At 43.0% G+C, this 72,089-nt stretch overlaps 1 pseudogene; it reads left to right on the top strand.

Annotated features, from left to right (window-relative positions):
* The first annotated feature begins 13,491 nt into the window (after positions 1 to 13,491).
* Positions 13,492 to 63,034, top strand: LOC106002794 (annotated as a pseudogene).
* Positions 63,035 to 72,089: the final 9,055 nt, after the last annotated feature.

The following is a 72,089-nucleotide window of genomic DNA, read 5'->3' as shown; positions in this document are numbered from 1 at the left end:
AGGCTGTGATCTGAGGATCACAGTTCAAAGCCAGCCCAGGCAGAAAAGCCTGTGAGACTCTTATCCCCAATTAACCACTAGAAAACCGGAAGTGGTGCTGTGGCTCAAGTGGTAGAGCGCTAGCCTTGAGTTGAAGAGTGCAGGGACAGCGCCCAGCCCAGACTTCAAGTCCCATGACCGACCAAAAAAAAAAGTTTCATGGACTTTCTTGCCTGGGCTGGCTTTGAACCACAATCCTTAGACCTCAGCCTCCTGAGTAGCTAGGATTTTAGGTGTGAGCCACCTGCACCTGGACCCTTTGGTCCCATTTTTAATCACAACACTGTCAGCAAATATCTCTCATGGAATCCCATTGTAAAAGACATATAGAAAACACAGTATAGTCCAATGCAATCTTGCAAAGAAACTATTTTATTAAAGCTGTGAGGGTGCCAGCATTAAGTGAAGTAAGCCAGACCCAAAGAAACATAAGTGCCATGCTTTCCTTTATGTGCAATAACTAGTATATGTCTACGACAAGCAGAAAAGGTCAAAAGCTATGTACATATGACCATAGAAGATGATGTCAACTGAAGTGAACCCCAAGATAGGGGCACAAGTGTTCTTTTTTGCTATTGTTTTTAACATATTTAAAATGTACTATGTGATTGGGATTTTTTTTTTGTATATTCTTTCCCCACAGTATAACCGCTGTTTTCACTGTATTTGATGTTGGTGCCCTGCATGTTGTATATACATTTTTCTAATTTGGGGAGGGGAAGGGAAATAACAAAATGCTGAAATAAGGACATAGGTTTACCCATTGTGAACATAGTGTTGTAAGTGCTTTGGTAGGCAAATTTAGGGGACTTAGCTGCACAAGTTGCTATCCATAATATTGGAAAGGTCAAGAAAAGTTTTTCCCTCAACTAAGACCGAGGGACAAATAGATTGTGTATGGGTAAATGTGACAGGCATATCAGATAGAAAGAGTAGCACAGCTCCGACAGAAAGGGAGCAAACAAGTGTTTATCATGATTCTTTCCAGAATGGAAAGAATCAGATGTAGTTAGAAGGGGTAAGCCAGTGAGGTGTCAAACACTAGTCTAAGGAATTACTAATTTTTTGGTTGGTACTGGGGTTTGAACCTGGGCCTGGGCACTGTCCCTCAGCTCTTCAGCTCAAGGCTATTGCTCTACCACTTGAACCACAGCGCCACTTCTGGCTTTTTCTGTTTGTGTGATGCTGAAGAATCAAACACATGGCCTCATGCATGCGAGGCAAGCACTCAACCACTGAGCTACCTTACTAGCCCCAGGAACTACTAATTTTTTAAACCGAAGAGTAACAGGAGTAGATTTAGTGCTCTCAAGGTTCCTCTGCTGGCTGAGAAGAAACTGAAAGGAACAAGACAGAAGTTAGGGAGACTAACTGTGACAGTGTTGGCTCTAAGGGTGAAATTGCATGCAGGTGGGACAGAGCTTAAGAGGTACTAAGGAGGCAGGATGGGTAGTGCTGGTGACTGATTTACTTGGTATGGGGGTAAAGGACAAGCAAAAACAGAATTTAAATGTTTGGTCTTGGTACTTAGTTATACAATGGCAGTGCATACAGACACAGAAATACTGCAAGAACACTCCTTCCTGATACTTAAAAATGAACCAAGTATGGTGCCATATGCCTAAGTTTGAGGCCAGCTTGGGTTTCATAATGAGATTCTGTCTTACCTTTCCCACACTCCCCCTTCCTAGAAAACAAAAAAAAATGAACAAAATCCAGAAATAAATCATTCCTATGGAAACAGTAAAAGCAGTGTTTCATGATCAAGCAATTGTTACCTAAATGAACTTAGAGACTACGATATATCCTTCAAGTCTAGAAATAAGAAGAGAAAATATGTAGAACTCTCTCATGATACCTGAGCACTATCATATGGTTTCTAATCAGATACTAATAAGGCTCAGCTGGTATGCCCTAACCAAGCACCACAGAAGTGCTATATAAATAAATAAATATATATATATATATATATATAAAGTATATGTAAAGGTGGCATACAGTAGATATTCAATACAGAGAAAAATGAATGGTTATGAAGCAGCAGATGTCTGACACTTATGCTAGTGACAGATATAATACCTCATGTAAGATGACAGGCAGCTGCCTGAGCCCAGTGCTATTTCTTTTTTTCTTTTTTTTGGGGGGGTCTGGTTGTGGGGCCTGAACTCTGGGCCTGGGCACTCTCCCTCAGCTCTTCAGCTCAAGGCTAGCATTCTACCACTTGAGCCACAACGCCATTTCCAGCTTTTTTCTTATGTGGTGCTGAGGAATCGAACCCAGGGCCTCAGGCATGCAAGGCAAGCGCTCTACCACTGAGCCAACTTCCCAGCCCCCCAGTGCTATTTCTTATCTGAATCATCTAACTTTGATTTAGTATGCTTAGTGTAGGCTTCCAACTGGAATGTGGCTTCTGTAGTACTCATCTACAGGAATAAAATGGTCGGCCCAAAGGATACTAAGCATTCAAGCCATTCAGCAATTGCATATGCTTAAGTCTCTTACACATTACTACTAGTGTGTAACCTGCACAAAGGGGACTGTTATTATATATCAGCCTTGTGAGCCACTCTTCTGCAAGTCCAATTCTATGGAGGGAGCCACTCTGACGGGTCATATCAACATGTAGAGCTCCTCAGGTTAATCTCAGAAATGCAATCCCCTTCAGGAGCTCTCTCTGGAGACAGCATGCTGGCACACTCCAGGCATATTCTCCTTTCCAAACTCCTTGCAAGCCACCCAGATTACTCTAGTTGAGAGGTCTTACTTTCCTCTGCTTCTCTGGATCCTCCTGAGCTATTTTTTCATACCAGGCCTCAAACATGCCATCCTGACACTCATCCATCCATTCTGAATTCTGTTTGGCATCAGCAAGCTCATCCTCTTCATTCCACTGGCTGAAAAGACATAACAAGAGAAATGCATGCCTCTCCTGGTACCCAAGGAAAGTGCTAGTTAGCAGACCTTGTGTTCCACAAGTCTAACAGATTGAGTATTTTAAGTTACTTTTTATTTTCCTAAATAAGAAAATTTACTATATTTCATAACTTTAATAACTTAAAAGCAAATGTTTCATGTCTAAAGGACAGCTAACCATTTTAAGAATCATCCAATTAATTTTATTAGAATACATTAGATATACAAGGGGGGTTTCATTGTGACATTTCCCATATGCATATTGTGTATCCTGATATACCTTACCACCTCCATCTCTCTCCATCATCCCATTCCCTACCTCTTAAAAACATTCCATTAGACTTTATCATTGTTTTTATCACTGCCCTTCCAACCTTCCCCAGTCCTTACTTGCCTTACTTCTTAATAGAGACTGTAGATTGAACTTCTGATAGAAAAAGCCCAATTGTTTTTTTTTTAATACAGGATTTAGTTAGCTATTTGATGGCTGTACACCAATAAAAGAGGAAGAAATCTTTTCCAGAGCACACTACACTGGGTGGGATAAACGTACTATGTGCCATGTAGTAGGGTCAAATACAATGATTTAAAAAAGTTTTGGTGGGGATGGTCAGAACATAAGATACTGAGACTTCATATTTACCACTACCAGCTATACAACTTGACATGTTATAGTCAGCTCTCTATATCTATACATTCCATATTCAGGAGTACTAAACTGCTGGATTCAATCATCAGATCAAAAATACTCTAAACAACTGCATCTATATTGAACATGTGGACATTTTCTTGTCATCATTGCCTAAATAATAAAGTATAACAGTAACCTAGAGATGATTTAAAGTATACAGGATTTAAAGTATGTGTAGATTACATTCAAATATTAATAAGCAAGGAACCTGAGCATCTTCAGGTTTTAGTTTGTTTTTTTTTTTTTTTTTTTTTTGGGTCCGGTCATGGGGCCTGAACTCTGGGCCTGGGTGCTGTCCCTCAGCTCTTCAGCTCAAGGCTAGCGCTCTACCACTTGAGCCACAGCGCCACTTCCGGCTTTTTTCTTTTTTCTTATGTGGTGCTGAGGAATCGAACCCAGGGCCTCTGGCATGCAAGGCATGTGCTCTACCACTGAGCCACCTTCCCAGCCCCAGCATCTTCAGGTTTTAGTATCTGTGAAAGTGCCTGGAACCAAGCACCCGAGGCACAACTATACTTGGATTTGTCCCTGTTCCCTCATTTCAAATAAAAGGTTCATATAGATAACCCTAAAAGCTCCTTTTAGATGTAAAATTATAAATTTCCATAATTTATGTTTAGTGTGTTTTAGCAACCAAAATCCCAAACACAAAAATATTTACTTAATAGCAAATGCAAAATAAATATTTTCCAACAACTGGTCTTGGAAGGTGGCTCAGTGTAGAGTGCTTGCCTTGCATGCATGACACCCTCGATTTGATTCCTCAGCACCACATAAGCAGAAAAAGCTGGAAGTGGCGCTGTGGTTCAAGTTGTAGAGTGCTAGCCTTGAGCTGACGAGCTCAGGAACAGTGCCCAGACACAGAATTCAGGTCCACAACTGACAAAAAAAAATTTCCAACAAATACACTCTCATTCATGTATTCCAACAAAATGAATTTGGTCTACTTTTCTAAGCTCTGGGCTAGTATGCTATGAGGAATGGTGTGAACATTCTGTCCCACTAGAGGACTACATCATGCAGGTGTAGACAAGAATTGAAATGATGGGCAAACTGACCAGCATGGTGATGGCTGTCCAATGTTGCACCCTTTCTCTGACATCAGTGCGATCTGACATCAGGACAATGGCTGAAGGCAGTTAATAAGGAGACAGCTTTAAGTTTAAACAATTCCCATTGCACAATGGAATGAGAAAAAAAACTTCTTATAATCCAAGTCCTTATAATGTAGATTACAGTAGCTAACACTACATAGAGGTATAACAAAAAATATAGAAAAGAGTTCTCTCAAGTACAAGGTATAATAGGATCTCCAAAAATACGGGGCCTCATCTTCTGAGTTCAGAGCACCATTGCTAACAACTTACATAGCACCACTACATGCCAGCCACCATTTTAAACACTCAGGAATATAATGCATGCATTCTTGTTGACAAGCCTTAAGTGCAGGTATCATTATTATCTCAGCTCCAAAGAAGAGGCAACTAAGGTACAAAGCAATTGGATAACATGTTAACGGTCACACAGTTTCTGAGTGTCAAAGTCAAGATGTATCACACATATCCTAATCCAGCTCCAGAGTCTATGCCCTCACTCCCATTGTGTCAATGATTCCTGTATTTCATCTCCTACTCCAGGAACTTCAGAGTGTAGGGTTGTGTTCTTAGCTGATCATACTATCATGGACACTGATATTTTCTTGTGACATTTTCATTAGGAGATCTGGTAACTGAATATCAACAAAGAAGGCAAGATCACAAGGTTCACAGCCCATATCCAAAAGATGAAGTAGGGCTGTCTGAATGCACAATAAGGCAGGCAACAAAGATCTAAAGAGGCCACACAAATGACAGTTATCAAAGCTGCCCATTACCAAAAGACAACAGGGTGACTGCAAAGTGGCCAACAGTTTGTAATGGGAAAGCACAAAATCTCTTATCTCATACAAATATCCTACAATGCTTAAGCAAAAGAACTGTGAAATAACTGGGTTGGTGCTCTACCACTTGAGCTACAGCACCGCTTCTAATTTTCTGGTAGTTTATTGGAGATAAGTCTCACAGATTTTTTTGCTTGGGCTGGTTTTGAACTGCGATCCTTAGATCTCAGCCTCCTGAGTAGCTAGGATTATAGGCATGAACAACCAGTGCCTGGCACATTATAAATTCTTAGACCTATCCCTGATGAACACATGAGACAGAAAAAAAATTAAGAGGAAACATACTAATCAGGCAACATTAGTGATTAGCTTATAGAGTTTAGGACAATTTTTTTCTTTGTGCTTTTCAGTATTTTTAGCACAGAATGTGAATTCCATTTATAATCATAAAAATCTTTTTTTCTCTATAAATTTACAAAGTAATCCAGTATCTCTTTTATGTTACTAAATCCTTTGTTTTGACCAAAAAGAGAACAAGTTGATAGTAAGTGTCTCGAATTTCTTTGTGTAGGTTAGCACCACAGCCTTCCACGTGTCCAAAATAACTAGAAATAGAGAAAATCATCAACTTAATTGCTAGGACAACTTTAACTAAATTATCCTGTTCCTTACACGAAATACTGAAGAAACAGCAAGCTAAACAAAGTTGCACACAAGCTTAAGGGAAAGCAAGTACAATGACTTTAGATAGTGAACAAACCAATTGGTAGGTCCAATGGGTGTGCCAAAAAGAGCTGTTCAGGAAAAGTAGGGAGATGAGAATTATTCATCTTTCTTAGTTACATAGCCCCACCACCTACTACTTGAGGGCCAGATACTGGGCGACTTATTTTTCAAAATTGCTTCATTTAGCCTCTGCACCCACCATTCTGTCTCCCTTCACTGACTTTAGTAATAAACTCACTGGATTTTCTACTTGGATCAGTAACCTTGGTGACTTGAATATCCATGGGACTCATGCCTCTGTTTCTTTTTCTTTCAATTCTCTGTTATTTTCACTGCTGAGAATCTTCTCGTGTATCCTTTAGTCATCTCAGTTTGATGATCATTTCCTTGGCCTTGTCTTCAAGCAATAGCTACTTCATAGCATGCTACTCTGCCTACTGACTCTCATCCCACTCTTCTACTAAATATTCCCACACAACCTTTTCATTCAATCCTAATGAACCCCAGCTTATGAGGCCACATCATATTTGTCATCTACTACTCCTACCATGCTTGCTTTCTCTCTGCCCCAATCTCACCTTAGACTCCATAGCTTATCACCACCCTCAGACTTGAGAAAACATCAGTTCTATGGCCTCTTTCTGTCTACATCTTGCCTAAGGAATCTTACACCTGTATCAAAACAGCTGAGTGTCGCTGGAGCAAACACCACATATCCAGGTCAATTTAAATTCACAGCCACAATTCTTTTTATTTTTTGCCAGTTGTGGGGCTTGAACTCAGGGACTGGGCTCTTTTGTTCTGAGCTCTTTTGTTCAAGGCTAGTATTCTACACCACTTTGAGCTACAGCACCACTTCCAGGTTTTGAGAAGTTAATTGGAGATAAGAGTCTCATAGGGACTTTTCTGCCAGGCTGGCTTCAAACCATGATCCTCAGATCTCAACCTTCTGAGTAGTTAGAATTACAGGTGTGAGCCATCAGAGCCCAGCTTTACAGCCACAATCCTTAGAGAAGCACTTGAACAGCCAGGCAATTAAAAATGGCTTTCTCAATTCTTTTTTTTAAATTCCCGAACTGGGGTTTGAACTGAGGGTTTTCCATTTACAAACAAGTGCTGCTCTACCATTTGAGCCATGCCCCAACCCAACTTTCATTACTATCTTAAATGTACCTGTCTCTCCGTAAATGGCCATTGTCTTCTTCTCAACCTCTATTTTCACTGATGACTATTTTCATATTTTAACTTGAGGAAAAAAAAACCATAAATGAAGTTGGGGGTAGGATTTATGCCTGTCCTAGCTACTTAGGAAGCATCAATCAAGCAGATCATGATTTGAGGCCAACCAGGGCAAGAAAGTTTATGAGACTACATCTTCACCAATAAAGCGTAGCACGGGCAAGAGTGTCTGTCATTTTAGCTACACAGTAGGCATAAATGAGAGAACTTTAGTTCAGGCCAGACAAGAAAAAAATATGAGACACTATTTGAAAAATAACTAAAGCAAAAACTCATTGGTGTGTAGCTCAAGAGGTACATTATTCTTCTACCAAGCAGGAGACCTCTGAGTTCAACCACTAAAATAAAAAATTTATACAGAAATTTACCCATTTTTGTACTTAATCTTCTTGCATATACATTGCATTGTATGAAAAGTTAAAAGGCCATCCTCTCTAACTGATACAAGTTGCTGCTGCGAACTGTCTTATCAGCTCCTAAATCCAGTTTGCAGCCCTTGCTAATTTCTCCCAGCATTGAAAAGTACTCCTAAAAAATCCCTCAGGTTCATTGTTGGTTATATAGGTAATGTTAGAGCATGTACTTAGTGAATAAGGCCTTGGTTTCAATAATGCAGTATGGAAAAACTAAAGCAAAAACCCTCCTGCTCCATATGCCTTATAATGCTATATTTCTCTGCTCTCCTTTTAGGCCAAATTTCTTGAATTACTTGCAGTATCTCTGTTTTATCATCCCCACTTTTTTAAACCCAGTTCAAGGGGACTTTGACCTAACAGCTCTACCAAGAGGTGCTAAATCCAGTGTTTTTATCCTCCCCAACTCTCTCATCAGTACTCAACTGGTCATTTTTATCTTTTTTGTTGTTGTTGTTGTTGGTCATGGGGTTTGAACTCTGGGTCTGAGTGCTGTCCCTCAGCTCTTCAGTTCAAGTCTAGAACTCTACCAACTTGAGCCACAGCACCACTTCCGGTTTTCTGGTGGTTTATTGGAGATAAGTCTCCCGGACTTTCCTGCCTGGGCTAGCTGTAAACTGCAATCCTCAGATCTCAGCCTCCTATGTAGTGGTTCACAGGTGTGAACCACTGACACCTGGCTGGTTTTTGTTCTGTTTTGTTTTTTTCCTTTTTTGTCTTTTTTTTTTTTGGGGTCCGGTTGTGGGGCCTGTACTCTGGGCCTGGGCGCTGTCCCTCAGCTCTTCAGCTCAAGGCTAACACTCTACCACTTGAGCCACAGCGCCACTTCCGGCTTTTTTCTTTTTGCTTATGTGGTGCTGAGGAATCTAACCCAGGGCCTCAGGCATGCAAGGCAAGTGCTCTACCACTGAGCCACATTCCCAGCCCCCTTTTTTGTCTTTTGAGTAACAACCTTCTATTAGATTCTATATCCCCTCTTTCACTGAGGTCCTCCATCTATTTCTAGGGCCAGTCCCTCTTGATCACATTAGGTGACTCATTCCGCTGTTTGACTTCTAAATGAGACTAGCATGGAAGGCTCAGTCCTGGGCCCCTGCTTATCTGTTTTCACTCTTTCTAGGTATCATCTATTCTCATGGCTTTTTGTGTATGCAAGTCCTGGGTCTTAAACTGGTCCCAGAGAGAGTTTGCTCAAGGCTAGCAATTACCACTTAAGCCACAACTCTACTTCCAGGTTTTTGGTGGTTAACTGGAGGTGTCACATATTTTCCTGACTGAGTTGGCTTCAGTGATCTTCAGATCTGAGCCTCCTGAGTAGCTAAGATTATAGGTGTGAGCCACTGGTGCCTGACTTAAAATGCAGATTAAACAAATAGATTATATGTTCATGGCAATAATAAGACCTGACTTTTACACTGAGTCCTGAGTTTTTCCCAGAACCTTAAATTCTGATCTATTTTCTTAGTATGTTTACTTGGTAATCCTAGAAGCAGTTCAAATAATATGGTCAAAAATAAAACAATAGCAGAGTGCCAATGGCTTGTGCCCAGTAATCCTAGCTACTCAGGAGTCTGAGATCTGAGGATCACGGTTTGAAGCCATCTGGGTAGAACAGTCCCTGTGAAACTCTTACCTCCAATTAACCACATAAAAACTGGAAGTGACACTGTGGCTCAAAGTGGTAGAACTTTAGCCTTGAGCAAAAGAGCTCAGGGCCAGTGCCCAGGCCTTGAGTTCAAACTACATAACAGACAAGAATAAAAATAAAAATATAATAAAGAAAACAATGCTTTCCTAATCTGTTTCTTCCATACCCTTTCTTTTCCTCAGTAAAGTATATCGTTGTCTACCTAGGTGCTCCAACCCCAATACTAGAAGTTTCGTTTCTTTTCCCATGGTCCTATCTTTTATTCAATCTCTGTCAATAAATTTGGTTTTATTTAATACTTTAAAAATTATCTTGAAATAGTTGTACATAGGGGGTTTCAATTCAACATGTCAATTTATATAAACAGTGCATCTTGACAGTGTCAACCCTTTTGGTCAATCAGTCTTGACTCTTTAACCACCAAAATACATCCTAATTGTTATTTTCTATCCATCTTCAGGACTACTCCCTGATCCAAATAATTACCATCAGTTGCCTGCACTACAGTATTTCACTGCTTTTTCTATTTCCATCCCTGGCACACACAGCCAGGGATATCTCTCACAAATAGTAATGTGTTACTTCTGGGCTCCAGAAATTTCTACCATTTTTTATGTTGAGTACTCTACCACTGAATTAACTCATCCAGCTGATTCTCCTCCTACCATCTGATAATGATGCCTTTTAATTTCTCCTAAGAGATTTTGTTTACTTTAGTTTCTAACTATCCAGTATAATTTGGGCACTAACCATGGTCTAGTCAGACCAAGGCTGTGTGTTTGTAAACTCATACTTTTAATAAAAATAACTATTAAAAATAGTTTAAAGTTACCCTCTGTCTTCACATGTCTCTGACACTTCAGTCACTTAGATTATCCACCATGTTCTCTAGCTAGATGTCTCAGATAACAGGTCCAAAGCTGAATTTCTTTCCTAATTCATAAATCAAAGATTGCTTTTCCTATCCTGATCAGTGCTTCTCCTTCCTACCAAATAATCCATCAAAGATTGAACTATCCTAAATTCCTCTTTCCTATTCACTACTCAAATCCTTCACAAGCCCTATGATTGTTTCATCTCAGTTGCAAAAGCTATTCTTTTTTAGTTACTATAATTAAGTCTTTTGCTTTCAATTTCTTTTTTTTTTCTTTTCTATCAGTACTGAGCCTCTCAAAAGGTTTTGCTCAAGGCTGGCACTTTATCATTTGAGCCACACCTCTACTTAGGGCTTTTTGCTGATTAAACGGAGACAAAGGTCTCACCAATGTGTCTGTCTAGAACTGGCTTTGAACCCCAATCCTTGGATCTCAACCACCTGAATAGATAGGATTACAGACATGAACCATTGGTGCCCACCTGGCTTTTGCTTTCAATTTTGTTATCCTTTCTCTATCCATTTGCTTATTTTTTTTCCCTCAATTACTATCCATGGTTAAAGATGCATACAAATATATACCTTGTTAGTTCAAGTCCCATACAGGCAAAAAAAGATATAAATAATATAAAGAATATCACTAAGTTTAACTACTTTCATACCTAAGAATCAAAAACAATTCTCCTAATTTCAGTGTTCAGCATTTCTATGTATTTGTATAATTATATCACTAATTTATATAAAACATGAAAATCTGGCTTGCATTAAAACATGTAAGAATTATCATACTTAAGCATATTTACACTTTTCTGTTTTTCTTTTATCAAATCTATGGAAAGATGATCTTGCTGATACATGTAGCTTTATTTCTTTCACTTTTTTGTTGTAATGTAATATTACTCATATAATATATTAATATACAATTCCTTTTCTTTTGGTTTTTTTTTTTGGTTGGTCATGGGGCTTGAACTCTAGGCCTGAGTGCTGTGCCTGAGCTCTTCAGCTCACGGCGAATGCTCTACCACTTGAGCTACAGGCCACTTCTGGTTTTCTGGTCGTTTATTGGATATAAAAGTTTCACAGACTTTCCTGTCCACGCTGGCTTTGAAATGCAATCCTCAGATCTCAGCCTCCTGAGTAGCTAGGATCACAGGCATGAGCCACCTGTGGCCTGCTCCAATTCCTTTTCTTTTCCCCACCAATAGACATTTAGTTCTTCCAGGTTGCACTGTCACAACGAATGCTGCAGTTATTTTTCAAATATGTCACAGATCTTTTACCTTACTGAAACTATCAATGGCTGCCAGTATCTAAGGTAATTCTTTCCTTCCATGTATGAGGAATTGCCCACAGTGGTATTACTTTGGGTTTATTGAAAGATATGAAAAGGGTTTAAACCCCTTTCATGTTTACTCTGAACATTTTTAACACTCACTAAGTTATTATTTCAAGGGTTCTAAATTACTTTAAGCCTCTATATTACACTGAAATTTAGTTGTTGTTGTTTTTTTTAATCCGTAAGTGCTGGGAATGTGGCTTAGGGGTAGAGTGCTTGCCTAGCATGTACAAAGCCCTGGGTTCGATTCCTCAGTACCACATAAACAGAAAAAGCTGGAAATCATGCTGTGGCTAAATTGGTAGAGTGCTACCCTTGAGCAAAAGAAGTTCAGGGACAATGCCCAGGCCCTGAGTTCAAGCCTCAGAGTATTATTTTATGATTTTTTTTAGGGTAGTTCAATCTTTGATGGATTACTTGGTAGGAAGGAGAAGCATTGAGGTTTTCAATTTTGTTATCCATTCTCTACCCATTTGCTTATATTTTTTTCTCAATTACTATCCAGGGGCACCCCGGACCCCCTTCCCACTTCCACTTACCTCACTCTGCACTGTCCTGGAGCTTGAGCTACTGGGCTCGAATTCTGGGCCCGCAGGCTGCGCTTTCCCTGATTTTCTACCCTTTCCCCTAGAGGCTGGCTCTGCACCGCTTGAACCACAGCTCCACTCTGGGCTTTGTGCTGGTTAGCTGGAACTCAGGAGAACCCCACAGAGGCCCCGGCCTGGGCTCCAATACGGGCTCCGGGGGCGATAGCCCGAGCCCTGGAGGTAGGGGGCCCGACCCTTGACCCCGACCCCCAGGAGCCCCTGTGGGCACCCAGCATCGGGTCTGCGGGGGGGCGGGGCTGGGCTGCGGGGACCCTGGGCTCACCGTGGATCTCTGCGGGTTTTGGGGGTTGAGGGGACCCCGGGGTGCTCCTCGTGGTTCTCTGCGGGTTTGGGTGGCGGGGGCCGGGGATGGGCCTTGGGGATCCCTCCCTCCCTCTGGGTCGGGGTAGTGCTCGCGTGGCAGGTGAATCCCGGGAGGACCAGGAGGCGGGGCAGTGCATGAGGGGGACGGTGGTGGGGGCGCGCGGTGCGGGGGATGCGGGGGTGGAACGGCGGCGGGGGCGCACGCGGGGCAGGCAAGGCAGAGGTGCAGGGGGCTGATCTTGCGCATGGGTACGGGGTCGTGCGTCCGCCTGAGCCAGCGCGCGCCCTGGGAGCGGAGCCAAGGCACAAGCCAGGGTGGGAGGAGGAAGGAGAGGAGGAAGGAGGAGAAGGAGGAAGGAAAGGCAGAGAAGGAGGTCCCGTTGCCCTCAGCGCAGCCACTGTCCAGGCGCCCTCTACCTGTCAGCCCCGCGGCTCTGGGCTTTGGCCGCACCAGCCAGTGTGTTCCCAGTGTGAGTGACTGCCGGTGCGCGCCCATGCGTGCCCGTGTGCGCACCCCCGCCCTCCGTCCCCCGCCCCCGCTCGGGTCGCCTGTTCAGGCGCTGCCTGGTGCTTGGTGGCAGGGCCTGGCCAGACCCCCCGTGATTATTTATAGCGCGGGGCGGCGGTTTCCAGCGGCCCCCCCACCGGGGTGCGGGGCGGCGGTTTCCAGCGCCCCCCCTTACACACACACACACACTCGGGGTGCAGGGCTCCCCCTCCACTGCCACCCACTCCGGATCTCTCCCGGAGCGTGCTCCCCTCACCGCCCCCCTCAGCCCTGACCCCAGTTTCTCACTTTCTCACTCTCTCTCTTGCTCAGCCATGCTCCGCCGAGGCAAGGGGGGGGGTGACACAGCCGGCACCCTGCTGCTCCACCCCGAGCCTCTGCAGCTGAGCCTCTGCGAGGAAGAGGAGGGCCAGGAAGAAGAGCCAGGCGAGAGCGGAGCCCCACCGACAGTGGGAGCCCCACCAAATGGGCCGCTGGAGGGGGGACCGGGGCCATTGACCGACCTACCGGACTGCCTGCCTGCCCATTGGCAGCCGCCCATGCTGGGGCCGCCCTGCCACGCCCCAGACCCCAGGGCCGGATTTCCATGCAAGCTTCCTGGCTCCCTCCCAGGTGGATATGACAGGCAGCACCAAAGGCTGGAGCCACCCACCAATGCTGGCCGCTGCCCTGACCAGCCAGGCTACAGGTTCGGCTCTTACCCACCCAGGTGAGCCCCGCGCAGACTGTGTTCCCCCCACCTCCCCACCCTGCTCCTCACCAGGGGCAAGGGGCTCCCTGCACCCCAGTCCCCTTCCTGAACCACACACAAACAAAAGGGGTCTCTACCATTCATTCCCTTCAAGTGATTCTTTATTCATTTATATTTGGGTCTCTCCCCCCAAAAAAGGATCTGAAAAGTAATGCTTTTTTTGGGGGGGTGAAGACTTCTTACAAAGAAGGCGGCCTCTTTCCCCTCCATCATCAAAGAAGTTTTGTGGGAGGATCCTGGCAGGGGGCAGGTGGGAGGGTGGGTGGGCATCTGGGTGAATGATGATTTTCTAGTTAAATGACATTTTCTTCGCCCAGAGCTCCAGCTATCTAGATTCCAACCCCCACTCACTTCTCCCCTTGTGCCTAATGTCTCCACCCCACCCCCACACCCCTATCTCCTGGCTCCTTCTTTCCATCCCATCCACCCTTACATTAAAAATGAGGAGGGAAGATTACAGCGAGGGTCGCTGTGGCCATCCCGAGGGCGGACCACTGGTCCAGCGCTGCCTCCTGTCCCCCTAGGCCAGATAGCCCAGGGGCCCAGGCTTGCTGGAGAGGCAGGATTGCCAGGTTACGACCCCGCCCGGGGGTTCGCTGAGGGAGACCATAAAATCCTGAGCTCAGCAAGGAGGGACTTTGTCTGTAATCCGCTTTTTCATTTGGATTGGGGGGGGGGAGATTTCTTTATGTTTTTCAATCATCCTCCACACCCTGTGTTATCTCTCTGAGCTGTAAATTTCTCCTGTGTCTACACATCTATTTATACTCACACATTCCTTTCCCCTTCCCCCTTCCCTCCCTTTTTTGGGGGGACAAACTGCTGGAGCTCCTTGGTTGCAAATGGCTCTCTCCCTGAGTTCAAAACGCCAGGCTTGGGGGAAGGGAGCCCACACGTGAGAGAGCTTTTGTGCTGAACAAAGGGATGGTACTGACCCCACACGTGTGTGTGTGTGTGTGTGTGTGTGTGTGTCTTACCAGCCCTGAAAATCACATGGATACTTCCATTTCCCCCACCTTCCCCTCTCATCCATTTTCACAATATGGCAAGATGTGGGTTAGGCAGCATTTTAATGTGTGTGTGCATGTGTGTGTGTGAGGGCAGGGAGGAGAGCTGAAGAAAGACTTAGGGAAATGATTCTTCTATGAGTCACTTCGGCAAGCCAATGTAACTCCTGAGGGAAAAACAAGATGGGATCAGGACCCAGCTGGGGGATGACAGCAGCTGGAACTTCCTTCTTCCCGGGCCCACCTTCCTGCCTCACTCAACAGACAGCTGCAAACTCAGGGAATAGGCACACACCAGCCTGAGCTTGGGATCAAGGTCTGGAAGGAATCTAGAGCAGAATCATCAATAATGCTTTCCCGATATCTCATCCCTTCTTTATGTGTGCTACTTATTTTCCCCTCTCTGGTCTTAAAAAAGCAAAGCAGCAATGCTTTAATTTAATGCTTTAATTTGTTTTAATTTTGTTTGTGAACATACTGTACGGATGGGTTACAATTACATGGGCAGGATAATGCATACATTTCTTACCAAGCATTGCAGCGGAACCATTGAGATGGAGAGTCAGTGGAAGGCGCGTGTCCCTTCACCCTCTAGTAGATGATTTAAAAAAAAAAAAAAGAATTGGCCAGAAAGTGTGGATGGATGTTAGCCAGATGCCCAGTCATCTCCTCTTGTTTCAGAGTGTGTGTGAGACTCCAGTCTGTGCCCGAGGTGTCTCAGAGTGAGAGGTTCGAGTCCCACCACATCCACACATCCTCAAGGTACTTGCTCACCTTGGAGGTCCCTCAGCTGGCTTCTCCACCTGCTTGCTCCAGGAAGGGGGTGGGCTGGGAGAACTCTTCATCTTACTTCAGAATAGCTCAGAGGCAGGGGTGGGGTGGGCCATGATTGCAGGTGGAGTTTGCAGGCGAGTACTTTGGGTCTCCCAGTGATTGGCGTGGAGTGGGTTGGGGCAGGGTCTCAGCCCCCCTCCCTCCCCTCTCACCCAGTGGGACAAAGCCAGGTTTCCAGCTGTCATGCATGGGCCCCAGGACCCACCAGCAATGGGGAGGGAGGGGTGACAGAAGTTGGGTGTAGAGGAAGAGAAGAGAAAGGGCGTGAGGAGGCTGTGGAGGGGAAGGACGCGAGTGGGGGTGAGGGGTTCCCACTGGCCAAGGCCTCTGGGGTAGTGGCCACAGGTGGGCCATTGTGGGGTGGGGGGACCCCCAAGGTGAGGGGTCGGGGTGCAGGGGGAGCCTTTGTTCTCCTCTCCTCCTGGCTGCATGAATTGCCAGTTGGGTTGGCTTTTTGTCTCCTCCTGCCCCCTAGCCCCTGGCATGCATGACGAGGTTGCTGGTGAGAGCAAGAGCAGCTTTAATAGCAACCACAATGAGGAGCATGCGTGGTATGCAATTAAGACAAGAAATTAATAGGAAACCAAGACTTCCCAGGAAGGGTCAGTGGTGCTGCTAAGCAAGGAGGCCCAGCCCCCTGGGGGCTGTGTTTCTGGGGTGCAGGGCTGGGGTCCCCGCATGGGGACGGCGGCCTGTGGGCTCCAGCCTGCCTCCTCTTCTCACTCATTGGCCTTGGCTCTAGGAAGCCTGTCTTGTCTGAAGGGTCTGCCTCTGCTACTGGGTGATTTTTTACTTAGTGGTGATGGCAGCAGCCAGAGGAGTAATTGAGGATGAATGGCAAGATTGGGAAGGGAGGAGAAAAATCCCTCTCGAAAAATCACCACCTCTGCACACCAGTTGCTTTCTTTGGCTGTTTTGGGGCTTGAACTCGGCCTGGGCACTGTCCCTGAGCGCTGGAGCTCAAGGTGAGTGCTCTACCACTTGAACCACAGCACCACTACCTCCAACCTTTTCTCAGTAATTTATTGGAGACAAGAGACTCACAGACTTTCTCACCCGGGCTGGCTTTGAACCTCGATCCTCAGATCTCAGTCCCCGGAGTAGCTTGGATGACAGGTGTGAGCTGCTGGTACCTGGCTTCTTTCTCCTCCTTCTTTTATTTTAGTCTGGTTGAGAAGAGCTCCTCCTACTGGAGGAGGAGGGAACTGTAGGGCCTTGCATCTAGAAAGATGGCAGCAGATTCTTCCCTGTTGTCTTGGCTTTTGGCCTCATGGCCCCCATGGGTAGGGCCTGGTGCAGGGGAGGCCGGGTGTTAATTGCACCGGGGCTGAAATCAGCAGATAGAGGAAGTGATCTTCAGCAGGGAGAAGCAGGCTGAGTGGATCTGGCTCTCAGAATGTTTTTTACTTCGTAAGACATCTTTCCAGATCCCTTTCATCTCTGCTGGCTTTGAGGATGGGGCGGGAGAGGACGGGGAAGATGATGATGGCATTTTATGTTTCACTGTTCAAGAATCAACTGACAATGACATCTGTGCTCACCTCTGTGGGCTGTGTTCCTTCAGTTGTCTGAGGCAGGGTGTGATGAAGGGGCAGGGAGAACTGGCCTTGTGACTGTGTGTGGTTGGGCATGGTGGTTCCAAGCTGCTGTGCTTCTCTTTCTTTTTTCGGTTTTGAACTTGAACTTGAACTTGGTCCCTGACCCTATTGGCTGGCACTCTATCAATGGAGACATGCCTCCTTCCCCCCCCCCTGCTTCCCTCTGAAGTTCCTCTTTTGAACTACAAAGATGGAGGTTGACCCAGGGGGGTGAGGTCTGGATGGTCTTGACCAGGCAGGGCTCTTCTGTTTTGTTTTGTTTTTCAGCCTCATCCTCCAAGCTTCCCTGACAATTCTAGAAAGTTCTTCCTCACAGTTGACTCCCATTTCCCCTTCTCTGCCACTGGGTGTGCACAGCCCCATCCTCTTGGAGTCCCTCCACCCCCGTCCCCCACCCTCTCTGTAAATAGAGATCAAAAAGGGAGTTATGAGTCTAATGTATTGTTCACATTTTATTAGAGTGGATCTCCTCTTTCAACCACAGGGCATTCTCCAGAGACAGGAGATTAGTGGTAGGATTGATGGCCTCTTCCAGAAGGCCAGAGCTGGGCCAGCAGCAGGCAGTCCAGAGAAGGGTGGGCTTCAGAGCCTGCCCAGGCCCTGGCGGTGGCACAAAACCCATTGTGTGCCTCAGCCCCGGGGCAGGGATGAGAGATTGGTGGTGTGAGCTGGAAGGGTGCACTCGTGGTCGGATGTCCATGCTCCTCCCAGGTTAGTGGCCTTGTGGCCTTTCTCCAGGCCTTCTCAAAGCCACCGGCACATGCTCAGGATATCGGGTGTACTTGGTGCCCCAAAATTCTCTTCACGCACCCGGCTGGAGAAGGGGAAGTGTGTGAACTTCTCCAGGGCAGGGAGAGAGATTTCAATTCAGCACTTGTATAACATTGTTGAGTGACTAGTAGCACCTAATGAAATACACACATGTAGACTGAGTGAATGAATGAATGAGTTAATGAAGCTGGGGGCTGGGGTTGTCTGGTCTGGTGGATTAGAGGAAACCTGGAACCTCCAGCTCTGACCTGCCAGAAAAATGTCCACTGTTGGCTTCTCAGTTAAGAGATGGGGGAAACTGAGGCCCAGGGCCTCCAGGTTGATTTGCCTCAGGGCTGGCAGCTCCTCAGTACCCATGTCCAGTGCCTTGCACCGCTGACCTGAAGGAAACAGGGAGGAGCTGTGGGTGGATTTCAGGGGGCCCCATGTGCAGAGGCTCTGGGCAGCCCAGGCACAGTGCACGTTCTGGTCTGGGTGTGGCCTGGCGTTCTGCGGCTCTGAGAAGTGCCCAGGTCGTGCCAGAGTTGCTGTACTGGAATCACAGGGCCAAACCACCGCCATATCCACCCCCCTGGGCACAGCAGTCTGGTTGTGGGATATTGGGATCTCCAGAGCCTCAGCCTTGTGCTTGCACACATCAGCTGTCGGCCTGCAGATTGAAGTTCTCCCGTCTCCATGTTGTGTTCATTTGTTGGCCTTCTGCTTCTGTTTCTATCTTCTGTGTTCTCTGGGTCTTTCTTTTAATGGGTGATTTGCTTTCTTATTTTTTCTTTGGTCCCCCCTCCTTTGTAATTGCTCTTATCTGATATCTTGGTGTCTCTTCTCTTTCACATATCTTCTTTTATTTAATTAGATTTTTTTGGTGCCAGTTGTGGGGCTTGAGCGCTGCCCCTGAGTTTTTTAAATTTTTAATTAATTAATTAATTTTGGTTTTCCTCAAAGCTGGCAGCTCTGCCTCTTGAATCACACCTCCACCTCTGGCTTTTTGGTCTCACAGACCTTCCTGGCCTAGGCTGGCTTTGAATATTGACCCTCAGATCTCAGCCTCCTGAGTGGCTGGGATTGCAGGTGTGAGCCACTGGTGCCCAACTCCTAAGTGTGTGTGTGTGTGTGTGTGTTGTGTGTGTGTGTGATTTCTCTATTCAACTATTCAATAAATACCTGCTACAGACAGATTTGCCAAACACGGGGTGACCACTGGGGCTGGACTCTGTTCTCTGCCTTCTAGCACTGTGGGAACAGAGTGCTTGGAGACCATATCAGGGCCGGGTGAGATATCTAAGAAAGAGGGTGTGGGGAAAGAAGGATAGTCCATATTACAATTAATTTTTATTGTGATTATAAAGATGACGTGCAGAAGGGTGACAGTGACATCAGTTGGGTTGTGAGCTCATTTGTCTGTGGACCATGTCTCCCCTTCCCTCACTCTCTTCCCCAGTTTCTCCCTCCTGTCCCCACCCACGAATGGTAGAGTTCATTCTCCACGTGGTGTCCAGTGAGGATGACAGCTGCCTTTGTTCACCCTCTGTCCCCTCATTTCTGTGCCTCCCCTTCCTTTGTTGTTGTTGGTTATTTTCTGGTGCAGATCCTGGGGCTTGAACTCAGGACCTGGATACTGTCTTTTTGCTCAAGGCTAGTGCTCTATCATTTCAGCCAAAGCCTCACTTCTGGCTTTTTGCTGGTGCCTTGGAGATAAGAGTCTCACAGAGTTTTTCTATCTAGGCTGGCTTTGACCCACGATCCTCCTGTCTCAGCCTTCTGAGCAGCTCGGGTGGCAGGCCGGAGCCACAGGCCCCCCACCCATATTTCAGTTTCCCCCTGAAGGATGAATTGCAGGAAAGGAGGAGAGAGTAGTTTCAGGAGGAGGAAGAAGGACACAGGGAGAAGGAGCTGGTGGGGGGCCCAGCCCTACGTGTTCTGCACCCCCACTCAGGGAGACACGTAACGAGGGGCATGCGCTCATGAGTTCTCTGGCCAGAGGGAAGGGGGCCAGCTCCCTGATTTAGCTGCACCTGAGCTGTCCAGCTGAGGGGCTACCGAAGGACACATGAAGCGAGCTTCCTCCCTGGCCACTGGCTTTCTTGCTGGCCAGGAGGAAGAAAGGGAAGCTGCTGGTTGACTCTTGGCCAAGACAGAGCTGGATGGGGGCCCAGGACCAGCTGCTCACAGCAAGGGGCTGGCGCAGGCCCCTGTGTTTCTGGAGTGGCGAAGGCAGTGCTGTGCACACACTGGCTGCTTTCACTAGGGGTGCAGAGCAGGCTGGGTGAGGGGTGGGGGGGGATTGGGCAGATGGGGGCACCCAGGACAGCCTCTGGGCGTGGCCTGATCTTGTAGCACTTCCTCCCTCACTTTGGACAGGGGAAGGGGCGGGGGAAGACCCCAAGCACTGCATCACCCAGCCCCTGGGGTTGTGGTTTGGAGAGACACCGCCCCCAAATTGATTTTTCACTTTCGAATCTCCACGCTGTGGTGTGCATTCAGAAAGACAATTCACAAAAACGAACTGAGGCTCGGCTGAAGATGTGCTCACTTGCTCTCCCCCCCCTCTAGCTCTCTCTCTCTCTCTCACTCAATGGGTGGGCGCTTCCCCCCTCTACCTGGGCACCCAGCCCTTTTCGCTTTAGCTGCTTTTATTCAGGTAGGGGGCCTCAGACGGTGATCTTCCCATGTATACCTTTGGCATAGCTGGGATTACAGGTGCAAGCTCTCATACCTGGCCTTCAGCCTAAAGGCCAGATGCAGTACTCTGGAGCTGGAACTGTTGGGGATGAATTTCTAGGAGCCTCTGAAGGGCAGTGCCTGGTGGCAGAGGCACAAGACTCTGCCTTGGAGGCCAGAGCAGGAGGGGAACTGAGGAGAGGAGAAGGTGGATCTATACATGTCAGGCCTGGCTGGGGGTGGGAGGCGGACATGGTGGGAAGAATCCTTCACTGGACTTCCGGGAGTTGTAGGGGAGTGGGAGAGAGTTGTAGGTGAGAGCTTCCTTGGCCTTGAACTAGAGCCACAGCTCTACTTCCCACCTCTCTGATGGCTCATTGGAGATAAAAGCACTTCACTTCTCCCATCTTCTGGAGCCCCATTGGGTCATGCGGATGTCAAAATAGAGGTTGGTGGAAGAGTAAAGAGGGGAAGGAGGAAGAATGAGGAGGAAGAGTGAGGAGGAAGAATAAGGAGGAGAAGGAGAGGAAGAGGAGGAGAAAAAGAAAAAGAGAAGGAGGAATGAGGAGGAGGAAGAGCGAGGAGGAGGAAGAGGAAGCATAAAGAAACACCTTTGCTCACCTGACTGTGGCTTTAATCACTGATGGTTAGCCTGGCTGGCTTTGTCGTTTTTGCACTTTTAAAATAAATGGGAACCCAGATGTACAGAGGTAGGAAAAAGAAAAAAAAAAGCCAATCAAGATCAAGATTTATAAATCTGTATTCCTGAGCAAAGCCCGGTGCGTTCATTTATTTACCTATTTCTTTTCTGTTGTTTTTTTTTCTGGATGCCTGTTGGTGGAGGTGGGTTGGGGAGGAGCGGTAGTGAGTGTAATCTGGGTTTTCGGGTGTGTGTGGTAGGCTCTACAATATTCAGGGAAATCAAGTCATGCCCCATGGATCTGTGTTTTCAGACCTCTGCTGGTGGGCTACACCTAGGCTGGGGTAGTGATCACAGACAATTGAGTGACCATGGCTGGGCGTTCCTACCAGGCAGGCCAGGTGTGCTTCTGGAGTGTCAGAATGGGAGCCTTGGTTGTGTGTGTGTGTGTATGTGTGTGTGTGTGTGTGTTTCTCCTTGTTAGAAACTCCAGGAATTGTGGATGAAACTCAAGGGTCACTATTTGCTTTGATTTGCACCCATCTCTGCTGGAAATGACTTGAGAACAATTCCACTTTGGCCTACCTAGGGTTCTGGGCCGCAGAGGGGCATGTAGAATCTACTGGAGTGAGATGGAGACTAGACTTGAAGGGAGGGAAGGCCTTGCCGGTCTAGCTGTAGTCATGTAGAAGGAGGGCTGAACCAATTGCACCTGTGTTGGTCATTCGGTCTTCATCTAACTTCATCCTTCTGTGGGGATGCTGTTTCCCCAAATTCCTCCAACTCCATTTCAACGCTCTTCTCTCCTCCAGTTGCATCCCAAAGGGGCTGTCCGCTGCAATTCTCGATTGTTCTCCTCAGCTGGAAATAAGCTCTGAATATGTCTGTCCTTGAACTCCTGTCCTCATCTGTGTTCCTAGCATTTTTCCTAAGTGGTTCTGGGGTCAGGTCTTATGAGGGTTTTTCACCCCTTCGTCATCCCAGTTCCTCTCTCTGTCCTTCCATTTTCTGGAACAAATACTATCTTACTTTCTTAATCTTCCCGACCTCTTATTTATTTAGTTGGTCATGGGGCTTGAACTCAGGGCCTGGGCGCTGTCCCTGAGCCTCCTTGTGCTCAAGGCTAGCACTCTACCACTTGAGCCACAGCGCCACTTCTGGTTTTTGAGTGGTTCATTGGAGATGAGTCTCACAGGGACTTTCTTGCTCAGGCTGGCTTCGAACGATGATCCTCAGACCTCAGCCTTCTGAGTAGCTAGGATCACAGGCATGAGCCATCGGCGCCCAGCTGTTTTCTGTTCAAATTTATTCTGTGCCTATTTACAAAGGTGCTTTGGTTTCAAGAAGAAAAACTTAAGAAGGTTACTTCTGAAAAACACCCGATCCTTTCAAGAACCTTCTCCTGGAGTTGAATCTACATTTATTTACAGAAAGCGAGATGAGAGCAGTTAAGGGAAAACGCATGTAGGTTTCTAGAATTAGGGAGCTTGAGGGAGCTTGAGATCATTATTGTTTTTGAAAAAATAAAAAAAAGCGCTACAGGCCTTTGGTGTGAATCTGACTAGGATAGTCTCCCATTAGGACTTGTGACTGGTCTCTGCTGGTGGTGACTTCCAGCAGCTATGGTGTAGATGGGATAGATGTCCTTGGAGGCGTGTGGCTGGCCCTTGGCATTCTGTGTCAGGTTCACACGTGGAGGCCTCAGGAGACTGGCCTTGTGTAATTCTCACTGCCCTTCAGAGGCACAGAGGCAGGGGCTGCAGAACTTGGGGTGGCACTGATACCACCCATGTTTCCGAGTAGGTCTCCTGAGAGTTGAGCTCTTGGTGTGTTGCCTGCTGGGGGTGGAAGGCACGGTTTACATTGTAAGTGAAGGAACTCATTAGCCGCACTGCCCCCAAAGTGCCCTTCTAGAGCCTTCTCTCTTCGCACATCACACAAGGCTGATTTGGTTCAAATGAATGACTAGAATTCCTGCAAAATAGCCCATTTCCGGGTCTTGATGTACTTTGTGGAAGACAAGAGGGCAGGAAATTGCCACACACGAGTTGATCCCATTTCCCACAAGTCTCCTGCGCCTGTCTCTGCCTGCATTCTGTCTGTGAACTTGGACTCTGTGTGGAGACTGACCATGATTCTCCCCACTCGAGAATGGCCGGTGGGAGTGCTGCTTCACTGATGGGGTTTTTAATCATTGTTGTTTTCAAAGGAACTTTCTAGAAAGGATGTGAAGCCAGGTGTAGTCACTTTCTCCTATCATTCTAGCTACTCCTGAGGCAGAGATTGGGAGGATGGAGGTTCTAGATCACCTAGGGTAAAAAATTCAGGCGAATCCAGGTGCCGATTGCTCATGCCTGGAACCCCAGTTTCTCTGAAATTTGAGGATTGAGGTTCAAAACCAGCACAGGCATAAAAGTCCATAAGACTCTTATTTCCAATGAACCACCAGAAAATCAGAAATGGAGCTGGGCTCAAGTGGTACAGCACTAGGCCTCTAGCAAAGAGCTAAGGGACAGCGCCCAGGCCCTGAGTTCAAGGCACACGACTGACCCCTTCACCTTTCTTCCCCCCCAAAAAAAGTTCAGGAGACTTCATCTCAATGGAAAAAAGCTGGGCCTCAGTGTTCATGCCTGCCATTCCAGCCATAGAGAGAAGTGTACCTAGAAAGATTGCCACCCAGGTGTCATGGAGGAAAACATGAGACCTCATCTCAACAAATAAGAACTGCTAACAGGGTCATGAAGGTAGAGTTTGCTGCCCAGCAAGTGCAGAGCTCTGAGTTTGAAACTGCAGTAATACAGGCACACACATGCACATGTGTGCACGCACGCATGCGTGCACACACTAAGGCTTTGGTTTTGTTTCAGATATCTATCATGCCCACTATTGTCTCAGAAGATGGCTTGAGATAAGCTAAGCATATAATAGTTCTGCTCTTATTCTCCTATTGAGAGAAATGGACATCACATGGTGCCCAGGTCCTTAGAATGACCATCTGCATGCTTTTCAACAGCTTTGCATTAACCCGAGGCAAGGAGGGGGAGGCAGGGAGCCCTGTGGTAGCCAGGGGGGGGGAGGAAAGAGGAGAGATGGTGTTAGATGAGGCTCTGTGGTGTCATCTGCTTCTTGTCTTTTGCTGGTCCTGGGGCCTGGGTGTTGTCCCTGAGCTCTTTCACCCAAGGCTGGCACTCTACCACTTTGAGCCACAGCGCCACTTCCAGTGGTTCATTGGAGATCAGAGTGTCATTGCTTTTCCTGCCTGGGCTGGTTTTGAACCTTGATCCTCGGATCTCAGCCTCCTGAGTAGCTGGGATCACAGGTGTGTGGCATCTGGCGGGGCTCCACGCTCTGAAGCCCTTTGCTCTTCAGGTGTATTGTCAGTGTTTAGGGTGACTCACAGTGGGAGATTGGAAGGAATACATGTGTCCCCTGTTCTGCATGATGAGAGATTCGGGGAATGGGAGAGGGTGCATGGCTGAACTTGAGGGGTGTCTGGGACTGTGGGTTGGTGTGAACATCTGTGGCCCTCGTTTCCTTGGTGTGGTCATTTACTGAACCCAGGACAGGCTTAGAAGTGGTGTTCCTTCAGCAGTGCAGAGGGTGAAGTGGGTTGTATTTTCAGAACTTGTACTTCATTCCAGTTATCGCCATTAGAATGGTTTCTTTTTTGTTGGTCATGGGGCTTGAACTCAAGGCCTGGGTGCTGTCCCTGAGCAAACTTCATGTTAGTGTTCTTCTACTTTGAACCACAGCCCCATTCTTGTTGCCTAGTGGTTCATTGGATATAAGAGTCTCATGGACTTTCCTGCCTGGACTGGCTTTGAACCACGATCCTCTAGATCTCAGCCTTCTGAGTAGCCAGGCAGGCATGAGTACAGGTTCATCTCAACTGGCACTGGAGTTCTTCACTGTTCTCCTGGCCTCTGTCCCCTCTGTCCTTTCTTACTGTGTCATCTCATGCTGGCAGATGGAGGAGACTCGGGAGCCGGGCTCTCAGGGTTCATGCTCTGGCCCTTATGAGTCTGCTGGGAAAAGGGCTTTGCTTCTCTGTGATCCAGGATTTCTTAGCTATCAAGTGGGGGTGTCTGTGACACTGGCTGCCGGAGTGGCTGTGAGACGCAGGCAGTCATTTCTCTCTGATCATCAATGGTGCTTGCTGTCACCACCCCAGCAGGCAGCTTCGTAGCAGTGTGGGGCCCAGAGCCACCTGGGATGGTGGAAGCCAGCCTGCCTAGTCCCGTGCCAGCTGTCTGGGGTCCTTTCCGTATCAGAGGGTAGGTCCCAGGATTAGACCAGTGCTGACTTCTCTTAGAGTCTCATCATCAAAACATACCAGGCAAGTGAAGGAAAAAAATAGAATAAAATAAAGGTCAAGCCAGGCACTGGTGGCTCAGGTCTGTCATCCCAGCTACTCAGGAGGAAGCTGAGATCTGAGGATCACGGTTCAAAGCAAGCCTGGGCAGGAAAGTCCATGAGACTCTGATCTCCAGTGAACCACCAGAAAACCAAAAGTGGAGCTGTGGCTCAAAGTGGTAGAGCACTAGTCTTGAGTGAAAGAAGCTCAGGGACAGCATCCAGGCCCTGAGCACACACACACACACACACACACACACACACACACACACACACAGAGCACACACACACACACACACACACACAGACCAGGCACGGATTCTGGACATGAATTCTTACCTACATTTTACAGATGAGCAAACCATGGTGCCAAATTCTCCCCTGTGTGCCCCGGATAGCACAGCCAGGAAGGAGAAGGAGCTGAGACTCAAATTGCAAGCTATCTGGATCTCAGGCCCTGATCTCGTCCTGCCCAGCCTGCATATTGGGCTGGCTTAGGAGAAACAGCTTGGGAGCGTGAAGGAGAAGGCTTAGAGGTCACCCAGCGAGCTAAGGAAATGTGACATGACCATCTCCTCCCATGGGAAAACTCCTTTGGTTTTTCTATCCAACAATTGTATAAGACAGGATTAAAAATTGTTGTTTTCTTTCATATTTAGAAAAGATGATTGGGAAACTAAGAAAAAAGAATTTTATATCAGCAACTAAAGAAAGGTAAAGTGCTAGGGTGGTCTCCATGACAATAAGGGGTGAACAGTCTTTAATGTCTCAAGACACAAGTGGGGAGCTGGACCCGGGGGCTCACGCCTGTCATCCCAGCAACTCAGAAGGCTGAGATCTGTGGATCATAGGTTCAAAGCCAGCCTGGACAGGAAAGCCCATGAGACTCTTATCTCCAGTGAACCACCAAAAAGCCAGAAGTAGAGCTCTGGTTCAAATGGTAGAGCTCCATTTGGGAGTAAAAAAAGCTAAGGAGCAGCATCCAGGCCTTGAGTTCAAGCCCTTAGGTCTGGTATACATCCATGTGTGTACATGCACACACATGCACACCATGCACTATAAATTAGGGACTGGTAGCTCACACAATATCACATGTTATGAGTGCATAATTTGTATTGGAGCGTGAGTTTGAGAACACAGAGCTTAGTTCACAGTAGGATTTTTAACACATGAATTGCAAGGAAAATAATAAACAGCTTTGGGCTCAATGAGGGATTCCAGAATGCCTTTACCACATCAGCAGACACACTACAGGCCTAATGCTTGTCTGGTGCAAATATCATCCAGGTTTCAGATAACAGCTGAGGGCCAGTTTATCTATCATCTGTTTAGGAAGAGATGGTATCTGGGAATCACCAAGTTACACACACAAATATTGGAAAAATATTGAAGCAGATAGTTCTCCATACCTTGGAGGCACTAGGACATGGTAGCCCTTGCATTACTTTTCTAAGCTGGCTGTCAGTCGCTCATGCCTGTCATTCCAGCTACTCAGGAGGCTGAGATCTGAGGATCAGGGTTTAAGGCCAGTCCAGGAAGGAAAGTCCGTGAGACTCTTATCTCCAATAAACTACTCAGAAAACCGGAAGTGGCATTGTGACTCAAGTGGTAGTGTGCTAGCCTTGAGTGAAAGAGCTCAGGGATAGCATCCAGGCCCTGAGTTCAAGCCCCAGGACTTGTATCACAACAAGAACAACAACAAATGGCTTTCTAAAGAGCAAGTCCTGTTGTGCCTGTGACTCTGTAGGGAGGGCCAGATCAGCAGGCTGCAGGGGACGTGGGGGGGGTGGTGTGTGTGTGTGTGTGTGTCGGTGTGTGTGGGTGTGTGTGTGGCTTCTCACTTCCGCCCGGACACCCTAGTCACCCCTCACTTCCACCCTGAGTTCTGAGACACATCTACACTTGGTTAACAGATTTGAAAACAAACAAACAATAACATTGAGTCTTTATCTCAGAAAAATACACTTTTGTGCAGACTTTCAAAATCTTCCTTTCCTCCCTCCTTCCTTCTCCTCTTCTCCCTTCCCCCCTTTCCCCTCTGTGTGCCAGTACTGGGGCTTGAACTCAGGGCCCTAGGCACTTACTTGGCTTTTATAAGTCAAGGCTGGTGCTCTAATGCTTAAGCCACAGCTCCATTTCTGGCTTTGTCTTTTTTGCTGGTTAATTGGTGAGAAGAGTCTCATGGGCTTTGGTTGCTTGCCCTGGGCTGGCTTGAGATCTGGATGTTCAGATTTGAGGTGCAGTAGGGCAGAGGGCAGAGGTGGAGGCTGTTTTTTTTTTGTTTGTCGATCGTGGGGCTTCAACTCTGGGTCTGGGTGCTGTCCCTCAGCTCTTCAGCTCAAGGCTAAACACTCTACCACTTGAACTACAGCAACACTTCTGGCTTTTTCTGTGTATGTGGTGCTGAGGAATTGAACCCAGGGCCTCATGCATGCAAGGCAAGCACTCTACCACTGAGCCACCTTCCCAGCCCTGGCCGGGGGGTTTTGAAGGCACTGCCTTTTCACTGTGGACCAGAGCCTGTGCCACCAACAGGGCCCGCCCTGCCCTGCCTGGTCCTGTCCTGTCTCTGCTCTGCCCTGCCCCTTCTGACCACGCAGCTGGCCTTGGCACCCTTTGGCGATGGGAGGAGGGAGAAAGCCACAGCTGCTCTGCCCTGGCCGGGATGTGCGGGCTGGACCCCGGGAGCATGTGGCTTCTTGGTGGAGGTCTGCCTGACCATATGGCACTGGCAGGCATCTGCCCCATCGCCTTGTCCGCTGAGCTGCAGCGATGGTGAAGAGCTGACCAGGAAGGGCGGGCAGACATGGTGGGGTCCAGAATGGTGGATGGATATGGATTTTGAGTTGTTCCTGGGGTCTGGCTCTGCTCTTCTCTGTCCCCCTCCCCATCTGTCCCTCGCTGACTGCTCCCCCAATTCTCCCTTCTCCCCATCTGTCCCCTCCCATTTGCCCCCTCCCTATCTGTCCCTCTGTGCCCTTTGGGCTGCAGCCTAGAAGCAGGTGGAGGATGAAGCCAGGGCCAAGCTGAACTCCATGCTGCTCACTGTGTGACAGAGCCAGCTCCATGCACTTGGGCGAGCATGTGAGCATGTGTGTGTGTGTGCGCGCATGTGTGCGGGAGCATGTGTGCACAGGGATCTCACATTCATGTCCATGCACACACCATGAATGTGTGTGGATGTGTGCATGCTTGCACACATGCATTTGTGATCATGCATGCCCATGCATGCATGTGTGCACGTGCGTGTATGTGAAAAGGAGAGGATATGAGGCCACAAAGGAGCACTCGTTCCGTCCAGTTGTGATCCTCCAACCTCAGCCTCCAGAGAGTGGCTGTAATGACAGGCGGGAGCTGCGGCGCCCAGCCTGAAGAAGCATGCGCTATCTGAACAGCAAAGACACCCCTGCCTCCTCTTCCACTCCCCCCCACCCCTTCCCCCCACCCCTTCCCCCAACTCCCACCCCCTGTCTGCAGGACCTTCCCCACACCAGTGTCTCCCACAGAGCTCCCTCTCCAAGATGGGTCAGTCCTCCTTCTTCCACTTGCCAGCTTCCCTCCCTTCTCTCCCTCTCTTCTTCCCTTCTGTTGTGGAAATTAAGTGTATTTTGTATAAAACCGATGCAGATAAACAGCTAATCTAAGGACACTCATTGATAAGGAGTTTTTTCGCCACCCCCTTTCCTTTTCTGACTTATTTGCAATACAGTCTAGAACCTTCTTTTTTTTCACGGATTCCCTCACAGAAGGCAGGCAGGTTAACCAGCTGTATTTCTGTGGCAGGGCTGTGGTTTCAAAGAAAAGTGAGCCTCTGTCTCTGCTGTTAGACAAAGAGCGTGGAAGAGAGAGAGAAAGAGGAAGAGAGAGAGGTAAAGAGTAAGAGAAAGATGGAAGCAGAGTCAGAGATAGAGAGGAAGAGAGGGAGAGAGGAAGGAAAAGAGGGAGGAAGTGAGAGGAAGAAAGAGTGGAAGAGAGAGGAAGGGAGAGGCTGGCTGTACTTGGAGTTGTGTGGTTTGAAGTCTTTGTAGAGTTTTGACAAATGTGGGGTAATTACACAGCTCTGCCATCTGTGAGTTATCTGTATCTGCTTGGCTTGGGAGTTCAGTAGGATTTCTGCAAGCAGGCAGCTCCTTTGGCTCCAGTATCCCGTTAACAAGACGTGCTCCTTTGCCCAAGGAGGTCTCTCCATGCTTGTACTCTGGCTGTGTGTGTTTAAACACGGGGTTTCCTTATTCAACCAACAGACTTCCTATTGGAACTGGGAATGAATTCTTTCCAGTGTAACCACCAGGCAGAGACTGTTAGGAATGACTGTGTGTGTGTGTGTGTGTGTGTCTGTGTGTGTGTCTGTGTCTGTATCTTTGCATGCATGTGCACACATGCTCTTTTTGCTCAAGACTAGTGCTCTACCACTAGAGCCACAGCTCCACTAGCAGCTTTTTGGTATATTATTGGAGATAACAGTCTCATGGACCTTCTTGCTGGAACTGGCTTTGAACTGTGATCCTCAGATCTCAGCCTCTTGACTAGCTGGGATGACAAGCGTGAACCACCAGCATTTAGCCTATGATACTTTTAAAGCTTCAGCTTGTAATATTTATGTTCTTATACTAAAAATACTCATTGTCCTCCCACTCTAGAGGTTGAAATCCAACCAGGCATGTTGTATTTTAATCTGGCAAGTCCGCCCTGCCCCTTCTGTGTCTCTCTTTGTGCACTATTTACAAGGGAGAGGTGGGTATTTGAAACTTGCACCCCTGGAAGTGATGTTTCTAGAGGCTGGCAGTGAGCCTTCCTATTTCTCTTTTCTGGTCCATCTCAGAACTCTTCTGCTTTGCACGTGGCAGGGGGCTGACAGCATTTGACAGGAACGGGGGTCATCTTTAGCAGAGCTCTGGCTGGTGGCTGAACCATTTCTACCAATGCTATATTGGACCAGAAACTTGGTTTGCTCAGTAAGTGTGAAGTGGGGCAATGCTTTATAAGAATTGTGCCCAAGCCGGGCACTGGTGACTCATGCCTGTCATCCCAGCTACTCAGGAGGCTGAGATCTGAGGATCGCAGTTTAAAGCCAGCAGAGGCAGAAAAGTCTGTGAGACTCTTATCTCCAATAAACCACTCAGAAAACCGGAAGTGGTGCTGTGACTCAAGTGATAGAGAGCCAGCCTTGAGCTAAAGAGCTGAGGGATAGAGTTCAAGCCCCATGACCAACAAAAAAAAAATATTGTCTTCAAGTGTGGGTCAGAGGTAGGAGGCATGGCTCGGGCTGTAGAATGCTCTTCTAGCAAGCCATGGGGCCCTGAGTTCAAATCCCAGCACTACCCAAGAAACCACAAATGTAATCCTGATCTTTAAATAATAAAGGCTGTATATGAGAGACCAATGTCACCCTGCTGAACTGTGAAAAACTAAGCCATTTCCCCTAAAATCAGGATCAAGGCCTCTCTCCAGGCCTGTCCAGTATAGTTCTGGAATTCCTAGCCACAGGAGCAAGGCAAGAAAAAGACATAAATGAAGTGTGCCAAAGTGCGAGTCACAGGCTGTGATTGTGGGTGGAGGGCACTAAAGGTCCTCTGGACGGGTTGAACTGGACAAGCTAGGTTAGCCCCCTTTATAGACAGACAGTGAGAGCCACAAATAAGCCATGAGCCCAGCAGCTGTTTACTGAGCAGCTCCTGTGTGCAGTGATGGGCACCGGGCACCAGGCACTTTTCTCTACCTGTGTATGCCACTTCTCAAGTGATCCTCCTTTTTCAAAGGGAGTGTGTGTGTGTGTGTGTGTGTGTGTGTGTGTGTGTGTGTGTATGTGTGTTTGTGGTGCATCGCAAAGAGGTCAGGTAACATGAACCGGTTGTTTGGCCTAAAAAGGGCACATTGGATTTTTTGTGGTTTGTTTTCTTTTTGTTTTTGTCGGTCGTGGAGCTTGAACTCAGGTCCTGGGCACTGTCCCTTAGCTCTTCAGCTCAAGACGAGTATCCTACCACTTGAGCCACAGTGCTACTTCCAGTTTTCTGGTGGTTTATTGGAGATGAGTCTCACAGATTTTCCTGCCCAGGATGGCTTTGAATTGTGATCCTCAGATCTCAGCCTCTTGAGTAGCTGGGATGACAGGTGTGAACTACCAGTGCCTGGCTCACACTGGGTTTTTGACCCCACCAGAGAGTTTCCTTTCTCAACCCCAGCTTGGGCCCTGGATGACATTGGGCCTGGCTGGGAAAACAGGAAACACTCCTAGGTGGATTGATCTATCCTGTTGTAATGATTTGTGACAAGGAGCATCCTTTGTAGCCTCTTGTAGTACGTGGTACCCCATCTTGACAGTCTGCCCCCACAAATACACTGATTTCCCCCTGCAGAGCACAAACCACAGCTCCCCTCAGAAGTGCTGGCGCTCCTTTTCTTCCTGCCCTCCTTCCCCCAATCTATTTTCTCTGGGGTTGTGTAAATCAACCTGTGGTGGTCAAAGGATTAATTCAAGGGCTGGAGGATTTCGTAATCATTGTGATTCTTTTTTATTTTTATTTTTTGGGCTTTCTTTTGCATTTCTCCTCAAATAATACAAGGAGATTCCCACATCTCGTCCCTGTCATAACTCAAAGTAACTTTGAATGTGATGGGTTTGTCTCCTTCGGAACCCTGTACTTTCAAACATATCTGTAGCCTGGCCACAAGTTAAAGGTGATTGGCTTCAAGCTGTCTCCACATGTCATCTGCCCCATCGTCCATCAGTGTGCGGTGGGGTATATGATCATTGTCTGCAAATCCATGGGACGGAATGGCTTCCTTGCTCACCCGTGATCATGATAGGCTGAGGTCTCCCAAGTGTGTAGGTGGCAGTACAGAATTGTGTGGTGAGTTCAAGGCTGGTGCTGTACCACTTGAGCCACAGCACCACTTCTGGTTTTCTAGTGGTTCATTGGAGAACAGAGTCTCACAGACTTTCCTTCCCAGGCTGGCTTTGAGCCATGATCCTCAGATCTCAGCCTCCTGAGTCGCTGGGATGACAGGTGTGAGCCACTGGTACCTGATGTATTATCACCTGGTGTATATAATACACCTGCTGTATTATGACTGTATTTTGTTTTGAGATTTCTCCGATGCATCCAGCAGCTTTGGCGGCATCTCGGATACATTTCATGTCTTGTCTCTACTGATGTCTCTTAGGAGCACATGGGTTCTTTGGCCAGTGGATGAGCTCAATACTTCCTGAGAACCTGTGGGACCCCTGGGTGTCTGTTTATTTAGAGGACGTGGCCCCGCCATCCGCAGCCTCCCCTGCCAGCCGGGTTGGGGGGTCAGTGTCTGGCATCCAAAGAGAGCAGGATATACAGGGTCATGCGTGTGGGGTGGTGCTATTTGGGTGTGGTGGGGTACTGGGACTGCCCTGCAAATGCAGAGCACAATCAGCCTGGGTGCCATGTAGCACCACCTCCCCCCCCAGTCTGCCCCCCATCCAGGCTGAACAAGACTCTGTTCTTTTGCTGGGAACATTTTTGAATTTCAACCTAGAGGAAGGGGGAGAAGGGTCCCTGATAGCATGTCATCATCCCCTCCCCTCCCCTCCCCTTCCCTTCCTCTCCTCTTCTCTCCCCTCTTCCCCTTCCCTTCCTTTCCTTCCTTTTCCCTCCCCTTCCATTCCCCTTCCCTCTCCCCTTTCCCCTCTCCCTCTCTCCTCTCTCCCCTCCCTTCTTCTTTTCCTTCCTTGGAGACTGTGCCTGTATTTGCCCCAGAATATCATTCTTTATTCCTTTCCATTCAACAACAGTTTGATATTTTGCATGATTGTCTGGGTACTAGTATTAGATGTCACCTGATCCTTCTCTTTTAACAACCAAAAGTCAGTTGGGGTGTGTGTGTGTGTGTGTGTGTGTGTGTGTGTGTGTGTGTGTGTGATAGTACTGGGGCTTGAACTCAGGACCTCCTTTGCTCATGCTCAGATTTTTCTCTCCTGGCTGACACTCTACCACTTGAGCTATGCTTCCTGTCTCTATAAAGTCAGTTTATTAAAGTGATACTTTAATAAATTAGTAATTAATTAAGTGGAGTGAAGGTACTCTACAATTTGAGCCATGTATCAAGTTCATTGTTGCTTTTTAAAATTTATTGTGCTGGTCATGGGCTTTGAACTCAGGGTCTGGGCGCTTTCCCTGCACTATTTTTGCTCAAAGCTGGTGCTCTACCACTTGAGCCACAATTCTACTTCTGGCCTTTGGTGGTTCACTGGAGATCAGAGTCTCATGGACTTTCCTGCCCAGGCTGGCTTCAAACCTCGATCCTCAGCTCTCAGCCTCCCAAGTAGCTGGAATGACAGGTGTGAGCTACCAGGTGCCTCCATTTTATTGGGGGGGATAAGCTTTTCTGAGATCTTGGCAGAGCATATAAGTCAGGGAGTTGCAGATGCTCATCTGGAACGTTCGCCATGTCCTCAGACTTCCTTCCAGGAAGTTTGTCTGCTAGTTCTCCATGGCAGTGACCTTCTGGCTGGCTCTTGGTTGGAGCCCTCTCCCTAGTGTCTGACTGGGTCAGCAGTGCCACCCTCCCCTAAGGCTCCCCGTGTGTTACTCTAGTGTTTTTGCATTCACTGGCCTAATGCTCTTCAGGGAGGTCAGCCATGAGTCAAACGCAGAAGAGGCCCCAAGGCCCCTCTGACTAGTGTCAGCGTGTCCATTGGAAGCTGAAGTAGAGTCGGCTTTCTCGTGCCTAAATAAATGCCGTACTTCCTGGTGGTAAAACTCATGTTTTCTTGTGTCAAGGCCTGAACAGAGGATTTGGTCTGGGCTGAAGAGTGTGTGTGTGTGTGTGTGTGTGTGTGTGTGTGTATCTATGTATGTGTGTATCTGTGTGTGTGCTGGTCCTGGGGCTTGAACTCAGAGCCTAGCTGCTTTTCTGAGCCATTTTACTCAAGACTAGTGCTCTATCACTTGAACCACAGCTCTACATCTGACGTTTTGCTGGTTCATTGGAACTAAAGACTCTCATCAGACTTTCCTGCCCACGCTGGCTTTGAACCACGGTCCTTAGATCGCAATCTTCTGAGTGGCTAGGATTGATAGGTGTGAGCCACTGGAGCTTGCCTCAGAACCCCACCTTTTATTTCAGTGTTCTCTCTGCTTCTCTGCCAAGGTTTACATTCTCCACAGGCATGGTCTAATGCCGGGTCGTTGTTCGTAGGGATTTTAACATCACTTATGCGTTTATGTGTTTCAAGCTAGCTGGCATTCAAAGGACATTTAATGCCCACCTTTGCCTGCTTAGTGTTGGGAGAGCAGCAGGAGAAGGGGATTGAGCAGAGGTCACAGCTGGGACTTTGGATGAGACCAAAATGTGAGTTGTGTTGGACTTTATCCCATGAGAAGATAGAAGCTGGGGTGGGGTCCTCAAATTGGGTAAAAATCTCTGACTGGGGGAAGACTCTTGATTTTTCAATTTTTTTTCCAATATTTATTTTTAAGTTGGTCATGGGGCTTGAACTCAGGGCCTGGGTGCTGCCCTTGAGCTCTGATTTGCTCAAGAGTAATGCTCTACCATTTGAGCCACAGCTCTACTTCTAGCTTTTTGTGGTTCATTGGGAAAAAGAGTCTCACAGACTTCCCTGCCTGGGCTGGTTTCGAGCCACAATCCTCAGATCTCAGCCTCCTGAGTAGGTAGGAAGACAGGCATGAGCTACCAGTGTGGAAAAGGAGAGGATGGGAGAGACTGTTGGGAAGACAAGCTAGGGCAGGGCCATGGGGATGGTGCCATCTGCCCAGGCCATGGGCAGCTTTGCCCTGGCTGCGGTGGGGAAATGTCTGCCTATGTCTGCTCTCTCAGGTCCCCAGTCCTCAGGGAGGTGAAGGCCTGCTTATCTAGTGGAGCCTGGCTCACAGGTTTTCTGCTGGCTGGGTCAAACTGTCAGCTCCCTCCTACTGGGAGATAAAGAGGAGAGGCAAGTAGTGAGGCCCACATTGGCATCACCCCAGGCGAGGTTTGCAGAGGGCACGACAACCTCTCCTTGCTAAGGGAACAGCAAAGAGCGAGGAGGTGAACGCTGGCCTCGCTGGAAGCCCTGCCGGTCTGCAGCCACTGCTGCTGCCTCCAGTGTAGAGAGCAGAGGACATTCAGGGACCCACAGCTCTGCAAGGAGTGTGAAGGTGCAGGCAATCAGAAGGTTCTAGTTTCCAGATCTTTCCTTCCTGCCTGTCTTCCCTTGCCAGAGACAGTGCCAGCCCTCCCCTCTCCCCTTTGTGGCTTTTTCTTACATGTCAAAAGAAGAGGGTATCTCCCATTTACCTAGAATTTCACTACCTATCTAGTCCCAAGGTGTTAATGCTCCTAAGGTCATAGAAAATGATAATAAGAAATACTGGTGTTAGAGGAAGCATGGGGGGGGTGTATGCACGCACGCGCACGCACGTGCACACACACATATGCACCAGTCTTGGGGCTTGAACTCAGGGCCTGGGCACTGTCCCTGAGCTTTTGTGCTGGTACTCTACCCCTTTGAGCCACAGGCCCCTTGACCGGACCCAACAAACAAACAAACAAACCAAAACCAAAGATTATCAGTGTATATTCTGGTTGTAAACAAGTGTCACATAATCCAATATTAGGCAAAATTAGATTTCTTTTTTTTGGGGGGGAGGGGTTTCTGATTGTGAGGCCTGAACTCTGGGCCTGGGTGCTGTCCCTCAGCTCTTCAGCTCAAGGCTAGCACTCTACCACTTGAGCCACAGTGCCACTTCTGGCTTTTTTTCTTTTTTGCTTATGTGATGCTGAGGAATCGAACCCAGGGTCTTAGGCATGCAAAGCAAGCTCTCTACCACTGAGCCACCTTTCCAGCCCCATCCTTTGGAATTTTTTTAATGGTTTAACATTTTTCATAGCTCGAATTCTGTCTGTTGGAGATACCTCTTTGGAAAACTGTGGCTTCTTGGCAAAGATAAGTGCAGTAAATACTAACTTTGCTCTTTCTATACTCCTGTCTTTGGTCAAGCACCAGCTGCCGTTTGCCAGTCTACTTTTACCCAGAAAATATTTCAGTGGTAATTGTACAGGCTCGGAAACATTCTTAACATTCTTATGAATATGTGTGAATATGATATGCATAATATAAATAAGTAGGTCACACATGAGGACCCCCTGCTTTGACTCTAGTTCTTTCATTTCTGTGTGGTCTTTTGCCTCTTGCTACCTTTTCTATCATGGCTGGTAGGGCTATGACTGAACTTCTCTGCCAGGTGTTTCACAGTGACAGTCCTTTTCTGAGCTGTGGTACACAAACTGTCAGCACTGTAAACTACTAAATCCTAGTGTCAACTTTGTCTGCATCATTAGTACTCTAAGAAAAAAGCGAATTGCTTTTGTAAAGTGAATATATATTCTTCATTGCTTAATTTTTTCTTCATTGCTTAATGTAAGGACTTAAAATTCTTTGACTGGCTGGGAAGGTGGCTCAGTGGTAGAGCACTTGCCTTGCATGCATGAGGCCCTGGGTTCGATTCCTCAGCACCACATAAGCAAAAAGAAAAAAGCCGGAAGTGGTGCTGTGGCTCAAGTGGTAGAGTGCTAGCCTTGAGCTGAAGAGCTAAGGGACAGCGCCCAGGCCCAGAGTTCAGGCCCCACTACTGGACCCTAAATAAAATAAATAAATAAATAAATAAATAAATAAATAATATTCTTTGAAAGCTTATCACTGAAAAGTAGCAACTGCTTTTATTTTGGTGAACCCTTTTTTCACGTTGCTTGATAAGATATGTGTGTGTGCACTTTTTTTAAGTCAGTGAGCTGTAAACCCTCTGTACATCACCTTTATAATAACAATACAATTTTTTAAAGTTAATGATGCTTCCTATTTTCGTACATAATTTTTTTCTTTTTGGCTCAATAGAGATAGATTTATCACATTAACGTTAAATGACTGCATAGCAATTCACTATTTTCCTATATTATAATTTACTAAATATGACTCCTATGGTGGTTTTAGATAATTGTCAGTTTTGGGTTTTTATAAGCAATGTTGTATAAACATTCTGAGTACTTGGAATAACTCTGTGTAATTACTCCTTAGATTAATTACTAGAAGTAAAATTTCCAAAAATGCTTTCAAAATAGTATAGACAAGTAAAGCTTACTTGAGGGGCTAGTGAATCTGGGTGATGTTGAATTTGGGGAAGGGAGGATTAAAAAATTTACTTTTCTGCAGGGAGCCTGTGGCTCACGCCTGTAATCCTAGCTATTCAAGAGGCTAAGATCTGAGCTCAAAGCCAGCCTGAGCAGGAAAGTCCATGAGACTCTTATCTCCAATTCACTACCACAAAACCGGAATTGGCGCTGTGGCTCAAGTGGTAGAGCACTCGCCTTGAGATGAAGAGCTGAGGGACAGCACCCAGGCCAGAGTTCAATGCCCAGAGTTCAAGCCCCAATACCAACCACCCCCCCTAAAAAATAATTTTATTCCCTCACCTCCTCCTTACTGATTAAATTTTACTAACATGATATCAAGTAAATTTGTAAATCCTGAATGTTAAATGACAACTTGATGAAGGGCCTGAAAGAAATAGATAACAAGGTGGTAGCCTGGCATTTGAAATATACATGAATCCACATTGATTAATCCATCATCAGTTAATCAGTGAATCTTCTAGAAAGTGAGAAAAGCAGACCATATTTGTACTTCCTATCCCATCTCACTTACTTGCTAACTGTGTTCTCAATACTTGGTACTCATGGTTTAGAATTGTTTCCTGTTAAGCCTAGAAACTCAGGACAGCTACTTTGTGTAAAAGTGTGAAAAATACTTCTAAGTTCCCATTCTTTCATTTGCTAGCTTATCTGTTTCCAGTCTTATCTGAAAATGACAAGGGGAAATAAACCTATTTATAAGCCAAGTGCAGTAGTACATGCCTATAAACCCACATGCTGTTATCCCAGCTACTGAGACTGTTGCAAAGTTTATGATACAGTCTCTTGTACCTGCTGTCTTGTCAGATGGCAAATGTATATAAGCCATAGAACCAGTAATTAAATGACATATTAATTGCACTGTTCTCTAAAGTTACTTTTAGTAGCAAAATTTCTTGGATTTGAGTTAAAAAATCATATATTTTCAGTATCCCAATACTGATTATATAGGAAAGGTGGATTTTTTGGTGTGTTTTGTTTTTGTTTTTATCTGTCATAAGAGCTTGAACTCAGGGCCTACGTGCTGTTCCTAAGTTTTCATGCTCAAGGCTAGTACTCTGTTACTTTGAGGCACAGCTCTACTTCCTGTTTTCTGGTGGTTAATGGGAGATAAGAGTCCCACAGACTTTCCTGCCCAGGCTGGCTTTGAACCATGGTGCTCAGATCTCAGCCTCTTGAGCAGCTAGGATTACAGGCACCTGGCTGAAGGTATTGTATGCTAAGAAAACTGTTTTTGTTTTGGGTCCGGTTGGGGGCCTGAACTCTGGGCCAGGGCACTGTCCCTCAGCTCTTCAGCTCAAGGCGAGTGCTCTACCACTTGAGCCACAGCGCCACTTCCGACCTTTATTTTTTCTGCTTATGTGGTGCTGAGGAAGCAAACCCAGGGCCTCATGTATGCAAGGCAAGTGCTCTACCACTGAGCCACCTTCCCAGCCCAAGAAAACTGTTGAATAACAGTAGGTCCATTTGTTTTTACAAACAAAAGGAATTTCTGTTTTTATCATTTCTTATTTGTGATTATTAGACAGGTAAACTATTTGTGCCATATCTTCATTTTTTGTTGTTGTTGTTGGTTGTGGGGCTTCAACTCTGGGCCTGGGCTCTGTTGTGAGCTCTTTAGCTCAAGGATAGCCCTCTACCACTTGAGCCACAGCACCACTTCTCATTTTCTGGTGGTTTATTGGAGATAAGAGTCTCACTGAATTTCCTGCCCCAGCTGGCTTTGAATGGTGACACTCATATTTCAGCCTCTTGAGTAGCTAGGATTATAGGCATGAGCCATGAGCCAGCGTGTCTGGCATATGTTTACTTCTTAATGTTATGGAATAAGTCTTTAAAAATATTTTAATAGAAAGAGAAGTAACTTATTACTGTTTGTGTAATGCCTGGTTCCCCTTCCTTTTAGTGTTCTAACATCCTTATATAATGCTGAAGATGAGTCAAACCTTCTCTTACCTAAGCTGCCCACATTACCAAAAAAAGTAAGTATCAGAGTTGTATTTCTTTGGGCTTAATCTTGCAGGTTAATCTGCTTTAAATATTGGTACATACTTCTCTCATGAGTATCATTTTACCTTTGTCTCTCTTTTCTCTCCATTATAGCAGCACCTCAAAAATATTTCGGTAAGATATACTTTTTGTTGTTTTTGAATAAAACAATGTTTTTTTTAGTTGAAAGAACATGGTTGAAAGATTACTCAATTTATTTTTATATTGTAGTAAGGGCAATTCTGATGAAATTATTAAACTCTTGGGTGATGTCAGGTAAATATAATTTAAATAAGTCTGATTTCTTTAAGTCACTTTTCATATTGGAGGAACATTTCCAAGTTGTCAGGAGCAAATCTTTGTTATGTTATCTCATTGTAGACACTCAGTGTCTTCAAATAATAGATGTCACCGGCTTGCTGTTTTTACTGTGTGCTCGTTCATGTGTTAGCAATAATGCAGTATACTTGTTTTTAATAAGTAAAAGGGGATAGTACTAGAATTTTTAAAATTTCATTGTGTTCTTCATTGTGTCATATCCATAATAAAACTGTTTTGTTATTGGCTGTATGTGAATACAATTATTAGTATGTTATGTTACTATAAATGCTTAATGTTAGCTATAAGAAATATATATTGTTCTTCGGAAACAAAAGAAATTGCCTGCTGTGATTGAATATTGAGAGTTTCTGTGTTTGCTTAGTGTATCAGTTTTCCCCAAAGAGGAATTTTAGCACTCAGATTAGATGAAAGCAATAACAATTGATATTTTGGCTTAAAAAACCACAGTCATCTAAAAGAGAGAAGAGTAACCAACCAGAGGGAGAAAGGAAAGGTGAAAATATATGTATGACAATACCATCATGAAGCCCTCCAGAAACTTAGGAAGGAATAGATAGGAAGGAAGGATAGTTAAGAAAACAACAAATCCTCAAAGAAACAACTGCCCAATAAATAAGTGGGCTAAAGACTTAAAGAGAAACTACTCTGAAGAAGAAAAAAGGATGTCCAATATAAACATGAAGAAATGCTCAACATCCCATAAAAGAAATGCAAATCAAAACAACATTGAGATACCACCTCACTCCAGTTAGAATGGCAAAAATCAAGAACTCTAACAACAACAGATGCTGGAGGGGATGTGGACAGAACTGAACCTTACTTCATTGTTGGTGGGAGTGTAAACTTGTTCAACCATTTTGGAAAGCAGTATGGAGGTTCCTCAAAAGACTCCACATAGAGCTCCCCTATGACCCAGCATTCTCACTTTTGGGCATTTACCCAAATGTTTACAAACAAGACCACACTAAAGCTACCAGCACAACTATGTTTATTGCACCATTATTTACCATAGCTAAGATATGGAACCAACCCAGATGCCCCTCAGTAGATGAATGGATCAAGAAAATGTGGTATATATACACAATGGAATTCTATGCCTCCATCAGAAAGAATGACATTGCCCCATTTGTTAGGAAATGGAAAAATTTGGAAAAAATTGTATTAAGTGAAGTAAGCCAGGCCCAAAGAAACATAGGTCCAATGGTTTCCCTTATTTGCAATATCTAGTATATGTTTGAGTCAAGTGGAAAAGGTCAGATAATGTGATGTTAGGAAAACGAACCCTTAGATATGTATTTTAATGTTTTTTTCCTTTCATGCATTTGTTTCTAATGCATTTATAAGATTATTTCTTTGTAGCTTTGTATGTCCCTCCCCCACAGTATAACCCCTGCTTTCACTATATTTGATGTCAGTATAACTTGTAGAGGAGATGGGGATAAACAAGTCGTTTAAGGATACAGGTGGACCTGTTGCAACAATGAGAAGTACAAATTGTCATGTCGAAAACGAGCTTTACAATGTTGGTGCGGGAGGGGTGGGAGGGAAGGCGGGGGGGATTGGGGGGGAGGCTGGGAAGGGATGTGAAGGGTAAACAAAGGAGGCTGCAATGCTTGGTAAGAAATGTATGCATTAACCTGCCCATGTAATTGTAACCCCTCTGTACAGTGTGTTCACAAAAAAAATAAAAAATAAAAAAATAAAAATAAAATAAAAAAAGAATGAGTAATATAGATTAGGAGTAAATTTGATCAAAGTATATTATATTCATGTTGTAAATATCACAGTTTAACACTTTTGTACTATAAGTTCATGCTAATTATTTTTTAAAGATAGTGTAGAAATAAAATCAACAAATATAAAAAACACCCACAATCATCTTTGTTGTTCACTGGTTCTCTGCTTGTTACATTTTTTTTATTAGATTAAATATTCTTGCCCTTGGAGGAAGCTCTGGATTTATTGAGCTTTATGCTTATGGGATGTTCAAAATTGCTCGAGTCACAGGGGTGAGTTTTTCTTTTAGGTTTCCTCTATTATTTCTCTTAAAATATAGTGGCTAGTTTACTTATGGAATAAGAATAACATAGTAATTTTTTTTTATTTTTTCAGTTTCAATTGTTTTTAATTAATTAGAGAATTTTTTAAGCTAAAATAATGATATTACTATAGAGATGAGAAACTTTTGGTGGAATTACTTGTGCTTTTTCCTTTAATGAAATAATTGATCTGATCCACTTGACTGTGATTTAACTGGAGCCTAATGAAAGCTATCGGAAGCCACTCTTTGTTGAGTACTGAGTCTCCTACTACTGCTAAATAAGTCATTTCCAGAGCCTTTTTCATCTCGCTCTCACAATTCCCCAAGGTGTAGAAAATATCATAGCCTTCAGGGAATTTGTTTGTTCATCAACCTTTGATGTGCAACTGTTGATGGGATTGGGATCAGAAGTTTTAATGTTTATAGGTCTTTGTGACTAGGAGGAGCCCTTTACCTGCTTTACCTACCTTTACCTGCTACATGAGTATCGTTGAAACCAGAAGTGTGTGTCACAGCTTTCTAAAATTGTGTATAAATTGTTGCTTCCAGTATTACAAAGTGCACCCTAGCAGTGATACCACATGTATGAGGGTGTGTGATTATTTTGCAGATTGCTGGCACTTGTCTTGCATTGTGTCTATCAAGTGATTTGAAATCATTATCAGTGGTCGCAGAGGTTTCCACTGGTGATGCTTCAGAGGTTTAATACTTTCAGCTATGTACTGAAATTTCATAATTGTAGAGATTAAGAATATGTTTTAGTTTTTCTGTTGTTTTTTAGGGGTGGTTGGTGCCGAGGGTTGACAGGACGTACTAGCATGCTGTCCACCACTGAGCTGGGTCCCCACCTCTGTGGGTTTGTATCTATATCTCACTGTATTCTAATGGGCAGCAAATTAAAACATCTACGTGGAGTTTCTAAATTGTACATATTGAATGCTGTTGTAGTACGATTATTTTCCACAAAACAATGTTTTGATGATCATGGCCCTACAAATTGGATCCTATAATAGAATTACTTGGTTTTGAGCATTTTCTTGGGACTCAGTTATTAGTAATAATAAGGGCTGCTATTCATCATTTATTATATGCCAAGCCCTTAGTGCCTTAAACACAACAACATATGGATAGGCACTGTTATTATACCTGAAGAAATTACTGGGCACATACAAAAGCTCATAATTAGAAAGTGATGCTAGGCAGTCTGCCTTCAGGTTCTGTGCCTTTTTTCTCCTTCTAATAAGAGGAAGGCTTGCTCTGTAATCCAGACTGGCCTAGAACTTCAGGTTCTCCTGCTTTAGCCTCCTAAGTGTTGGGATTAATGGTGTGCACCATTAGGCTCTGCTCTTAACACATGCTTTTTGTGTAAAACATTTAAGTATTGGTGAGGGCTCTTTTATTGTGTGTAGCATACATAATAAGATTAGGAAACTGTTTGGGCTCCTGTTATTTAGATTGTACCTTTGCTTTGCCAAGAAAACTTCCCCAGTGTTTCCTCTGAAAATCCTATATGTTTATCCTAAGTATGTGTGAATTTTCAAACAAAGTAGAACAAAAGGATAGAAGATGTGAGGACTGCTTAGTGTCTTCAATAGCATGCTGTTCAGTGTTCCAGAGCACCCTAGACATAGAATTCACAACAATGGTAGTACACATTTGTGTCTTAAGGCTGAGCAACTGTGATCACCAGGCTGTATTTGTGCTATAATAGAGCAGCTCTTTTTTCTGTGAAATTTGTAAACATTTTTTTGTCCTGGGGCTTGAACTCAGGGCTTGGGCACTGTCCCTGAGCTTCTTTTGCTCAAGGCTGACTTACTACCTGAGCTACAATGCCACTTCTGGCTTTTTCTGTTTATGTGGTACTGAGGAATCAAATCTAGGGCTTCATGCATGCTAGGCAAGCGCTCTACAACTAAGCCACATTCTGAACTAGTAATAGATTTTTTTTTAAATGACAACTTCTGTGATGCAAATGGTAAGGAGTATTTTCTTTGTTTTTACCAGTAGTATTTTAATGCCTTTTGATGCCTTCCCTTGGTTCTGATGCCTCCAACTTAGTTATGTTTCAAAGGAGGCAGAATTCTGATTTGGTCTTCCTGATACTTAGTTACATCTTTGCTCCTCTTTAAGTTAGAGGAGTCACATGTGTACGCATGCACGTGTGTGTGTGTGTGTGTGTGTGTGTGTGTGTGTTTTACAGGAACAATTTATCTTTAAAAAAGTAAATACATCTGATTATGACTCAATTTATTCTTGTTTTTCAGCTTGAAACCAATCTGCTCTACTCCTTCTTACCTGAAGTAACTTGGATGGCCAGGAAGTTTATTCACATTTCAGCTCTGTTGCAGGTATTTATTCATCACTTGCTTTCTATAAGTATTTACTATAACCTTTGTAATTTTATTTTTTAAAGCTGAAGGCAGTTGGATATCTATTCTGCTAATCTTACAATATTTATTAAAGCCAGAAAAATAATTTAATTAATCTACTCATCCAATCCTATCACCTCCAAATGAAAGGGAAAAAATAGTCAATCTTTTTAAGTGTTCCTGTTAATAAAATGTTAGTTACTTTATTGCAAATAAAAGAGTCTTTTATGATTTTAGCTTTTGATCATAAGAAAGATACCCCAAATTAGTAAATAATTTTGTAGGTTAGCAGTTTGGACTAAACTCAGCCAGAAAGTTGTGGTGATCTGTACCTGGTATGGCTCACGTCACCCAGCCTGATCATGCAAGCTGATATGTGTCCCTGGCTGAAGTGGCTTTGTCTCTGCCCTGTATCCCTCATCTTCTAGCCAGCTAGTCCTGGGTTGTTTCTAGGGTAGTAGCAGCAAAGGTTTCAAGAGTACACATTGAGGGCTGGGAATGTGTCTCAGTGGTAGAATGCTTGCCTCACATGCATGAAGCCCTGGGTTCGATTCCTCAGTACCATGTACACAAAAAAGGCTAGAACTGGAGCAGTGGCTTAAGTGGCAGAGTGATAATCTTGAACAAAAGAAGCTCTGGGACAGTGTCCAGATCAAGTTCAAGCACAGGAGTGGCAAAAAATAAATAAATAAATAAGAGTGTAAGTTGAACTGTGGTTGGTGGGACACTTCTATAATCCAGCAATTGGGAGGCTCAGGCAAGCGTATTATAATATCAACTTGAGCTATATAGGAAGCTTGGGCTATATAACAAGATCCTGTCTCCCTCTCCCTCCCCTCAAAAAAAAAGTGCAAGTCAAGATGTATAAAAACTTGAAGGCCCTGGCCTAAGCAGTGTTTTTTCTGCTATGTTCAGTTAGAGCAAGATATAGGGTAGCCAGGTGCAAGGTGAGGAGATTAAGTCAGGATGGAAGAACTGTAAAGAATTGAGGCCATTTTTTTCAGTATTGTTCTACCACAGCCATTAATTTACTTGATGGCAAACGTAACTAGGGGTCAAAATCTTTTAAGGGTCCTCTGACAGTTTAATAGATGAACAAACTAACATTTTGACAGCGTAATAAAACACAGCTTAAATAATAAAATGTAAAAGATGTTTGTTTTACTAGGTACAGAAATGTTCTTTTGAAATGAAGGAAGGGGTAACACTGTGCAAAACGAAATGTACTCATTACCTTTCTTATGTAACTGTACCCCTCTGTATATCACCTTTACAATAAAATTTAAGTATAAAAAAGTTTGTTTTTAAAGTTCTAAGACTAATTGATTCTTTGGTAAAAATAGTTGTTACCAAACAGTTAGATCCTGGTGGCTTACACCTGTAATTCTAGCTACTTAAGAGGCTCAGATCTTAGGATCATGGTTCAAGGCCAGCCCAGGCAGTAAAGTCTATGAGACTTTTAGCTCCATTTAACCACCAGAAAATAAGAGGTAGCACTGTGGTTCAAGGTGGTAAGGAGCTAGCCTTGAGCAAAAGAGATCAGGGACAGTCCCCAGACCACAAGGTCAAGCCCCACAATTGGAAAAAATAAAAAGAAGTTACCAAAGGTTAGCTATGGTCTTCTCTTTTCCTTTGGCTTAACTAAGTTAATTAGGGTGATTGAAAGTAAGTTCTGGATTTCTTTGTGACCTTAAGAAGCACATATTAGGTAGAATGTGGGTTTAAAATATTTTCTTCTTTTTGCTAATAGTATAAAGTTGTCACTGACATGTATGTGTGAAGCATGGGAAGAAATACTGATGCAGATGGATTCTCGTCTCACTAAGTTTGTGCAGGTAATGTAGCTGACATTTCCCATGGAAAGAGTTTAAAAGTCTATTTGCTTCATATGCTATATGAGAAAAGTCAGTTTAATTTATGAAAGGTTAAGACCATAATTTCTTCAGACAGCTTGGCCTAACGACTATTTTCACAGAGAATATTTGAAAAGGGACTCTATATTAGGTTTTGTTACTATAAGAAAGTAACTGAACTTGGGTAATGTATACAGAAAAGAGGTTTATGTAACTTCCAGTTTTGTAGACTAGAAGTCCCAGATTGTGTGGCTCTGTTATTTTCTTCCTCTGGGAGATGGCATCTTGGCAGAGGGATCACTTTGTGACCCAGGAACCAGAAAGTGGAGAAGGTTGGTCTTGCTCTTTTAGAATAACTCACTCTGCAGGATCTAACCAGGTTCTTATGAGAACTACATTTTCTTCACATAGCAGCACCTCCAGTGACCTAACCACCTCCCAGTATGCCTTACCTCTTAAAGATTCTACTACCTCAGCAGCATCATAATACATGAACCGTTGGGGGACAAACCATATCAGATCCATAGCTGACTCTTCCACCATTGGAACAACTTAATGCAGTGGGTGGGCTTTGGGAATGAGGAAGCTATTGAAACAGCTGACTGGTTGTCTCCAATCACTGAACCTCAGATGTTTCCTGTATATAAGGGCTTGAGAGAAGACAGAGGAAAGAACAGTGAGTAGATGTACTTAATAAGATGCAAAACATGTATCACATATTTCTTTTTATTTTATCTAGAAAAAGAAAACAACCACATCAGTACAGGATGAATTTATGCACTTGCTGTTGTGGGGGAAGGCAAGGTAATAAACTTGTCCTTTTCCTCCTCTCTTCCTCGATCGGTTGTGGGGCTTGAACTCAGGACCTATGTGCTGTCCTTAAGATCTTTTCGCTCTACCACTTTGAGCCACATCCCTGCTTCCAGTTTTTTGAGTGGTTAACTGGAAATAAGACTCTCACAGGCACTTCTCTGGGGTGTCTTTTTTTTCTGTTCTGGAGCCTGAACTCTGGGCCTAGGCTCTGTCCCTAAGCTCTTCAGCTCAAGGCTAGCACTCTATCACTTGAGCCACAGCGCCACTTCAGGCTTTTTCTGCTTAAGTAATGCTGAGGAATCGAACCCAGGGCCACATGCATGCAAGGCAAGCACTCTACCACTGAGCCCAGCCCTGTCTGGGCTGTCTTTGAATCACAATCCTTAGATATCAACCTCCCGAGTAGCTAGGATTATAGGCATGAGCCACTGATGCCCTGCTTCACCCCTCTCCCCCCTTTTTTTTATGTTTTCATTCTTTATTGGGGTAGGTAACTTACTTGTGCATTACACCACTCACCTCAAACACAAAGACCCAACAATTGCACATTCTCAGATCTCTCAGACATGAAACAAACTATTTTTAGAACCAGAAAGCAGGCTACTAGGAATGCATTTGACCCTTCTGTAAGCAGAGCTCAAGGAAGAGAGGGTAATCTGCCTAGGCCACATTTTCAAATGTCCCTCCTCCAATTCTTCCCTGAGGTGTAGTCTTTCTTCAGCCCAAAGTGATGCATCTAGCACCTCAGCTCAGAGGACAAACAGTTCTGCTCTCCATGGCATTCCCTTTACTCTGCCTCTCCTTGCAAGACAGCCAGAGAAACGCCACTCTGTCTTTGTGTCCCATATTGCCTTTTATATATTTAATTTTCTACTGTTACTGTATATTAAAAGGGCATATAATAAATGGGTGTATATACATATGTATATATCATAGATATAGTCCTCTCCCCCCTTTTTAAATCAATGTATTTTAGAAGTAAATAAAAATGAATAATTCATTTGTCCAAATGAAATAGAAAATTATGGTATATAAAGAGTATTAGAAGTATACATCTCTAGGTTTTTGGATACACCTTTTGAGTTAATGTGATCATTTTGTACAGAAATTTTAGTTTTTATGTAGCCAAACTAAACTTTTTCTTTTTGGTATCTTAGAACTTTCCCCATCTTAAGAGCATGAAAAGGTTAATCTGTATTTTCTTCTGGAGTTATTTTTTATGGTTTTCATTTATTCCTTCCCATGTTTCAGATATGATTTCCGTGGTGCTTTGTGGAAACCTCTGCCATCTTTTTCCTAAATGCTTAGATTGGTACAATATGGCTTAGTGAGCATTGCCCTTTTTCCTTACTAAGCCAAGTCCTTTTTAATATACAGTGTATCCTCATGTGTACTTAAGTATGTTATGGTTATGTTTTTGTTTCTTTTTGTATACAAAAGAAAGTTGTATTTTTTTAAGAAAGTTGTATTTTTGTTGGGGGTAGTTTTACTTTGTTCCAAAACCTTGTTTTTTTCTTTGAAATCTATGATTTTAAGCAATGTGTACAGATTTTAAATGGAGAAATAACTAAAACATCCTTTTTCATTGTATTGCTGAACTTCAGACCCTTTTGATGAACCAGCTAACTGTAAAGGTGCTATTAAAATATTTGTGTACTTAAGTAGCTGTGAATGTAGTCTTAATTTTTTTTGGAATGGCATATATTCTCCTAATATATTTTCTTCTCTTAATTAGGGCTTAAAAAAGGTTGGCCAGTCTATAGAGTCATGATATTCCAGTATTCAGAAGTTGGTTATAAGTCATTTGTAGAGTTATAAAGATGATGGGCATTGCTGTGGTCTTTCTGAAAATTTACCTTTATTGTCTGGCATTTTCTTCTGGAATCTTTCCTAGCTGAATTTTTTTTTTTTTTGTCGATCATGGGGCTTGAACTTTGGGCCTGGGTGCTGTCCCTCAGTTCTTCAGCTCAAGGCGAGCGCTGTACCACTTGAGCTACAGTGCTACTGCCCTGAAATTTTTTTATAATAATTTTTATTGAATTAAGTGATTATATAAATTTCACAAATTTCATAGTACTGTAGGATAGTGATACTTTGTTAAAGTCACAAACACATTTTAACCTTTGCAAGGCAAATTGTCATTATCTTGGTCTATAAAGTTTGTGAATTCTATGAGCTTTGACAATATTTCTTCTGCTTTGGGTGATAAATATATTTCCATCCTTTTGCTTAGTGTTAACTGTTCCCTCTTTCCCTATCATTCCCTCCCTCCCTTGAGTTCTTTAGTTCATTTTCATCAATGTCAAGTGTAGCTGATGGGCCCCTCTGTTGTATTTTTTCATCTGTTTCCCTCTGATTCCGTGCCCTCCTCCTAGCTTCCCTCAGATGTGTGCACATATGTACCATATATGAGGTCAAGAAGATGGAGTCATTTAGAAATTATATGGAAGATTAAGTAGCTGTCTTTGGTTTCTTGAGTCCTGTTTACTTTGTCGTATTTCCTTGCATTTTGGATTTTAACATCATCATATCAGGGAAAACATGTGCTATTTGTCTCTCTGCTCTTGTCTTACCTCATTCAAACTGATTCATTTTAGTTCCATCCATTTCTCTGTGAATACCATTATTTTATCCTTTCTAATGGCACAATATTCCATTCTGTGGTTGTTTCTATATCTTGGCTATTTATTGTGAATAGTGCCAAGCTGAAATTTTTGCTTTGGCATTTGAAGGGAAATATTGGCACACTCAAGTGTAAAGATTATTTCTGCTTCATGAAATAATTTTTCACTATCTTTTCACCAAGCAAGTTGCCCATCTAGATCACCCCCACTAAACTATAAGGTATAGTTTGAAATAGGGCGTATATTCCTTTTTTTTTCCACAGAGAAAATTTAGTATGTTGTATATTTTATCTTGTAAAACATATTGTGCATTTTTCATTCAACACCCTAGAATTTTGTTCTGAGTCTCATTTTACCAGGATGAAACTGAATTAGTTATATGGCTGGCCCAAAATTAGTACATGGCAGAGCCACAATTCCTTTTAGTGTTCCAGGAGTCGTGTTGTTCCTATCCATAGCTGCTTGAGTGACAGTTTTACAAGCAGATGCTGAATGTCCAGTTTAAATTTGTATACAGCCCATTATATAATGCCTTCTGCACTGGTCTTTCTATACTTTGTTCCACAAATGTCTGGTCTTTTTACTCTTCTTTTCCTTTTCTTGCAATGCTCTGGGTCAAAACCAGGGTCTTGTATATGCTGGGCAAGCATTCTACTAGTGAGCTATATCCCCATCCCTGTAGAATGTGTATTCCTCAATAAATCCAATGGAATACCTCTCACAGATGCTCCTGGTCCCTTCTTTTTGATCTTAGAACCAAAATGTTTTTATAGCATTGCCTATTGCTCTTATAAGAGGCCTTCTATTTTCCACACTTGACATCTCCCACTCAGAGATTTGGGCACCTCCTTCTTGCTTATGAACACCTGCCCTGCTCTTGAATCTTCAGCACTCAGCTCAGTTCACTCCCTCAGAGCAGTTTTCACCAGTCCCCATATTAACTCATATTACACTTATACCCTTATCCTACACATTCCCCTCAAGGCATTTATGGCCATTGGGAAGATTACACTGTATGATTGTGTGGTTGTGACCTGTCTCCCCTGTTACACTGTAATTCCTGTGGTCACAAGGACCTGATTCTTGTCACCTTTCTGTCCTTAGCATCTAGCATAATGTCTGACACAAAGTTGGATCTCAAAAACTATTTGTTTAATATTGGGTGGTTATGGGTGAACAAGATTGCCTAATGGCTGTCTTTAATGTGCCAAGATTGGGGCTAAGGGGTAGCTTAGTGGTTGAGCACTTGCTAGCTTATGCAAAGCCCTAGCTTCATCCCTAGCATTGCCCCTCCCCACAGATAGTGCCAGGACTGTGAAACATAATTTGATCATATAAAATTTAATCGTATTGTCATGTATATTCATTTCAGTAGATGATAGCCAGATGATTGTGCTTATATTTACAGAACTAGAGATACAATTTTTTTTGTGTGTGTGTCCGGTCATGGGACCTGAACTCTGGGCCTGGGCGCTGTCCCTCAGCTCTTCAGCTCAAGGCTAGCACTCTAGACATGAGCCACAGTGCCACTTCCAGCTTTTTTTCTTTTTGCTTATGTGGTGTTAAGGAATCGAACCCAGGGCCTCTGGCATGCAAGGCAAGCACTCTACCACTGAGCCACCTTCCCAGCCCCGAGATACAATTTTTTTAATGGCAAGAAAATTAAATAGTTACCTTAAGTTTTTATTTCTGAAAAATTGGAACTGTCTACCACTGCCTACCACCCTGACTAAGTAATGATACTATGTCTCCTGTTGTGCTAGTGGTTCAGAGTCTTTATGTATCATTTGAGTGAACTGAAAGGAATGGCTTCATGGAAGCAAAACTACAAACTCCTTGGACTGGATGCTACGAGAATTGAAGGTAGTGATTTACTTTCTCAACAGAATATATTAGATATAGTTTACTTATTTAACAAGGACTATTTCTTTATATTTTTTATTTCCTTTTAGATGCTATTGATTGTGAATATTTACATTTGAAATTAATAAGAACTTTACGGACATACCTGTAATCCCAGTGCTTGAGATGCTAAGGCAAAAGGATTGTAAGTTTATTTAATCATACAAAGAGTTTCAAGTCTAGGAAATTTAACTTTGATTCAGTTTTTAATCTATTTATATTTGGCTAGTATGTCCAGTACAGTAAGATACAGTTTAGAAATATGTTTTACTTTCTCTCTGTGTTGAGCTGTTTTTCTTTTCTTTCTTTCTTTTTTTTTTGGTGCCAGTCTCAGAACTTGAACTCAAGGACTGAGGGCTGTCCCTGAGCTTTTTTCTCAAGGCTAGCATCCTACCATTTGCTCCATTTCTGGCTTTTGGTGATTAGTTGGAGTTTATGAATCTCCTGGATTTTCCTGCCTGGGCTGTCTTTGAACTGCAGGCCTCAGATCTCAGCCACCTGAGTATCTAGGATGAGGTGTGAACCGCCAGCACCAAGCTTCTCAGACTCTCTTGTCATTCCTGGCAGTTTGCTCTTTGAGCTGTCTGCACTTGGCTTCTCCTGGGGAAGTTTGTCACTCACCAGTATTCAGCACTTCTGAAACTAGTTTTAATATGTTCTTTACTCTTTATTTTTCTAAGTTTATAACACATATGCTTCCTCCTGTTCACTGTCATTCTAATTGGGCTCTAGAAAGTGAAAGCTCCAGCATTGCTCAGAAGACAAAGTGAAAGGAGAAATGACATTGCTTTTCTTGTGTTTTGGAATATTTTTGGAATTTACATTTGCTGAGAGCAAATATGAAATACTAAGTTTTCTAGGATTACCTCTCACTATGAATAGAAAGTATTTAACTTCTTGATCCTCTCAAGTAGAAAAAAATGTCACTATGAAGGGTTACAGATGGAGGAACAGGAGCAGTGGGGGAGGGCTTTAGTGTGGTCTGGTTGTGTTAGGGAGGGGTGAAGGTATAAGTTAGGGAGAACTCAGAGAAACTTTGTTTTTCACTGATGCTGCAAGAGAATTTTAGTTACCTTACTTGATAACATAGGAGTGCTACAGTCTTTGATTTCCTAGTAAGGTGATTGATACTGATCCACCTCTCAGTGATATTATGAAACATAAAAAAATACTTGTACTGCTGGGAACGTAGCTCACTGGCACACTGTTGTCTAGTATGCACAGGCTCAGTTCAGGTCTTATGACCTCAAGGAAAATCAGTACAGGTATTATTTGCTTACTGTAATTATAACATAGAAGTAAATTTAAAGAAATTGTAAAAATTGAACTCATCTCTGTATTCAGAAAGTTCATCAAAATGAAGATGAGTTTGATTTATAATAACGTTTTTTCATTTGTGTCAAATCCAAGAGAATTCAATTTTTGAGACCTCATTTATTTGTTGGACTAAAAAATCAGCTTCATAAAATGATGTCCAGTGGTATCAGACATTGTGACATAACATAAGTTTATAGTAGTAACTTCCTCTTGGAGTCAGTGGTTTTTTTTTTTTTTACTGAGTAGTAATTTTTTAACAAAAAATAATGTGGGAAAATTTTTTCCTCACTTATTTGCAGAGTTAGGAAAAGAATTCATATATCACAGAATGCTGGGAAAGATTCAGTTTTTTGGAAACACAGTTACAATCAGATAGTATCATTTATGTGCTTAATTTTTGGAAAGAATCAAGATGTGTTTTGTTGTTTGCCTTAATTTTAGGAATGTAATAATGTTTGGTTTGTAAAATCTGCTCTTCTAAGGGCTTAAATCCTGACAAGACAAAGAAGAACAGTAAGGTTTATTTTACTCTGTGACAGTTGAACAGTACTACATGAACTACACATGACCTTTTTTTTCTGATTTGTTTATCTTTTTAGAGTTATAGACATTAGTATGAAGAATTTCAAGGCATTTTTCCAGTGACTTTATGTGGGTAAGTTAACTTTAACATTGTTGTTTTAACACTTTTGAAAACTGTGGAAATACATCTTAGATTTGAATTAGTCTGTTAAAATTTCAAATACTTATAAAATAGTATAATGAGCCTCCTTGTTTCCTTCTTTCACCCAGCTTCAACTGTTGTCCATCTATGGCAGTCCTATTTGACCTACTCCATGCTTCCCCTATAGAAGTATTAAAGCTAATTTGTAACACCTGTGTCCCTTCCACTCACTAGTACAGTGATCCCTCACCTATCTTGGGAGTTAAGTTCCAGACACCCCTGTGATAGGTGAAAATCCCATGCTCTATTGTGGTTCACTTCTTGCTCTGGAAAATAACTACATGATAGGTGAGGGATCACTATTTCTGGTTTGTTTTGTTTTTTAAACCTGGGATGCAATGAAGCTACGATACAGCGAGGGACAACTGTATTTCTTTAGGTTAAAATTGAGTGTTAAAATATAGCCCTTGCTATATATTGGGCATGGGTGTAAGATTTTCAAAAAGCCCTTTAGTAGCGTGTGTTACATTTTATACTCTGTTCTTTAGTCTCTGGAGCTGTGTGGTCCATGGTTGTAACCACTAACTAGCCTGTGGCTGTTGAATTGATTGAAATCATCTAAAATTACACATTCAGTTATGTAGTCAGGCTAGCCTCTTTGAAGTTCCTAGGACTCACAGATTATCAGTGACAGCACAGAACTGGGACCTTGCTATTACATTTTCATGGGCAGTGGTGCCCTTGCTAAGTGGTACACAGACTACTTAAGACTTTCTTTGTAACGCCACTACGTCTTTGCCATTGGGTAGGCAGTTTAATTAACAAATACCTGTTGACTTCACATGAGATGGTTTGATCACCACTCTGAGGTACTTGCTTTTTTTTAGGCCCATTTATACTGCTATTTTTGTTATGTATATTCTTTAAATAATGAAACAAACATTTCTCTCCAACATATGAAACATTTAGTTTTACGTCTCATATTTGTTAAAATTTAGAGTGAAATACAAGATAAATTCCTTTTGATATGCTAATACCGCAAAGTGTCCAGATGTTCAGTTCTAATATTACAAAAGCAGACTTTATGTTGTCACTCTACTATAGTTACTTTTGTTTAAAACCTGATTGTGATCTTAAGTTACTTGAATTCTTGGTTGGGTATTTTTGTTTGTTTCCTTTTTTTCAACTGTATGATTGATAGTTGGAATAGGGAACTGGAGTTTTTTCAGGCTAGCTTGTTGCAGATCTGAGTTTTAATTAGAAAAATTGCAATATTAAAAGTAGGACTTTAGAAATCCTTTTCTCTGATGGGATTAGTGGTTTAGTTTTACTTATAATTATTGCGTGCTCTAACTAAGCATAAGGAGTAGAAGAGCAGTGACTAACTGTTCAGTTCTTATCTCCAGAATGTGACACTGTTGTCACCCTGGCTTTGTCACTGACATGATGTTATAACTTTGTTGTCTTTTCTTTTTTTTTTTTTGTCGGTTGTGGGGCTTGAACTCTAGGCCTGGGCGCTGTCCCTCAGCTCTTCAGCTCAAGGCAAGCATTCTACCACTTGAGCTACAGCGCCACTTCTGGTTTTCTGGTGGTTTATTGGAGATAGGAGTCTCACAGTCTTTCCTGCCCAGGCTGGCTTTGAACCGCGATCCTCAGATCTCAGCCTCCTGAGTAGCTAGGATTACAGGCGTGAGCCACCAACGCCTGGCCTTCTTGTCTTTTTCTGTAAAATGTAATTTCCATGAAGGCATTTTTACTGCTCTGTCCCCAGCAGCATAATCAATAAGGTTTTGTTTGGGGTGAGGACCAACAATCCTGAATATATTTCAGATCCTGATTAAATCAGACAGTTCATCTTTAGTTTAATTGTTCAAAGAGAAAGTTTTTTGTAGTAAAAAGAAACTGTTCAAATGGAAATTTTAGTTCAGTAAAACTCATTTGGTCTTTGAGGTATATCTGTAATAAAAATTACATTTCTAGTTTCCTTTAAGGATAATTTTTAACTTTGTATTTCTAGCCATGTTGAGAATGACCGAAGACCATGTGCTTCCTGAGATGAATAAGGTATGCACAGAAGTACATATGGCCAGCCCTGCGTATCAGCAGGTTCCATCTCAGTAGATTCAACCAACCACCAAGGAAAAATATTCTGAAAATAATGCATCTGTTCCAAACATATGTACTTGTTTTTCTCTTTACTATTCCTTACACAATACAACAATAGTTATTTACATTGTATTAGGTGTTACAAGCACTCTAAATGGGATTTAAAGTGTACAGGAGGATGTGTTTTCTTATATAAAGATCTTGAGCACCTGTGGATTGTGTTATCCTTGAGCGTCTTAGAACCAATCTCTCATATAACAGGGGACACCAGTATAATTTCCTTACGTATTGTCCTGATTGAGCTCAGCCTTATTCATGGTTTTGATACTCTTACAGAGTTAGATAACAAGACATTGGGCTTTTTATTTAAATAAATTTGAGTGTTTGCATAATATTTTCATCTCGCAGAATACTGTTACCGATATTTGAATTTACAATTTTCATGCTTGAATGAGGTTTTATAATTCTTACAACATAGCATCCTTATACTCTTTAACTGCCTTAAGTCTTTTTTTATTGTGAAATACTGTACAGAGGGGGTTACAATTACATGGGCAAGATGAGTACATTTCTTATCAAGCATTGTAGCTTCCTCCTTTGTTTCCCCTTCCCATCCCATCCTCCCCCCCACCCCACCCCCGCTCCCCCACCCAACACTCCTCCCCCACACCAAAGTTGTAAAGTTCGTTTTCAAGATACGACTTGTACATCTCATTGTTGCAATGGGTCCACCTGTATCCCTATTTAAATGATTTGCTTTTTCCCTTCCCCTCCACAAATTATAACAACATCAAATACAGTGAAAGCAGGGGTTATACCATGGAGGGGGGGAACCTACAAATCAACAAGGAAATAATCTTATAAATGTGATAGAAACAATCGCATGAAAGAAAAAAATTGAATACATATCTTAGGGTTCATTTCCCTAACATCAACTTATCTGACCTTTTCGGCTTGACTCAGACATATACTAGTTATTGAAAATAAGGGAAACCATGGGACCTATGTTTCTTTGGACCTGGCTTACTTCACTTAATATAATCTTTTCCAAGTCTTTCCATTTCCTAACAAATGGGGCAATGTCATTCTTTCTGATGGAGGCCTAGAATTCCATTGTGTATATATACCACATTTTCTTAATCCACTCATCTACTAAGGGGCATCTGGGTTGGTTCTATATCTTATGCCTTAAGTCTTAAACGCATTTTTATTTTCCTTGAAATATAAGTACTTAAATGTTGTACCTAAGTTGAAGCCTGGAAATGAGCAGTTTCTTTCTGTAAGGATGTGGAAAGAAGCATTCCCTGAAGAGCGAGCTCAGAGAACAGCCAGCCTCCTCCTTGCTCCCCACAGCCCATTCACCTGCAGCCAGACCCAAACTGTGGGTTCAGGCAAATTATTGGGAAGCTTACTTTTTACCTTGATTTGTTTTCTTTTTGCCCCTTTTTGTTAATAGATGACTCAGAAAGATATCACATTGGTTACTGAATTTCTTACTGAACATTTCAATGAGGAAAGAAATGATTTAGCCACTTTGAAAATAATCACAACAAACATGGTTCATGGTTAAAAAGTAATTAGCAATTACTTTCTTACAAAAGACTAATTTTAAAAAGACTAAACATAAAGTCTATAAGTAGACTTCTGTTTGTATGTATCTTATAGTCTGCACAAGACTAAATGCAATGGGTAGCTGTTTTATAAAATACATAATGAGATTGTTAAATTTAAGATTATTTTCTTAATATTTTGAGCTTTATTAAATAAACTATGTTTGTTCTTTCTAGGCTCCAGACCTTTATAATCAAAAAGGAAAATACTTTAATGTTGAAAAAGTTGGTCAGGTATGGGCTTTCTATTGAACTTGGTTTGATTTTTAAGAACGAATTTTAAGACTTTGTACTGTTAATTCATATTATCTAAAGTTTGTGGAAAATAATATAATGCGAATATAACTGGCATTGTTTTGTATTTTCTCAGCTGTCTTTGATGTCCAGCTAATTTTAATGTCTACCTATGTGTTTATTCTGTTTTAATATGCTAATTTGCTTAATGTATATAAAGAAAATCTAACTTCAAGCAGGTGTGTCCTTGGAAAGGAGAAAGTACTGAACTAGTTTTGTCCTTTAACTGAGGATATTCTTTAATATTATACAAAATTCTTCCAAGTGTTGGTCTCTTGGAAGTTTTTAATGTGGAATCTAAAATTGGGTTAGTAGACACTTCATACTCAGTTTCATTAAAAATCTCTCTATCTTCCTTGCACTTTGAAAGGGACTTTTACGCATGCTTGTTTTCATAGCATCATAACTTGGTCTTTTTAGAAATATTGGTTCTGTGGCTTTTACAGATCTTTTTAAGTACTGACGCCTTCCATTATACATTATAAATATCAGGTGACTTCAGTCTACTGTAATCAGAGTCTTTAGTTACTGTGAAGCTGTCAGGCACTCAGTAACAGATGCAGGTGCCAACATTTTGAGTTTTGCTTAAAAGTTTCTTTTTTTTTTGAGACAGGGTCTTGATATATAGGCCTTAAACTTGTGATATTCCTGCTTCATACTCTTCTAAGTGCTAGAATTACAGGCCTTTAGAACCATGTTTAGCTGAAATGTTATTTGCAATAAATATTTTAGGTTGTTTTGTTCAAAGTCACTTTATTTTCAAGAAAATACCTGCCAATAGTAAGAGTTTCAGGGGGTAGAGGGATGGATGAGTATGCATGTTCAAAGGTGTAACATTGACCAAGACATATTTGTCCATAAGCTGAATAATGGCAACTCCTTTGTGCATCTACTTAATAAAATAAATAAAAAATTTAAAATTAAAAAATACCTCGCAAACATCTAAGTATGAAGAATGAGTTTGTCCCCTAGTCTTTTGTTTCCAAGTAAAATGGAATGTTATTTTTTTCAATTTTTATTTATTTATTATTGTCAAAATACTGTACAGAGGGGTTACAATTACATGGGCAAGATAATGAGCACATTTCTTATCAAGCATTGAAGCCTCCTCCTTTGTTTCCCCTTCCCATCCCTTCCCATCCTCCCCCCTGGAATGTCATTTTTTACAAAATGTCTGCCTTTACAACTGAAACAAGACAGTTTCAGTCTTTCTGCAAGACAACCTTTGCATGCTTTGATGTGTTGTAAAGTCACCCCTGTGTGACTCCCAACTCTGTCTCAAAAAACATTAAAGATCTGCCATCAAGACTTGAGAATTAACAATTTAATAGTTCTATCAGGATAAATGAAACTGAATATGTGACAAAGAACACAAGAATTTGGTCCACTAGGTGAGGGGTGCAGGTACTGGCTGTTCTTTCTTCCACACCTTCAGTGCAAATGTTGACACCGTGAAAGGGCAAGTGACACCTTGGCACTAAAGCTGGCATTAACCTTATAGTCAATGGAAGCATGCTGAGCACTCTCAGGGATGGGGCTATACCGTGAGAACTGCCTTTGTGGAGCATACTGTCAGTTGGTACTTGTAAAACTAAAATATAGCCCTTGTAGGTAAGGTTAAAATATATCTTGAAAATGAACCACAAAATGTAAACTCTGGTTTCTACACTTACTGTACTCTGACCATCTAAGTCATTTGCATGTTGTCTAGAATTTGTCACCTCACTTAGAAAAATAATGTACCTTCAGAGAACCTGGCAGTACAACAAGATAACTTTCTAACTAGAATAATGTTAAATACAGGTTAGAGCCTGAATCATTGCTTAACTGAAAAAAAATTTTAACTGTATTTTTAGTATTTGAAAGATGAAGATGATGACCTTGTGTCACCCCCTAACACGGAAGGAAACCAGTGGTATGACTTCCTCCAAAACAGCAGCCATCTTAAAGGTACTTCATGAACCAAGCAGATGTTGGCCATGTTTATACGTATTTGAGATGAAAGAGTAGCCTCAAAATTTGTCTAATTTCTTCAGGCTTACTTGACATGTCCATTTTATTTGATTAGAGAACAGCATTTTAACAAGTAGAGTATGATGTCACCATGATAGATAGAAAACACCCTGAAATTAACTGTGCTGTGGTACATTAACTATGCTGACACGAAAATTATTTTTTTCCCTCCTTACACCAGCCAGTTATGATACCAACTGAAGGTCCTGCAATGCAATTCATTGCAGTTATGACACTGAGCACCCACAATGAGCATTAGCCTCCAGGGGGAGGAAGGCTCAGTCCGCTAGACTCCTCACATCACATCAGTCCCAAGAGCTAGGTTCCCTTACCCACACCTCTGTGGGACTTGACTATGGGGCATGTGTCCACAACTTTCCCCCTTAAGTTGGCATAGCTTCCAGAATGGTGTACAATGCTCAGGAACACATCCAGCTTTCCTTTCCAGTGTGTTTGTTATAAAAATTTAACTTGTGCATAGCCCAGTGGAAAACATCATTCAGGGTTTGGTATGGAGGAAGAGGCCACAGCTTTTAGATCCTCCCAGCACTCAACATGTTCATCAACCAGGGAGCCATCCAAACATCCCCAGTGTCTTTTTTTTAATTATTAAGAAGGTTAGTAAAGAAGGGTTATGGTGGGCTGGGAAGTTGACTCAGTGGTAGAGGGCTTGCCTTGCATGCATCAGGCCCTGGGTTTGATTCCTCAGGACCACATAAGCAGAAAAAGCTGGAAGTGGCTCTGTGGCTCAAGTGGTAGGGTGCTAGCTTTGAGCTGAAGAGCTGAGGGACAGCTCCCAGGAACAGAGTTCAGGCACCAGGACCAGAAAAAAAGAAAAAGTAAAAGAAAAGAAAGGTTATGGTTATGTAAGGCAGGTAAAGATTACATTTCTTTTTTGACAATGTCACCCTTTCCCTTACTGTCTCCCAGTTTGTCTTGGGTTTTTGATGGAGGATTCATTATAATGATTAAGTCACTGGGGTAGAATTCAATCCCAAGCCCTTAATCCTTTCCTGCAGTCTGGCAGATGGAGCTGAAAGTTATAAGCTTCTGGTTAAGGCATAGTCTTTCTACCCCACCCAACCCTGAGGCTTTGCAGGAACCTGCCAGAGTGACCACATTAAAATTGGCCATCACATTTACTACTCAGGAAATCTCCTGGGTTTCAGGAGCTGAGTTTTGGGAACTGGGAACAAAGGCAACATGTTTTTCTGTAATTACCTAGTATGTCACCTCTTCACCTTTAAGTGCTGAAATGATGATTTTTTTAACCTAACACAGCTTGGAAGGGAAGTGCTGAGTGTGGGAAAGACAGTCTCAGAGCCATTTGAGCTGGTGGGCCTGAGTCACAGCTTGATTCACAGCTCTTTTCATCCCAGGCAGTTCCAGAGGCCCTGTAGGCCTCTTTGTTTTTTTTCCTTTTAAGTTGGAGAATACGATGAGTTCTTATGGATATTGTAATACTGTATAAAAAACATTTTAAAATAAAAAGCATACTGAATAAAACAGCAAAAAAGAAACAAAGCTAGCCGTGGCAGAGTAGCCTGCATTGCTGCTGCTATCACATTGTGGCAGAGTTGAGAATAAAGAACAGGTTTCAGTACATAGCTTATGGTTTCCAATGCCTTACATTTTTCTAATAGCTAATAGCGTTTTACTGTTGGGCTTTGGTGTAGGACTAAGCTTGAGAAGGACCAAGCGAATGTAAGTGGGCTGGATTGAAGGGAGATTCTTGTCATTTTTTTTTAACAAGGTATGTCAAAAGTATAATGAGAATTCCACCATGAAAAACTATGGACACTGGATTATTTTCTCCTAATCATTGGTTTGCTATAGTTTTTGTTTTGTTTCTGTTTTTGTCTGAAACCAGAAAGCCCTTTGCTGTTTCCTTATTATGCTCAAAAAGCATTGCATTTTGTGAAAAGGCAAATGGAAACCATTATTGATCAGTGCTTGCAAATGCCAGCAGTAAGTTGGGAAGAAATGCATGTCTTTGTGTGGGAACAAGAGTATAGTATGTCTCATCTATGTAAATGAACATAGATATTAGGATAAATTGTAAAGTTGCTGATATTCAACTGGTTTTGATTGTCAAATTGGCAGTTTCTTATGGCTTGGTTATATCCATAGTTAATTCTTTATATAAATTTATTTTACTTTATGTATTTTTAAAATTATTATAAGGTAGGCACTTATGGCTCATGCTTGTAATCCTAGCTACTCAGGAGACTGAGATCTGAGGATCGAGTTCAAAGCCAGCCAGGGCAGGAAAGGCCATGAGACTTATCTCCAATAAACCACTTAGAAAACCAGAAGTGGCTCTGTTGCTCAAGTGGTAGAGCACTACTCTTGAGCTGAAGAGTTGAGGGACAGAGTGCCCAGTCTTCAGCTGAAGAGCTGAGGGACAGAGTGTACAGGCCCAGAGTTCAAGCCCCACCACCGACCAAAAAAAAATTATTGTAAAGGTGATGTACAGAGAGGTTACAGTTACATAGGTCAGGTACTGAATACTGTACATTTCTTTTTGAACAATGTAACCCCCCCTCATTTTCTTCTCACATAAATTTAAAAATTATCATCTTAGTAAAGTGTCTTTAGTGTTTTTTTTGTCCCCCAGATCAATCTCATTACAGTCTTAGTCCCAGAGCTGGTGTGTCTTGTCAGTGACTGATGTCATGAGACCAGAGGGAGGGAGTGGTCCTTTAGCACAGGCCAAGCAGGCTCCTCACCACTAGCTGCTCCCCTTCTCTCTAATGATGTTTCCAAATCTTGCTTTTCTGTAGGATGTAATTGGAAAATCAATGATCAAGCCATCTGTATTCCTTTATATAGAGATTCTAGAAGATAATCTTCTTTACCTGTTAGGTAGTATAATTTAGCACCCAGTTTGAATTTCTCTCTTTTTTTTGCTTTTGTTTTAGTGAGGACTCTGCACGCAGATTGCTCAAATTTCCTTTTCTGAAAGTGTGTGTCTCCTCATCTTGTAAACAGTAGTTTTTGTTCTAAACTTAAATAGCTAAATAGATTACTTTTCTTTCCTTAGGTGGAATAATAAAAGTTCAAATCTATAGTAACTTCTTTTTACTATTTTAGAAGACTCGCTGTATAAAATATGTATCTTAAGAAGGCATACTGATATTTCCCAGTGAGTATTCCTTTGAAGTTTGAACTGAAGAGATGAGAGCTTAATATTTGTAATAATAATAAGCCATTCAGCTTCCCTTCCAGCATTTCAGGTTTCAGCGAAGCTGCCTCATGACTTTAGGTTTGCATTCAGTATTCTCAGTTCTCACATATGGGAGATGGTAATGCTGAGTTGAGAAGCTTTTTGATCCCTTCTTGTTCTAGAGTTTTAACTTTTATATTAGTATATAGCCTTGTATATACTTTTTTTTAAATAGGTTTAGGAAAATGACAACAGACCTGGGTTATATCTAAGGAACACTTAGCGATTCAAAACTGTGTTAGTAAGTACTTTATAGAAAGGCTTTTTATAAAATTTTAGGTTAATTATCTTTCATCAAATAAGAGATCTTGCCCATAGAGACTTTTTGAGATTCCAAAGTAAACATTCTGAAAATCAAATGATATTCAGAGTTCCATTAGCATTTTAAACGGTTTTAAGTCTCACTATGAAGGTACTATTTTATTTGTGTGTGCCAGTCTGGGGCATGAACTTAGGCTCTGGGCATTGTCCCTGAGACTTTGTGCTCAAGGCTATTGCTTTCCCACTTGAACCACAGTTCCACTTTAGACTTTTTGGTGGTTGATTGAAGATAGGAGTCTCCTGGATCCCTGCCCAGGCTGGCTTCAAATGATGATCCTCAGATCTCAGCACTGAGTAGCTGGGATTACTGGCATGAGCCACCAGCACATGGCTAAAGAGATTTTTTTTTCATTGTCAAGGTGATGTACAGAGGGGTTACAGTTAATAAGTAAGATAATAGGTACATTTCTTGTCTAACTTGTTACTCCCTGCCTCATTTTTCTCCTTTCCCTCCCCTCCCCAATCTTCCTACTTGCCAAATTGTACAGATCATTTCCAACATATTGACTTGTGAATATGGCTATTGTATTGGATCCCCCTTGTCCTTTGTCTCACGATTTTGTCCTCCTTTCCCTTCCCTATTTCAGATAAATGTATATACAATACCAGGGTACCAAAATCAAATACAGTGACAATAGGGGATAAACCATAGGGGAAAGAACACACCAAAGAAACAAAAAGTACATTAAATAGTACATAAAGTAGTACATTAAAAACAACAACAGGGCTGGGAAGGTGGCTCAGTGGTAGAGTCCTTGCCTTGCATGCCTGAGGCCCTGGGTTCAATTCCTCAGCACAACATAAGCAAAAAGAAAAAAGGCGGAAGTGGCGTTGTGGCTCAAGTGGTAGAGCGCTAGTCTTGAGCTGAAGAGCTAAGGGACAGCGCCCAAGCCCAGAGTTCAGGCCCCATGAACGGACCCAAAAAACAAAACAAAACAAAACAAAAACAACAACAACAAAGAAAAACCTCATGTTTCCATGTCTTGGAGTTCATTTTGCTTAGCATCATCCTATATGGTCATATGTACATAGCTCTTGAGCTATTTTTCTCATTTGTTAAATTATCCTGGATGTATACTAATTATTGCAAGTAAGGGAAACCATGGGACCTATTTTGAACTGCATTCCTCAGATCTAAACCTCCTGAGTAGCTTGGGTTACGGGCATGAGCCACTGGCACTCAGCTTTACCACATTTTCTTGATCCATTGATATACTGAAGGGCATCTGGATTGGTTCCATATGTTAGCTATGGTGAATAATGTGGCGATAAACCTAGTTGTGCTGGTATGTATATGTATATGTATACATATGTGTATCACACTTTCTTTTTTGTTGGTCATGGGACTTGAACTCTGTGCCTGGGCACTGTCCCTCGTTCTTCAGCTCAAGGCAAGTGCTCTACCACGTAAGCAACAGTGCCACTTCCAGTTTTCTGGTGGTTTATTGAGGATAAGAGTCTCACAGACTTTCCTGTCTGGACTGGCTTTGAACTGCATTCCTCAGATCTAAACCTCCTGAGTAGCTTGGGTTACGGGCATGAGCCACTGGCACTCAGCTTTACCACATTTTCTTGATCCATTGATATACTGAAGGGCATCTGGATTGGTTCCATATGTTAGCTATGGTGAATAATGTGGCGATAAACCTAGTTGTGCTGATAGCTTTAGTATGGCCTTGTCTGTGGTCATTTGAGTAAATGCCCAGCAGGTGATTTCTGGGTCATAAAGGAGCTCTATGTGAGTATCTACTTACAGATAATTTATACCAACATTTATTCCTGCCTGTCCATCATAGTTTTAGTTCTCATAGACCAAAGGGAGCTAGGACTTAGGATTATACTGTCAAGGTTACGCAAACCTAAATACCATGAGAGCAGAAATGATCATTATGAGGAATATTCCATTCACAAACATACATTTGTCTGTTTACAGATGGGAACTCACTGTGTAACCCAGTTAGAACCCAAATTTGTGATCATCTTGCCTCAGCCTCCCTGGTGTATAATGATTGGTGTGTGCCACCACTCCCAGCCGGAACTTAATTTTTTAAGTGGCAAGTTCTAGGAAATAAATTGTTGATGTATTAATTGGTGTCTGAGCAAGCTTGATATGGAAAACAGGAATTCCCATAAAACACACTTCTTAGGCCAGATTTGTCCAGACCAATAAGTAAAAATACCCACTCTCTTAGGATATGAAGCTAGCACCAAGGGTAGCATTTGTTTAAGCATATATTCTGTGGCTAGGGTTCATTGTGACTTTTCCAACTCATGTACACAGTATATTCTAGTCAGTCTTATCCCCGCTGTTATTCTGCCCCACTTTCTAAAACAATTTCAGTGGGCTTCATTGTTGTATTTACATACATGCAAAGGATGTACTTTTACCATTGTGTTTCCCATTCACCCTTCTTGTTAGCCCAACCCCCTCTGCTAGTTCACCACCCACCCACCCCAAGAAAGCCTTTCCTAAGATGCATTTTTAATCAGCTTTAATCCTGGTAAGTCAGGAACTAGCTATTTTTAGAAATTATGTTTTTTTTTTAGTTGTAAGATCACTAACTGTTCCCATATATATATTGGAAATTATTATTTTACTTGAAAAATGATCTTTACTGGTGGTTAATTATACTTGCAAGATGCTCACACTCGTATAAATCTGCTTAAATGATGGTAGGCATAATTGTCCCCAACTCTCTTTATGCACTGCAGCATGTGGAAATGAGTCCCTCCGGGCCATGTTTCAGCCCTGACAAGATTATGTTCTGCTGAGTAGTTGATGCTTAGTTGGGTGTGTATGGGCCATGCTGTAATAACCATTACTATTCATAAATGTCACCTGTTCCCTGTGCCCCAGGACATGAAGTGTAAGGTGTAGTTACTGCTGTATAGATGATGAATCTGTCCTGCATCAGAACTGTAAATGAAAACTATGTCTACTAGTGTGTAATGTTTTAAATGTTAAAAATGATGAAATAAGCTTGTTCCTACCATTAAATTTGAATGCTCTCATCCTCCAACAAGACTGAAATTTCTGCATTTGAGGTTCCTGTTACTGAGTGAACATTATTGTTATTTTAAATTACATTTCTACAGTTTGGGTTCACATTAGATGAGGGCCAGCTGTTAGAAGCTATGCTCATGAGTGTTGACATTTGGGTAATGCTGCACAACTTATAACTGAAATGTACCTCCTCTCTGTAGGAGGGCTTGAACTCAGAGCCTTGTTTTTGCTTGGCTTACTTGCTTATAGTTGGAGTTTTGCCACTTGAACCATGCATCTAACCTCACTTTTTGCTGATAAATTAGAGGGAGAGTCTTGAGGATTTCCTGTCCAGGATGGCTTTGAACTGCTAACCTCCAGGTATCAGCCTCTTGAGTAACTAGGAATATGGCTCCTCTTCTCCTCACCATTTGTCCTGCATATTTCTTGCAGAAAGAGCTGTGAAATTACAGTAAAATAGGTAATATGAGGTGGCTTCTTTTGGGTATAAAGTCAGGTTTCCTGAGGTCAGTGTGGGTAGTAACCGTTGTTCCCTGGCCCTGTATAGTATAGGAGTACTTCCCCCTCTTTCTGAGTGGGAGGAACCATCAAACAGACCCAGATGACTGATTAGTGGAGGCCTTCCAGACACAAGCATGACACAATTGGTTATTATTAGAAAAGCTGCCTATCAGGGACACCAATAGAAGTTTTGCAGGAATTGTGAGCTGTGGATTAGATGTGAATTGAGGCAGTGAAGGCCAAGCACAGGCAACTCTTGGTGTAGGAGGCAGAGAACTAAAGTGGTGGCTATAGAAAGACACGGTGTTAGGGATCTTTTATTCTTAAAGGGTGGATGATACACAGAAATGGAGGGACAAAGGGTGAGCAAATGAAACAGTGGTACTCACTAGACACTACGCTGAAAAAGAACTATACAGCTTGTGGATGGGAACAGGGAAAAACTGGGAGGGAAGGAGTGATATTGTCCAAATAGAAATGTATTCTTTACCTGGCATATGTAACTGTAACCCCTCTGTACACCACCTTTATAATAACAAAAAGGTGGATATTATGCATACTTATGTATCAGTTGAAGGGACTCACAAAAGGGAGAAAAATGGATGATTCTAGGGGAAAGAGGGAAACATGAGTGATACCTTACCTCTAGTAAGGAAAGGGTAAGAGTGAGACAGTAGAGGGGCCAGGGTAGGGTAAGACATGAGATCTCCTAGTAGTAATAAATGGGAATGGATGCTGGCTGGTTCTGTGCTGATAGATGCAGTTTTCCTATGAAATGATATGAAGATATCCCAGGAGACTACAGAGCAAAGTGTGAAATTGTTTCATGGAGTGGCGAGGTTAGTACACTGAGGCAATATTAATGTTGGAATAGTTTCTCCAGCTGCTGAGGTGTGGAGCTGGCTGGGGCAACACAGTACAGTTTTTTTTGTTTTATTTTTATTTTTTTTGTTTTTGGCAAACTGGTATAAAATAACAACCAGCAAAGGACATTTGCAAGTCAGCAGGGGAGGGGAGTAGTAGTAAAAGGACAAATAGAAGACAGAACATGGTGGTATAGAATCAGAGGAATGGACAGGCTGAGGCTCTGGTCAAGCAGTGGGACAATGACAGGACTACACTGGATGACAAGTATAACTAAGGCCTAGGTGGCTTCCATTTGGGTGAAGGACAGAACAAAAGCTAAGTAGGTTCTGAGTGTCCCCTGAGGGCTCGCGGTACTATTGGGAGGGGGTAAAAACTTCAGGAGACCTGGCTTAGTGGAAGCAAGTGAAGTCATTGAGGGTCTCCACGTGGGCACATGGACTTCAACCCTGTCCTATGCCTTGCTTGCTGGGCACCATGCGGTGAACTAGCCACCATGATGTACAGCATCACCAGAGCCACAAAGCCACAAGGCCAGAAGATCATGGATTGAAATCTCCCAACTGTGAGCCCAAACCAAAATCTTGCCTTCATTATCTCAGGCATTTTGTCACAATACAGGAAATCTGACTACCACCAAGTCAAGAACTGAATGGTGCTGTTTTGGATAGCTAGTCCATGTGCTTGTTAGAAGAGATGCTGTGAGCTGGGTTCTGAGGTCACTGAAGAATGAGAACTGACCGGGACAAGCTGTGTGGACTTCCAAGGCCCCTAGGCTTTGCAAGGGCAACAAATTCAAGTTACCTAAGATCATTCAGTAGGTAAAAAGGCTGAGATCTAAGCCTTGGAAGCAGTGGTGGGGGAGGGAGGAAAGTGCTGCTGACATTGGCAAGCTAGGATGAAAGCCAGCAATAGAGGGTTAAATGGTTAGGATTTGATTCTAACCCCAGAAGCAGCCAGTGTTCATAGTGGCATCTTGTCTTCAGTGCATCACTGTTCACAAGAATAATTCTGCAAGGGCCGGGGAGGAGGAAGTCTGAGCTAACTTCTGGGAGACAGGAATCTCATCTACTTTTAGGTTACTAGACCTATGACCAACTGAACAGGTAGAAAGAGCAATACGTGGTGCATATCCCATAGCCCATTTCCTCATTGTCCTGGCCATTTTGCTTTCTGTGGTGTGTAGACTCCCAGTGGGTGAGAGTATCCAGGGTAGGCTAGGAACCCGGGGCAAGGAGGAGGAGGAGGAGGAGGAGGAGGAGGAGGAGGAGGAGGAGGAGGAGGACAATGACGACGATGACGAGTGGTCTTCAGGATAAAGGAAAGCAGAAGGCAGGCTTGCAGTTTGCAACAGTGAATCATTTACAACTCACTGAGCACCAAGTGCTGAGCAGTGCAAGGAAGCCCATGCACCTTGGTGGAACAGAACAGAAAGGTGCTGCTCCATTGAGGACTAGGAAGTTTGTTATATAAGTAACATGTAAAACTAGACAAATTCTGAGAAAGAAAGATAAGCAGTTGATGAATTTAAAACAGTACAGGATATGGAAGACGAATTTAATAAAGCCAGTGCCGGTGGCTCACACCTGTAATCCTAGCTACTTAGGAGGCTGAGATCTGAGGATCATGGTTCAAAGCCAGCCCAGGAAGGAAAGTTTGAGACTTTTTTGGGGGGTGGGGCTCAGTCATGGGACTTGAACTTTGGGCCTGGGTGCTGCCCATGAGCTCTTCGTTCAAGCTAGTACTCTAACACTTGAGCCACAGCACCACTTGCGGTTTTCTGGTGGTTAATTAGAGATAAGAGTCTTATGGACTTTCCTGCCCAGGTTGGCTTTTAATTGCAATCCTCAGATCTCAGCCTCCTGAGTAGCTAGGATTATAGGCATGAGCCACCGGCACCCAGCCATGAGACTCTTATCATGGGCATGGAAGATGAAAGATGCAAGCTAAGTGGATAGAAAACATATTCAATTAAAAAGAAGAAAAATTCCTAAGTCATGAGAAAGAGCCAGCCAGCCAGGTACACCTAATGTATAAGAACAGAAAAGAACAACTTCAAGACAAATTGTAGGTAAAAAATGAAATATGTGGAACTTCTTTTGCTGCAGGAGAAGTATCAAGCCAAAGAGAATGGGAAACCCACTAGAATGACAGCAGATTTTTCAACAGAAAATGGTTTTTCAACAGAAGCTGAAAGCTGAGAGTGCTTGGGACAGAAAACTTCCTTCAAGCCTTGACATAAGTTACCTACACTAACCAAAAAGAAGGAAAGTGAAAGAGGAAGAAGGTCCAATTAACAAAATTACTGATGAGAAGCAACAAATATCAACAAAAGTCAGATGATCATAAGGGAATATTTAAAAATGTAGATTCTAATAAACTGGAACATAAAATAAATGGATACATTTCTGGACTCAAGATGTTCCTGAATTAACCTAGGAGGATATCAACCACATGAACAGATGCAGAATGAGCAATGAGATTGGAACAGCTAATAAAGAGTTCCTCACCAAAGAAGAGTCCAGGACTAGATTGATTCACTCTACCAGGCTTTTAAAGAAGAACTAACACCAGTGGCTCTCAAATTATTTCACAAAATGGAAAAGAAAGAAATTCTACTATACTCATTCAATGAAGCCCGTATTACCCTGATACCCAAACTAGATAAGGATGGAAAAACAACAACAAAAAAGATATAGACCAATTTTCTTAGTAAATATACATGCAAAAACTTCTCATCAAAAATACTGGCAAACCAAATTCAGTAACACACTAGGAAGATAATATACTGTGAGGAAGGTGGGTTCATTCCAAACATGAAAGATGGTACAACACATGAAAATCAGTAAATATAATGTGACATATGCTTAGAATAAAGGACACATGAGCATCCCATTACATGCAGAAAAAAAGCCTTTCATAAAATTCAACATCCTTTTATGTTAAAGACATGAAGAAACTAAAAACAGAAGGCAACTACTTCAACACAATGAAAGATATATGAGACAATATCACATGTGGATCTGTAGCCAACATCATCATAAATGGAAGCAAACCTGAAACCATTTCCTCTGAAATGAGGAAGAAGACAAATATAACCACCTTGCCTACTCTTACTCAAAATAGTGCTGGAATTCCTAGCCACAGCAATGAGGCAAGAGAAAGCATAAACAAGGTACATATAGGAAAGGCAGAAATCAAACTATCTACTTGCAGGTGATAATATATTTAAAAGACTCTGGAGACTTCTCCAAGAAACACATCACAAAGTAGCATAATACAAAATCAACCTATGAAAATCAGTAGCCTTTCTATATTCCAACAATGAAAATGCAGAAAAATAAATTGGGAAAATAAAACAATAAGTTATAGCTTCAACAATATCTAGAAATATACTTAACTAGGAAATGAATGTGTGTGTGTGTGTCTGTATGAATCTGTGTCTGTGTCTGTATCTGTGTCTGTGTCTTGACTGTGACTTGTGTGTGTTGTTAGATGTCCAAGATGTAAATTGAGGCAAGTGTTCTGCCACTGAGATAGTACATTATCTCTTCAGGTTTTTAATGTAGCATTGACTGTACAATCTTACCTCTTAGTAATGCTTTTGCTGTATTGAAATGAAATATTTCTTGATTTTTTTCTTGCCTTCAATTTTTCTGTTTTCTTCTGGTGTTTATATAAATGGATTTTTGTATTTTTTGTCCTTCAACTACTATTTTTTTTAATCTGTGTTTTTTTGCTGTATTCTCTAAAAGTTTTTCTCATCTTTTTTTTTGTCATGGGGCTTGAACTCTGGGCTTGGGTGCTGTCCTTGTGCTCTTCAGCTCAAGGCGAGCACCCTACCGCTTGAGCCACAGCACCACTTCTGGTTTTCTAGTGGTTTATTGGAGATAAGAGTCTCATGAACTTTCCTTCCAGGGCTGGCTTTGAACCACAATACTCAGATCTCAGCCTCTTGAGTTGCGAGGATTACAGGCGTGAGCCACCGGCGCCCAGCTAGTTTTTCTCATCTTTGTCTTCCAAGTTATGGCTGGGAATTGATTTGTTTCCAGTTCAAGGTTATTAGGGATAAAATAGCTATAACATCCTGATAGTTTTCTGTTGACTATCATATATAAGCATTTCTCTTGGGCATGTACTTAGAAGCGAATCTCTAGCAGTTTTTCAAAATATTGTACCAACTTGCACTCCACCAAAACAGAAAGAACTTTGGAATTTCACCATGTTAAAAAAGAGAAAACTTTTGGTACTCAAAAGACAGACTTTCATGTCACTGGTAAGTTATTCT

Source organism: Dipodomys ordii, unplaced genomic scaffold, assembly GCF_000151885.1.
Source record: "Dipodomys ordii isolate 6190 unplaced genomic scaffold, Dord_2.0 Scaffold1000001411, whole genome shotgun sequence".
In the NCBI taxonomy this organism is placed as follows: Eukaryota; Metazoa; Chordata; class Mammalia; order Rodentia; family Heteromyidae; genus Dipodomys; species Dipodomys ordii.
Note: the sequence above shows the minus strand (reverse complement) of the source record. Positions and strands in the feature narration are given on the sequence as shown.